The sequence below is a fragment of the Cupressus sempervirens genome, chromosome 4 (assembly GCF_028749045.1).
Source record: "Cupressus sempervirens isolate cs-2001-9-10 chromosome 4, ASM2874904v1, whole genome shotgun sequence".
Lineage (NCBI taxonomy): Eukaryota > Viridiplantae > Streptophyta > Pinopsida > Cupressales > Cupressaceae > Cupressus > Cupressus sempervirens.
The window spans coordinates 663,086,660-663,158,748 of record NC_143121.1 but is presented as its reverse complement, the minus strand read 5'-3'; the positions used below and the strand labels follow the sequence as shown (position 1 = coordinate 663,158,748).

Below are 72,089 nucleotides of genomic sequence, written 5' to 3'. Positions count from 1 at the left end.
GTTATGAGCTGTCCCCATATCAGTTCTTTCTGAATCTTGTCTCCTTTTGATTACTTGGTTATCTTGATATTGTATAAGTAAAGGCTTGTGCAATTGAATGCAATCCAGTTAGGTTGTATATTTGTTCATCACTATTATTAATTCAATGGAGTAAGTAAAAGCTTTGATGAATTTGATAAGATTGCTGTGGTAGGGGAAATGATTTTTGAATGATGAATTCTGATAAGAATTGCTGATAAAATTTGTTGTAAGGCAACAAATTAGATCTAAGGATTTGCTGTAGACTTTGAACCCCAATGGATTAGGCACTGGTCAAATTGATTCAGCTAAAAGAGAAATTTATAATAAATGGTTTTCAAATGCAGAATTATAATCAATTTTACTTTTATTTCCTGAAGATTTTCAAAGTTGGCATGTACTTGTTTGCATGGAATGTTTTAGCTTCAGTTAGCCACTATTGCTGAGAACATCTGCAGACCTATAGAAGAATTTTGGCTAGATTTGTTATATGGGATGTGTTTAGCAAATTGTCATGAATTATGCATGTATTTGAGGATTTGAGATGAGAATCAGAATGAAACTAAAATAATCCTCATACAGTGTTTCCCAGTCTTGAATCATCCCTGGGTATACCCACCCTAGTTTTGTAGAACCTGAAGAGCAGAAAACCACCCTTGGTTTTGTTGAAGTTGGGCCCAAATGGTTTGCACATACAATTGTTAATAAGAATTGGCTAGTCTTTAGATTGTGTGAGTAATGTCATCTTAATATTGAGCATTTTATTGCTTAGTAGTTTTAAAACACCAATATAACCCAAGGTTTCCTTTTGACCTTTGCGACCAAGTGAAATAAGGGGGATTGCTACTTTGCAACTCAAACCTTAACTATTTCTTGACTTGTAGTGATCATGCACTAGTCGTAGATCTAGATGATCTAAGGGTGCAAGATATGTCTTTGAAGCAGTGAAGATCTACCTTTTCTACACTATCGTAGCCTAAACTATAGCATGTTAACATAACCATGCGATAAGGCAAAAAACAACAGATGCACCTTTGCCATCTTGACCCCAGTTGACGCTCAACAAACTATGATTATGCGAATCACATAGTCGCGACTTAAAACATTCCAAGGCATAATATAAAATATAGCCAATTCTTAATTCAAAACCTTAGGCAACCATTGGTTGAATTATCATTTAAATTTGATTTGTTGGTGGCAGGGTATTTTGATTAACATTTTTAGCGACTCGGAGGGGATGCAAGCCTACTTAGCACATGAGCAATGACCATCAAAAGATCCATTGGGCTATGGAATCTCTAAAACCATAAAACTCATCAAATTTATGATTTTTGCTTCATTTTGAGCCATAACATGCCTTCTTCCTCTACAACTTGCAAACACTTAGAACCAAAACCCTTTGCTACAAAACAAAACATGTGCCTCGTGCACTTCTTGGAAAATAGGAAAGAATAGGAAAGCAAAACTACTCTGACTATGTACATGAATATTAACTTCCATCGAAAACAAGGCTTAAGATATATTCCATTGATTGGAATAGGAAAGATTTCACCATTAGGCTTGCTCAACTAAAAAGCATTGGCTTTCTTACAATTGATGATCACATAGGGGCCACTCCATAAAACATCAAATTTTGAATGTCTCCCTACTTTTGCTCTATCTACATCCCATTTCAACACAAGATCACCTTCCCTAAAAAATTTGGCCTTAGCCTTCTTATCAAAGCTCCTTTTCATCTATTTCTGATGTATCCCTAAGGTTTGTAATGCTTGACCTCTTTTTTCCTCAAGCTCCATCAAATCTTCCATTCTTATAGACATAACATCATTTTCAATTAATTCCAATTGCTGGGCCAACTTAAGGGCCAAAAATTCCAATGAGATAGGAAGCCTAGCTTCCCTACCATATACCAACACAAAGGGAGAATTTCCTATGGCTCTCTTGGGCATTATTTTGTTAGCCCAAAAGGCAGTTTTCAATCTCTAGTACCAACACCTCTGACTATCTTCAATAGTCCTCTTGATGATCTTGATCAAATTCTTATTGGATGACTTGGCCAAGCCATTATTCAGAGGGTAATAATTAGAGGATGTTCTCAAGTAAATACCATGATCAAGTGTGCCTATAAAAATTTGAGCTCCTATGAAAGATTTAGCATTATCTAAAATAATCGTTGAAGGGGCACCAAACCGAGTCACAATTCCATCAAGGAATTCAATGATTGAAGATTCTATGGCATTCTTTAATGCTATTGCCTCTATCCATCAATAAATTAATCTGTAGCAACTAGAATCAATTTATGAAGAGAGCTAGAAGGAGGATTGATGGGATCAATAAAATCCAATCCCCATTGAGCAACAGGTTGGCCAACCTAGATATGATGAAGTGTAAGAGCTGCAAGTCTCTGCTTACCCGAGAAGAAAGCAAAGTTCTCACACTTCCTTACATGTTTTTGGTAATCATGGAACAAGGATGGCTAATAGTAACCACTGACCTTGGACAATATTTTCTCCATGGAAGGGAGAGGATGATGATCTTTGAGGGAGGCTTGATTAAGATCCCTAAAATCTATGCATAGTCTAATTTCTCCATTCTTTTTCCTAACAGGGACAAGGTTTGCCATCCAAGAGGAGTGCTTGATAGGGAAAATGATATTGGCTTGAATCAATTTGGATAACTCATTTCTCATTAGTGGCTCAATCTTTGGATTTACTAGTCTCTATTTTTTCCTAAAAGGCCTATAACATTATCCACTAGATCTATAGTATATTGAAACAAATTAGGGTAAAACTCCCTTAAATCATCATATATCCAAGAAAATATATCATTAAATTATTGAAACAGATGGACAAAAATTTCTTGCTCAGTTTTAGAACATACCTTTCCCATGTTTAGCATCCTTCCATCAACAACTGTAATTGGCACATGGTCTCCTTTGTTTGCAACAAGATTCATGCCTCTTTCCATCACTTGGTTGTCAGGAGTGAAGACACTCTCTAAGGTAATAAGACCCTTAGGTAACTTGTTGGAGTTGAGGTTGATGATTCAATCACCATATTGGCCATGTAATCTTAACTAATTTCTATCTAAGAACTCTGCTTCATTATGCAAGAAAATCACAATTTGTGCATTAGATTCAAAGACCTACCAATTGAAATCATTATCAAGAACAGTGAGCCTGACCACCATTTTAATCTTCTACCTCTTCTTATCTTCGAGGCTCCTTGGGACATCATAAGATGCACCCATTGCTGCAAGTTGGTCAACATGTCTATTTTCTCTTCTAGGAATGCTTTGAATATTAAATACATTGAAACCTTCAAGAAAATCCCATACCCTATGTTTGTAAGATTTGAGAAAACCATTCTTAGTAACATTTTGATTTCTCACCTGATTTACCACCAAGTGACTATCTCCATATACACTTTATGCTTGAATTCCTCTCTTTTGAATAAGTAAGAGACCTTGAATCAATGCTTCATATTTGACCACATTATTGGTACAACTAAATTGAAGCCTAAATGAGAAGTAGTACCTTTCTAGTGCAGGAGTAATCATGATGCAGGAGCATCCAGAGGTATAAGGGCAATCCTGTGTCACCCAAAAAAAAATGCACTTAGACTTAGTTTCTGTTTCATGTGTTTTCATTTTTGGATACCCATTTGGGTCAAATAAAGGTTCCAACTCTCACAGTTCCACTATCAGTGTTCTAGGATAGAGTATTTGAACACCTTGGGATACATATAAATGCTAAAAAAATAGGAGTATGTAATTGAGCCATCATTTTGGTGAACTAGAAGGTGTAAATTGGCTGGATGAATGTAAATGTAATTTAGAGCATTCCAGAAAAAGAATCAGGTCAAAAGGTCCTACAGTTTGAAAGTTATTGAAGTTTTTCAGTTTCTGGAGACCTCCTAAGAATGCTTCAAAGTTAGGTTAGGGGCATTAAATGACCTCAAAAAGGGCCAAAAAATGGGAGACGAGCAAAGCTGGTCGATCGACCTATAGAGTTCTTTGAGAGCTTTCCGAAATGTAAACGGTTCGTCAATCGGAGTTACGGTTCAAAAGTTATGCCTCCTGAAAGTTCAGTTACCATTTTTGGATTCTTCTAGATTTGCACCAACTTCTAACGCGGCTTCTGCAACCTTCTACTTGGTCAGTGGATGCCTAATAGCACTTTCTAGAATGTAATCCTAGTCCTTAATCCTCCGGGGTCTATTTAAGGACATTTTTGGCATTGTAAAAGGCAGTTCAGAGTGGAATTTGAGAGGATGTACCAAAAGGAGAAATTATCTCCAGTTTTGTGCTATTGTAAGCCCTTAGGGCATGTTTTGAAGTCTATTATCTCTGTACTAAATGTACTAGCTTATTTTCACAGTTAATACAATTTCCCTTTTTTTGTGTCCATTCTAGGCTTGGGTTGTGCCCCCATCAAGTGGTATCAGAGCTAGTTTTCCTGTGTGTAGACAGAGCGCCGACTGTGAGGCAGTTTGCACTAGAACTGTGTGGTTGTGGGTTTGAGTTAAGAAGATGCCTCCACGAAGAGAGCATGGTGGAAGGGCTGGAGCTGTTAATCTTGAGGAGGTTAGAGCCCTCCAAAGGCAGGTACAAGCATTGTAGGAGGAGCTCCGTAGAGGAACAAATGTTGCCGCAAGTGACGACAGTGAGGATGACAATGAAGAAGAAGAAATTGGACCAGAAGGGGAATTTGATGAGGAAGTTTTGAATTAGGTAGATGAAAGGCTTTTTAGGGCCATTACTAAATTTGGGAAAAGACCTACAATTGATGTGGGTGTATTTTTAGGAAATTTGAAACCAGATGAGTTGATCGACTGGATCAATTAACTGGAAGAATACTTTGAGTATGAGGATATCAGGGACCCAGATAGGGTTAAGTTTGCAAAGACCAAACTGAAAGGCCATGCCAAAATCTGGTGGCAAGAGGTTCAATTGGAAAGAAACAGAAGAGGAAAGGAGACGATCACAAGGTGGGATCGCATGGTGGACAAATTGAAGAAGCAGTTCATTCCTGTGGACTACGAGCTTGATTTGTTTAAGAAGATGCATGGGCTAAAGCAAGCAGGAAGATCAATCCAAGAATATACAGAGGAGTTTTATTGACTTTTGATTAGAGTAGGGCATGCAAAAGCAAATAAGGAGAAGGTTGCTCATTATATCAGTGGGTTACGACCTAGCATCCAGGAGGAATTAAGTCTGGTAAGAATGACCAGCGTTGAAGAGGCATACCAGTTTTCCCTATGAATTGAAGAGAAGCTAAATAAGAGGTTTGAAGGGAGATAAAGAGGGTGTGGTCAAGGAGGAAGGGAAAGTGGTAGGTCATCTGGAGGCTGAAATGAAACCCAAAAGAAAAATGAAGATGTGGGTACTAGCAGGAACCAGAGGAATGAGGGTTTCATCCGCTCCCGTGATGAAGACTTTGGAAATCAGAGAGGAAAAGGTAGAGGACGTGGACAAGGAAGAGGAGGCTTCCATGGTACCTGTTTCCATTGCAATGAAGAAGGTCATCATGCCTTTGAACGCCCTCAACGACAACGAAGGACAGATAGGAGAGTTGAGGGTGAAGCTAGGGTTGCTCATGTGGATGAGGATGCACAGTCATCACATTTAGAGGATGCAAATGGTGTAGAGAACTCCTTGGGAGTATTCCATCTTCTTCATCTTGGCATGTGGAAGACAAAACAGGGCTGATGAGATAGGTGGTATTAACTCTACATCACATGTAAACTCTTTTCTATTCTCATTTGGCCATGTTCTATGTTAATCATATTGACAATGTAATGGGAGTACCTTCTTCAAGGAGTTTTGATGTTTAGTTGAGTTTAGAATAGGATTTGAATAAATATATGCCCACTTGTAAAGGTACATGGTCCTATTTGGTATTCTATAAACCAAGGACCCATGTGACCTATAGGGCTAGTAGCACTAGGAGTCTAGAATAGGTTTATATAGCCTTAAATGGCTCCAAACATGTTTCAAGTTAGGTTAGGGGGTGTCTTGAATGAGTTTGAAAGCAAAAATTGCTACTCGGCAAGAATGCAGCAAAAGTTGCTAGCAACTTTTCAAAAGTTGCTCAGCAACTTTTTAGCAACTTTTCAAAAAAAGTTGGTAAATCAGTTTGCAACCGATCCCAAGGTGGTTGATCGGTTTAGGATGGTTATTTAAGTCATATTCCACCTTCCCAAAAGAACAGGTGGAGATTGTAAGGATTTTGATTGCATTAATACAAAAAACTCTCAGTTTTCGTGGTAAAATCTCTGGTTTTTGAATTCTGCACGTGCTGTACGGAAGAGTATCTGCAAACCAATGCGTGGATTCGAAACCTTGGTGTCTTAGCAAACTTTTGCAAGTGGTTTGAAGGTTTTTGGTGAAGGGAGTCGATAGTTATTGTATTTTGTCCTCAAACAGCCACCAAACCCTCCCTTTAGCAAGGGTTTTGTGCAAATGGGCAAATAGAGTGCACCTATTTGACCTCAGGGGCACAAAACCCAATGAATCTGCAAGCCTACATGTTGTTCTTTCATTCTCTAGAATTAGGATCAGTTTCTATGGTGAGAGTACACTTTGCATGCAAGCCCTAGTTCAAGTCTAGGTGTTGGTTTGAACTAGGATTAAGCAATTTTATGAAAATCAGAAGGAATTTGGTTGAATAAATTGCAACTAAGGGCAGAAGTTGTTGAGATAGACATTCCTTGAAGTCAGCTAATCATTTCTTTCCATCCATGAACCCATTTCCGTACTGTTCCTTTGTAAACCAAGCCTAATAGGGCCCATTAGGTCTGTGTGCATAGGAGAGGTTCTGTAGTGCAGGAGTGGATTGGGAATTTGATTTTTTGGGGGATTGATAGAGTGGGATAAAGGGTATCTGAAACCCTAATTTGTTTGTCAAGTTGTTTGGGGAATTTCGGATTTATTGCAGGAAAACAGGGTATGAAGACCTAGTAGGATAACTAGGGGAGTTGTGGATTTTGGTGCTGCAGAAGTTGGAGAGCCCAAATTTTGGGTTATTTGCAGTGTGGGGGAACATTTGGAGGTGTTCCAATCATTGGTTTGTGTTGTGGAGTGCTAGAAGTTGCTGAAGCACTAAAAGGTCTAAATTAGGGATTTAGCCCCTAAAGGCAAATTGGAGACAAAGTTGGATTGAGCCTTCCAAGTATTGGGAGATTGTCTAAACCTTGGAGAAAGGGTTGTTGCAGAGTTTGGTGGATCCTTGAAGTGATCCTAGACTTGGAGAGTGTAATTGTGGGTTGTGTAAGTCCTAAGGACAACTTAGGCCAAATTGGGTTATTCCGCTTGCCACTCTGCACCAGGTGGTATCAGAGCAACAAGAAGACATTGGTGAGTGATTTGTTCATCAAAAATGTCGGATGAAGAAGATGGAGAGAGGGAGATCCCATTGAGGATCACCAATATTGAACTAGCCAAGTTGGTGAAAGAACAAATGGCTGAAAGTAGGGCAGTCAGGGAAGAGAATAGAAACATGAGGAGAGAGCTTGAAAAGCTCCAAGGCAAATTGAAAAAGGGTAATGATTATGAGTCAGAAGGAGAAGAAGTTGAGGGAGACACTTATGGAAGTGAGATTCCATTGGATCAAAGGCCACTTCTTCAAGCTTTGGAGAGAGTGGGTGCAAAAGGGGGTGACATCCCTATGTTCCATGGCCGGTTGAATCCAGATGAGTGCCTAGATTGGATAGAGGCACTAGACAATCACTTTGAATGTGATTATATCCCTACTAGTCAAAGAGTGAAGATTTCCAAAGCCAAGTTGAAGGGGCCAGCCCTTACTTGGTGGAACTTTGTTCAAAATGAAAGGTTGGATGAGGGCAAGGAACCCATTTCAACATGGAAAAGGATGAAGGCTGAAGTGAAGAAGCAATTTGTACCTGAGGATTATGAAGTCCTCATAAATCAAAGGCTACAAAACCTAAAGCAAAGGGACATGGATGTGAGTGGCTACACTCAAGAATTCCATAACTTGACCCTAAGAGCAAAGGTAAATGAAACAAGCAAACAAAAGTTGGCAAGGTATGTTAATGGCTTAAAGTTTAGCATACAAGATGAACTTACATTGATCAATTTAGAATCTGTCCACCAATGTTTCAATCTTGCATTAAAAATAGAAGAAAAATTGAAGAGGAGAAGTGAAATAAATAGGGGAAGAGGAAGTAATTCATTTAGAGGTAGAGGGGGCAGATTTCAAGGTAGAAATAATGCTGAAACCAGGAACTTTGAACCAGACACCAGTCAAAGAGGCTCCTTTAGGGGTAGGAGACCCAATAGGAACCAAGGAGGAGGCAATGGGAGAGGAAGAGGAGGTCAAGTGTTCACAGGCAGATGTTTTACATGTAACCAAACCGGGCATCAGTCATTCAGGTGTCCTCAAAAAGGTGGAGAATCCAGTAAACCTGCGGATAGGAGAATCAATCTGTTGCAAGAAGAAGAGGATGGGAAAAGCATCTCATCCTATCACACCACAACCTCCAGACCTGCTGATGCTGAACATGGAGAGTGCCTCATGATGCAAAGGACACTTTTGAAGGTACCACAACCTGCAGATCCACCACAGAGAAGATCATTATTCAGGAAAAATTGCAAGGTAAAAGGAAAGGTATGCAAGTTGATAGTTGATTCAGGTTCAACAGATAATATAGCCTCTAGAGAAATGGTCAACAAGTTAAAATTGCAAACAATTCCTCACCCTTACCCATATAAGGCTTCATGGTTGACAAAGGACAATCATACCTTAGTGAATGAGCAGGTTTGGGTTGAATTCACATTGGGTGAATATGCTGACAGAATTTTGTGTGATGTGACTAATATGGATGCATGCCACCTCTTGCTTGGGAGGCCATGACAATATGATGTCAATGCAAAACATGATGGGCATACAAATGTGTACACTATTGTGAAAGATGGAGTCAAGTACACAATGAATCCACTACCGGATGATGGCAAGATGGACCACATGGTAAGTAGTATTGCATTGGTTGGTGAAAAGGAATTTTTGAAGTCCTTAAAAGTGAAAGATACTCCTTGTTTTGCAATTGTAACTAAGCCTAAGAATGATGTGTCAAACAAAGTAATATTGGATCATGGTTTAAGTGAAGTAGAACCTAGAGAGGTTAGGGAATTGTTAAACAAATACCATGGGATTGTGGCAGGCAGTTCACCTTCTACTTTGCCACCAAAAAGGGAAATAAGTCATTGTATAGACCTAATACCAGGGGCTACACTACCCAATAAGGCTGCCTATAAGTTAACCCCGGAACAAAATGAAGAGATAGCTAGACAAATTGAGGATTTGTTGTCTAAGGGCTTGATTAGGAAAAGTGTTAGCCCATGTGCAGTCCCTGCTGTGTTAGCCCCAAAGAAAGAGGGAACTTGGAGGCTGTGTGTTGATTCAAGGGCTATAAAAAAGATAACAATAAGGTATAGGTTTCCCATGCCTAGGATGGAAGACCTTCTTGATTGCCTAGGAGGGGCAAAGTTTTATTCTAAGATAGACTTGAAAAGTGGATACCATCAAATCAGGGTAAGAGAAGGGGATGAGTGGAAAACAGCCTTTAAAACCAATGAGGGACTCTATGAATGGCTTGTCATGCCATTTGGATTGTCAAATGCACCAAGCACCTTTATGAGGCTCATGAATGAGGTCCTCAAACCCTTTCTCAACAAGTTTGTGGTTGTATACTTAGATGATATCCTAATTTTCAGCAAGGATAAAGAAGAACACCTAAAACACATAGATCTTGTATTGCAAAGACTTCATGAGGAAGAATTGAAAATAAACCTTGAAAAGTGCACCTTTGTCAAACAAGAATTGATTTTTCTTGGATTTGTCATTTCTAAGGATTGTTTGAAGATGGACCCCACTAAAATTGAGGCTATCATGCATTGGCCTACGCCCACAAGCCCAAGTGAAGTGAAGAGTTTCCATGGTCTATGCAACTTTTATAGGAAATTTATTAAGAATTTTAGTGGAATCTCTGCTCCAATGATTGACACAATAAAAGGTGGAAAGAAATGTAATTTTGTGTGGACACAAGCAGCCCAAGAGGCATTTGAACTCCTAAAACAAAGAATTGCCCAAGGACCTGTCTTAACATTTCCTGATTTTAACAAAGTGTTTACAGTTGAATGTGATGCCAGCACCAAAGCTATTGGAGGGGTACTAAGTCAAGAGGGCAGACCAATTGCCTTTTTCAGTGAGAAATTAAATGAGGCTAAACAAAAGTATTCTGTCTATGATTTAGAGTTATATGCAATGGTGCAATCTTTGAAGAGATGGAGGCATTACTTACTTCCTAAAGAATTCATTGTTTTCATTGATAACCAGGCTTTAAGTTTCTTAAACAGGCAGGATAAATTGAACCAAAGGCATATCAAATGGATGGAGTTTATGCAGTCATATACCTTCTCCATTAAGCACAAGAAGGGGGTCATCAACAAGGTTGTTGATGCCTTGAGTAGGAGGAACCTTATGATCCAATCAATTGACCTTGAAAGCATGGGTATTGATGCCATGAAGGACATGTACCCTCAAGATGAAGATTTTAAAGAGATCTACAAGGTTTGCCAAGACATGGGAGATAGATACCATTCTGATTTTGCAGACTATTTGATTCAAGAGGGCTTATTGTTCAAAGGAGGGCAACTATGTGTACCAAGGGGTTCATATAGAGAAAATATAATTAAGGAGAAGCATTGTGGAGGTATGTCAGGTCACTTTGGTTTAGACAAGACCTTGGAACAGGTAAAAAGATTTTACCATTGGCCCAAATTGCAATCTGATGTTAGGAAGTTTGCAGATAGTTGCATAATCTGTCAAAAAGCAAAGGGTCATACTTCAAATGCAGGTTTATACACTCCATTACCCATTCCTTGCAAGCCATGGGATTCAATAAGTATGGACTTTGTCCTGGGTTTGCCAAAAACAAGGGCAGGAAATGACAGTGTATTTGTTGTTGTTGACAGATTTTCTAAAATGGCTCACTTCATTCCTTGCAGAACAACACATGATGCCTCTCATATTGCAGGGCTTTTCTTTAAGGAGGTTGTAAGACTACATGGTCTTCCTAGATCTATTGTTTCAGACAGAGACTCCAAGTTCCTTGGCCATTTTTGGAGGACACTATGGAAAAGGCTTGGAACTAATTTGAACTTCTCATCTGCTTATCACCCACAGTCTGATGGGCAAACAGAGGTCACAAATAGATCATTGGGGAACTTGCTAAGATGTCTCTCACAACAACATGGAGGATCATGGGATTCTATCCTACCACAAGCCGAATATGCCTATAATGATTCAGTCAACAGAAGCACTGGATTGACACCATTTCAGATTGTCTATGGGGAGCATCCAAGAGGTGTATTAGAACTAAGAGACATCAGTCACCTTGATAGAAAGAGTGCCCAAGCACAAGACTTTGCCCAAGTAATGAGGGACATTCAGCAGCAAGTGAAGGACAGGTTGGAAAGGACTGCAGACAAATACAAAAATCAGGCCAATAAGAAAAGAAGAGACCTCCAATTCAAGGTAGGTGACTTAGTGATGGTGCACCTTAAAAAGGAAAGATTGCCTAAAGGGAAATATACCAAATTGATGATGAAGAAGGCAGGGCCATTCAGAATTTTGCAAAGATGTGGCAACAATGCATACAAAATTGAACTACCTCCAGATGTTGGTCTTTCCCCAATATTTAATGTATCAGATTTATATGCATATAAAGAATCTACTGACATTTGTGATGCAGGTACAGATTTAGACAATAAAGGTGATGATTCTCAATTGCCCAAAGCACATAAACCTCAGATTGAATGTATCCTTGATAAGAAGGTGACTAAACAAACTAGGAGGGCAACATACTATGCATACCTGGTCAAGTGGACTGGGTTACCTGCTGAAGATGCCACATGGATGACAAAGGCTGAAATAGAGAAGGCAGGTTTTGTTTTTGACACTATCCCCAACTCAAGGGACTTGAGTTCTTTCAGAGAGGGGTAGTATGGTGCAGAGCACTCCTTGGGAGTATTCCATCTTCTTCATCTTGGCATGTGGAAGACAAAACAGGGCTGATGAGATAGGTGGTAATAACTCTACATCACATGTAAACTCTTTGCTATTCTCATTTGGCCATGTTCTATGTTAATCATATTGACAATGTAATGGGAGTACCTTCTTCAAGGAGTTTTGATGTTTAGTTGAGTTTAGAATAGGATTTGAATAAATATATGCCCACTTGTAAAGGTACATGGTCCTATTTGGTATTCTATAAACCAAGGACCCATGTGACCTATAGGGCTAGTAGCACTAGGAGTCTAGAATAGGTTTATATAGCCTTAAATGGCTCCAAACATGTTTCAAGTTAGGTTAGGGGGTGTCTTGAATGAGTTTGAAAGCAAAAATTGCTACTCGGCAAGAATGCAGCAAAAGTTGCTAGCAACTTTTCAAAAGTTGCTCAGCAACTTTTTAGCAACTTTTCAAAAAAAGTTGGTAAATCAGTTTGCAACCGATCCCAAGGTGGTTGATTGGTTTAGGATGGTTATTTAAGTCATATTCCACCTTCCCAAAAGAACAGGTGGAGATTGTAAGGATTTTGATTGCATTAATACAAAAAACTCTCAGTTTTCATGGTAAAATCTCTGGTTTTTGAATTCTGCACGTGCTGTACGGAAGAGTATCTGCAAACCAATGCGTGGATTCGAAACCTTGGTGTCTTAGCAAACTTTTGCAAGTGGTTTGAAGGTTTTTGGTGAAGGGAGTCGATAGTTATTGTATTTTGTTCTGAAACAGCCACCAAACCCTCCCTTTAGCAAGGGTTTTGTGCAAATGGGCAAATAGAGTGCACCTATTTGACCTCAGGGGCACAAAACCCAATGAATCTGCAAGCCTACATGTTGTTCTTTCATTCTCTAGAATTAGGATCAGTTTCTATGGTGAGAGTACACTTTGCATGCAAGCCCTAGTTCAAGTCTAGGTGTTGGTTTGAACTAGGATTAAGCAATTTTATGAAAATCAGAAGGAATTTGGTTGAATAAATTGCAACTAAGGGCAGAAGTTGTTGAGATAGACATTCCTTGAAGTCACCCAATCATTTCTTTCCATCCATGAACCCATTTCCATACTGTTCCTTTGTAAACCAAGCCTAATAGGGCCCATTAGGTCTGTGTGCATAGGAGAGGTTCTATAGTGCAGGAGTGGATTGGGAATTTGATTTTTTGGGGGATTGATAGAGTGGGATAAAGGGTATCTGAAACCCTAATTTTTTTGTCAAGTTGTTTGGGGAATTTTGAATTTATTGCAGGAAAACAGGGTATGAAGACCTAGTAGGATAACTAGGGGAGTTGTGGATTTTGGTGCTGCAGAAGTTGGAGAGCCCAAATTTTGGGTTATTTGCAGTGTGGGGGAACATTTGGAGGTGTTCCAATCATTGGTTTGTGTTGTGGAGTGCTAGAAGTTGCTGAAGCACTAAAAGGTCTAAATCAGGGATTTAGCCCCTAAAGGCAAATTGGAGACAAAGTTGGATTGAGCCTTCCAAGTATTGGGAGATTGTCTAAACCTTGGAGAAAGGGTTGTTGCAGAGTTTGGTGGATCCTTGAAGTGATCCTAGACTTGGAGAGTGTAATTGTGGGTTGTGTAAGTCCTAAGGACAACTTAGGCCAAATTGGGTTATTTCGCTTGCCACTCTGCATCAGCAAAGAGAGGAGAGACCTTGGTAAATGAAAGGGTCCTACTAAGTGGTGAGATTGAACCAGGACAAAGGAGGAGTTTGTTTCGTACCAGATGCAAGTGTGAAGATAAATATTGTGATGTGATCATTGATGGTGGTAGCATTGATAACTTGGTGTCAGAGGAGATGGTCTCTAAGCTGAAGCTTAAGAGGGAGAAACATCCCCAGCCCTATCGGATTTCTTGGGTGAAAGATGATCATAAGGTCCTGGTAAGTGAACAATGTCTCGTGAAATTCAAAATTGGGAGTTACCATGATGAATTTCTCTGTGATGTTATTCCAATGGATGTTTTCCATCTATTGTTGGGTAGACTGTGGTAGTTTGATAGGCATGCAGTACATGATGGTCATGCAAACACATACTCTCTAACAAAAGATGTAGTTCGCCACAAACTGAAGCCCATGGAAAAGGAAGGTGAAAAGGTATGTAGCAGTGCTAGGATTTGTCTTGTTGATGGAAGAAAGTTTTTAGATGGAATGAAACATCAACGTATGTGCTATGCTTTGATTCCTAGGAAAGATAAAGAAGGTAGTAGTGAAATACCACTTGAAGTTTCAGATTTACTAGGCGAGTTTGAAGATATTATCTCTGATAATGTTCCAGAAGGATTTCCACCAGTAAGGAAAATCAGTCATCAGATAGATTTAATCCCAGGAGCTAGTTTTCCTAACAAGGCTGCTCATAGGATGACTCCTAGTGAAACTGAGGAGCTAAATAGACAGGTTTAGGAAGTATTGAGGAAGGGCTTGATTCGGGAGAGCCTGAGTCCATGTGCAGTACCTACAATATTGGCACCAAAGAAGGATGGAGAGTGGAGGATGTGTACAGACTATTGAGCTATAAATAGGATAACCATCAAATATCGATTTCTTTTGCCAAGAATGGATGATCTTATGGACTGCTTGAGTGGAGCTCAGTACTTCAAAAAGATAGATCTCAAGAGTGGTTATCACCAGATACGGATTCGAGAAGGAGATGAGTGGAAAATGTCCTTCAAGACCAAGGAGGGTCTTTATGAGTGGTTAGTCATGCCCTTTGAATTGACGAACGCCCCAAGAACCTTTATGCGGCTTATGAATGAGGTACTTAAGAAGTTCTTGGGAGAATTTGTTATTGTCTATTTGGATGATATTTTAATTTTCAGTAAGACTTTGGAAGAACATTTATTGCATATTCGTAGTGTCCTTGAAAGGTTAAGGGAAGAGAAACTGTTAATTAATTTGAAGAAGTGTATCTTTGCAAAAAGGGAGTTAGTCTATTTGGGGTTTGTTATATCACCTGAAGGTCTCAAAATGGATCTAAAGAAGGTAAAAGCCATCTTGGAATGGCCTACTCCAAGGTCTGCTACTGAGGTAAGATCATTTCATGGTCTGGTTAGTTTTAACAAGAAGTTTATTAAGAATTTTAGTGGCATATGTGCACCCCTAACTGACACAATAAGAGGGGATAGAAAAGAGTTCAAATGGACTGCAGCAGCTGCGAGAAGTTTTGAAATGCTAAAGAAGAAGGTGACAGAACAACCTGTGTTGGCACTTCCAAATTTTAGAAAGGTGTTCCAGGTGGATTGTGATGCTAGTGGCGGTGCTATTGGGGCTGTATTAAGCCAAGAAGGTAAGCCTATTGCATATTTTAGTGAAAAATTGAATGATGCAAAGAAGAAGTATTCTGTTTATGATCAAGAGTTCTATGCAATAGTACATGCCTTAAAGAAATGGAGGCATTATTTATTGCCAAAGGAATTTGTTTTGTATACTGATCATCAGGCATTATAGTACCTAAATAGCCAAGGTAAATTGAATCAGAGGCATATGAAGTGGGTAGAGTTCTTGCAGAGCTATACATTTGTGTTGAAACATAGAAGTGGAAAATCTAACAGGGTTGCAGATGCACTGAGCAAGAGACAGTTGTTGGTTACAGTAATGCAGGCTGAAGTAGTTGGGTTTGATGAACTTAAGAATCTATACCCTGAAGATCCTGATTTTGCTGAAGTGTGGAAAGCTTGTAAAGAGCCTATTGCTGTAGATAGAACTAAGTGGTTAGACTATCTGATTCAGGATGGTATGTTATTCAAGGGCAACCAATTGTGCATTCCAAGGAGTTTCATGAGGGAAAATCTGATTAAAGAGAAACACAGTGGAGGGATGGCAGGACATTTTGGTCGAGATAAGACCATTGCCATTCTTAGAGAACATTATTTTTGGCCTTAGATTTCACAAGATGTGAAAAAGTTTGTACAGAGTTGCCAGGTTTGTCAAGTTGCCAAGGGATTTAGCCACAATACTGGACTATATCAGCCATTGCCTATTCCATCAAAGCCATGGGAGGACATAAGTATGCATTTTGTTCTTGGATTGCCGAGGACACAAAGGGGCAGTGACTCAGTATTTGTGGTGGTCGATAGGTTCTCCAAAATGGCACATTTCATTTCATGCCACAAAACTCATGATGCTATCCATATTGCAGACTTGTTTTTCAGAGAGGTGGTAAGACTACATGGTCTTCTAAGGAGTATAGTTTCTGACAGAGACACTAAATTTGTGGGGTATTTTTGGAGAACATTGTGGAAAAAGTTGAGAATAGACTTGAAATTCAGTTCCACACATCACCCACAGATTGATGGCCAAACAGAAGTCTGGGCAATTTGCTGAGATGTTTAGTTGGGGATAAGCCCAAGGGGTGGGATTTGATTCTACCACAAGCCAAGTTTTCTTACAATAACTCTGTAAATAGGAGTACTGGTAGATCACCATTCCAAATTGTATATGGAAGTAGCCCAAGGACTGCACTAGAATTGAGGAAGATAGAGCAAGGGGAGAGGACAAGTGCTGAAGCTGAAGAATTTGCTGAACATATCAAGCATCTACATGAGGAGGTTCAAGCACACATTACCAAGATGAATCAAGAGTATAAAGCTAGGGCTGATCAAAGGAGAAGACATAAATAATTCCAAATAGGGGATCTAGTCATGGTACACTTACGAAAAGAAATATTTCTAGCCGAAACTTACAACAAGCTGAAAATGAAAAAATTTGGCCCCTACAAAATTCTGAAGAAACATGACTCAAGAAATGCATATGAGGTGTAGTTGCTAGATGGTATTCACATTTCTCCTATTTTCAACATTGCAGACTTAACAGAGTATCATGATGATGGTGCAGATGAGGAATTGATGTTAGAGCCATGTCCAATTCCTACTTCTAAGAAGGAGGAGATAGAAGACATTCTAGATCATCGTGTGGGTAGGAGTACCAGAAATAGGCAGTATGAAGAGTATTTGGTCAAGTGGAAAGGACGGCCGATAGAGGACTCAACTTGGATTTCAACAGCCGAGGTTTCTCATTTGAGATTTCCTCTACCATTCATAAAGTGATAGGGTCATTTTTTAATCTACCCTGGGTGTCTGATGCAGGAGCATCTAGAGGTATAAGGGCAATCCTGTGTCACCCAAAAAAAAAAGTACTTAGACTTAGTTTCTGTTTCATGTGTTTTCATTTCTGGATACCCATTTGGGTCAAATAAAGGTTCCAACTCTCACAGTTCCACTATCAATGTTCTAGGATAGAGTATTTGAACACTTTGGAATATGTGTAAATGCTAAAAAAATAGGAGTATGTAATTGAGCCATCATTTTGGTGAACTAGAAGGTGTAAATTGGCTAGATGAATTTAAATGTAATTTATAGCATTCCAAAAAAAGAATCAGGTCAAAAGGCTCCACGGTTTGAAAGTTATTGTAGTTTTTCAATTTCTAGAGACCTCCTGAGAATGCTTCAAAGTTAGGTTAGGGGCATTAGCTGACCTCGAAAAGGGCCAAAAAATGGCAAACGAGTGAAGCTAGTCCATAGGGCTATAGAGCACTTCGAGAGCTTTCCAAAAATGTAAACGGTTCGTCAATTGGAGTTACAATTCAAAAGTTATGCCTGCCGAAAGTTCGGTTACCGTTTTTGGATTCTTCTAGATTTGCACCAACTTCTAATGCGGCTTCTGTAGCCTTCTACTTGGTCGGTGGATGCCTACTAGCACTTTTTAGAATGTACTCCTAGTCCTTAACCCTTCGGGGTCTATTTAAGGACATTTTTGGCATTGTAAAAGGCAGTTCGGAGTGGAATTTGAGAGGAGGTACCAAAAGGAGAAATTATCTCCAGTTTTGTGCTATTGTAAGCCCTTAGGGCATGTTTTGAAGTCTATTATCTCTGTACTAAATGTACTAGCTTATTTTCATAGCTAATACAATTTTCCTTTTCTCGTTGTGTCCATTGTAGGCTTGGGTTGTGTCCCCATCAAATCAATATCACACTAGCCCCCGATCCATTTTTATTTCTTGATCCATCAAAGTACATGTTCCATATCCCACTTATATCTTCTTTGGTTTTCATTAAGTTGGGGACTAGAGCACCCTTTTCTAATATATAGTAGGTACCAAGGCCTGTCTCTAAGGTTTCTGATATAGGATCAAACTGATATGTATTGGCCCACTCAGCCAAGAGGAAATCAAGTATCTCAGCTAAGGAAGTGGTAGGCTCATTCACTATATCATTTTCATTTTCATTGGTAGGCTCTGCTCTAATTGAAGCTTTTGTTCCATATCTAGTTCTAAAAAAAATATACAACCAATTAGAAGATATGTAACCACCTATTTGAGTAGTAAAATCCCTTGAAAGACAAATGGCAAAGTGTGGCTTAACCTCAAGAATCAATATATCTTGAACTACAGTACAACCTGGGCATGCATTAAGGCCATTTCAACATTTCTAAGGATTCTAATAGTCTTGATAGTAATACCATCTAACTACAACACATCTTTAACAACGGGTTCATATTTTACCTCTAAAATATTAGTGACACACTTGGGTATTACTAAAGTACTAGCCCTTGAATCAATCATGCAATGGTGAACTAGTTTATCTCCTATAATTAGAGAAACATAAAATGGAGGAGGTCAAAACTCATGGCATTCTCCATGCTAGATGGATGATCTCTGAGTTCAATGCTTTCTAACTCCTGTTGCAGTTACCTCCTTTGTGATGATAGAGTAGTTACAATGTCCCACATAGAAAGGTTCATGTTCATCTTCTTCATCTTCTCTACTACACTAAAAGGAACATTAGATGTTTTGGTGGGAGCCTTAGAAGTAGAAGCTTGAGGTGGAATAGTCTATGGGTTATTCACATTATCTCCGCTTTTACCCTGTCTTTGCTACTAAGAAGCATTGGGAAGCTAATTTGCATTGTGTTGCTAAGCAACTGCTTGTATATGAGGCACTATACTTGATGTGGAAGTCTAATTAGGAGGTTGAGGAGAAACCTCTTCCACAGATCTTCTCTTGCTCTTGGTATTTTAAGCATAGGAATCATGGTTTACATTACCATGTTCTTCCATCAAGTGGTTGATGAAAGAGCAACCATCCTATTGAAAGGTATCATCAGGTTGATTACCATTTTTTTTTGGGAAACTACTTGATCTGGTATAGTTAAAGCCAAGTAAGATTCTACCTTCTAACAAATGTAGTATCCATAGGAGTAGTTATAAGAAGGGCAGGAATCTTGATCTTGGGCAAGGTTGTTCTGAGGACTAAGGCCCTATTTAGGTTGGTGTTCGAAGACTGGGGGTCATTGATAGGTCTATTCTAATTGTGAGGGTGGTTGATAGCTCTATTCTGATTGGGAGGTCTACCATGAATGGAACCTTGACTCTGGAGTTAGAGAGACTTATTATTTTGAGCTTGCTGCCTTTTCATAGTCACCAGCTCATTCCCCATCTTCTACACTACTACACTATTGTCTTCCATCTTCCTTTCTTGGTCTTGCATGCTCCTTTATACATTATGCATCAGTGTATGCATCATGGCCTCAATCTTATCAACCCCATCAAAGGATGTGGAGACTCTTGGAACCACAACAAGAGGTTGACTTATAGAGGAGACATGAATAGGGGCCACAGTAGGTTGATGATTAGGCAAGTCAGGGAAGAAAGGCATTGGGGGCCTTGGAGCTAACTTTCCTCCCTATATTAAAATATTCTCTACTCACTAGTACATTTGAGGTCATTTTTTGACCATTATTGGTCAAAATTTTGACCAAATTTGACCAACCCATTGGTCAAATTTTTTCTAGTCAAAATTTTGACCAACATATTGGTTGGTCAAAATTTTGACCAATAAGTTGGTCAAAAACTTTCAAACATGTTGACACAAGTTTTGCCAAGCATTGGTCAAAATTTCGACCAATGCTGTTAGAAAACTGCCCAACATTGGTTGAAATTTTGACCAATGCTTGGTTGAAAACTGCCAAACATTGGTTAGAAATTTCAACCAATGTTTGGTCAAAATTTTTTTGAGGCTCACACTTGTTGAGGTCCACTTCAGCAATGGCCCTTCCTATGAATTTTTTTTCTAAAACCTTTCCAATGAGATAATGTGTTATGAGCTCTTCATCAGTGGGATGGAACATGAATCCAGGAGGTAGTCGTGCATCACCCATTTCATGACTGTAACTAAAGTTAAGAGCCTCTATTATTGAATTCTCTTCCCTATCACCCATATTCATTTCCTTTGCTATGGACAATAGGGAAGAGAATTGAAATGTCCCTTTCTCTAATTTTACATGGTATTTCCAACCTCAAATGAGATCTTTAAAATCAAACAACCAATATTACAAAGATCAACCAATTTCCCAATAAAACCCAAATCGGGTATGTCCAAATTAGTGCCAAAAAACTTCACAACTTCACAAATTGCTAATAAATCTGAGAATGGACATTTTTACAGAAATTTTAGCATCATAACAGCCTACAAAATGAAATTTCCAGATTTGTATAGCCTTTACACAACAGCTCACAAATGTAGGACAAAATTATGCTCAATCGGGCTCCCGAAATTAACAAACAATGCCCGAAAACACCACAAAACACTCATAAAATATCTCAGAAGTTTAATCACGACCCAATACATATATTCAGCTCTATTTTAATATCTTAAAGTCTGAAATACAGCAGCAACCAAAACTGATATGAAATGCTCAACTGAAAACACCAAACTCATGCAAAAAACACACCCAAAAATCCACAAATCTACACTGTTCAGCACAAAGGCAAACTCTGTATGAGCATGCACATGGAATGACTTCAAACTCCCATCCTTAGCCTTCCTGGAAACTTGCAAACTCCCATTCTTGGGTCTCCCTGGAAACCTGCAAACTCCTGTTCTTGGGTCTCCTTCTCCACAGGTTTGGCAGCCTCTGAAGAATAACAAAGAATGAGCAAAAATCAAGTTCTCCTCCCTGCCCAAAATGCCTCCAAACCCCTTAAAAGAGGCCATAACTGTAACTCACGTCCAAGAGAGGTTAATGAAACATATTTTAATAATAATTTCATTTATTAGTCCAACGGTTTTCAAATATTAACCCCCCTTTTTCCGAAACTTCACTTTCTTGAGCCTGCCTGTCTTAGCAAAGATTATTATTTTTTTATTATTTGAAAAGGGGACATGACAAGTCCTCCCCTCCCCAAACATTGCTTGTCCTCAAGCAATGGCTGAACGATAAACCAATCAATCCACCTAGATCCCAAATGTAGTCATGAACTATACTACTACCAATTAACACAGGCTCCTGCAATATCTTCTGCAATATGACCAAGAGGAATCCATAATCAAACTGACAATTATAGCTCAACCAAACTCCAAAATCACCACCACCATAGTCAAAAACCCATGAGACACAAACTCTTAGAATATCAGAACCCAAGTAAAGTGGACAAATCAAACTGCCAACACAATAAATACCATCAACGCATCCCACTGGCCTATACGAAATGTACAATCCAACTCTGCAACAATGGTGAATGCTCTCATATGAAACTATACCAAGTATGGAGAATCCACACACTGTACAAGTCCTGCAATCAACACAACTCTGTAGATCATTGGCCACTGTCTCATAACCATAACTCCCATGCACCCCTAATGGTGAAAAGCCATCACAAGATGAACAACAAGAAATGGAACCCAAACCAAATTTTCCTACCATCAACTCCTCAACACAAGGATCAATTGCTAACTGATGTACATACCCTGCTGAAGCATCACTCCAAAACTCCTGCTCTAAGTCATGTATTATCAAGCTATCAATTGCAGGACCTATCACCATGTCGTGCCCATCACAACTCTCATCCCGAGGCATCAAACTATTCCATAACTGATGATAAGCACTAGGAACCAAAGTACATCTTTGTATCATAATCTCATTAACATGGTCATCAAAGGTAAATTGATGAGCGTACCTCACAGTGTAATGCTGATAGAATGCGCCAATCTCAGTTAGTGGCTCAGACTGTAATCCAGATGAAACTAACTGCAATTGATCATTAACCATGTTGGAATTGACAACTATCTCTGAAGATATCACCAAGGGAGTAGTATTACTAATAGGAACCATGCCAACTGTCGACTCACCAACATCACACATGCTCTTTGATACATCTCTAGTCTCTGTGCCATCAGTACTAAAGGCCACCACCATGTCAGGCATACAACAATCTGCTACAAAACCCAACTCAACTGAACCTGACTCTAGTGGGAATGAACCTGATATGCCAATGTTAGTATCAAGGATGGATGCATCCCCATCTCCACTGTCTCTGAAAATATCGTCCATGGACATCCTTGGATCACCAAACACCATAGCTTGTGACTGTATAGAATTAGGTAAAGACTGTAGCCACTCTAACTCCATGGTCCCCTTAGCCAAATGAAACTGTGACTCCTTGAAAGCCAACTGTGTACTCTCAAGAATCTCAGAAGTCACCTCAAGTTGCTCAGTAAGCTCACTCACCTCATCTTCCTTGGCCAACAATGCATCATATGCTGTATTGCCCCACTCCATAAGATAATCTCTGTCAGCTACCAACTGCATATAATTCTGTCTCAAAATCTGAATAGCCTCCCATAAAGAGTGGATCTCTGTCAAGGAAAGATAACTGCCTTCCTGCTCATCACTAGTAGGAGAACCCCATCCATAAACTGCTAACAACTGACGAGCAGCATCAAAATGTTGGCAAGTGATAGCAATGTCTTAGTCACTAACTCTTAACTGATTAGGCACATGATGGCACTGGCTTGACTGTCTCCTACAAACCTCCTCTGATGCACTGTCTAAAGGAGTATCCTCAAAGTCACTAGTCTCTAGAGTATTACAATCCATACCCTGTGAATTAAATCTAAAGCTCATATCACCATACAGAGTATCAAAAACATTAGCACTGCTGTCCAACTCCTCTGTACCCAAGGAAACTAAGTCTTCAAAACTGCCCACTACATCCTCCTGGATGTCATCAATGCCAATATGATCCTGGGACTCATCTGTACACACTACCAAATATGAAATATCATCAACACATTCCAACAAGTATGGTCGACTAGATATATGAACAAAGCCCAACACCGGTGTATAAAAACTAATACAAACATCGGATAAGCTCCTGGCACAAGAAAAGACAACACTGTGCAATCTGCTAATCAAATCCATGGTAGCACCCAAACAATCACTGCTACCAAAAAGTGTTAATGATTTACAGTCAACTGAACCCCAAATGCCAATATAAGAATTTCGAGTCCATATTTGTAAACTAGAATTAGCTGGTAACTCAAGCAAAATCTTGACTTGAGTAATATGACCAATACCAACTAACTCCACATACCTGTCATGATGAGATAATGTAGTGACATTACTGTCTTCACACACCTTCAGCTGGTGGGATAAATCATGTGAAGTACTACTAGCCTTAACCTCATGTGACGAAGCATCTAACTGTGCCCGGTACTCTCTCTCAGAAAAGTCATCAATGCTCAATGTCTGCTCATCTACACCAGGTATCTCACCATCATGCACAACAACATCCTCATAATCATCATCCTTGAGGTCAAATCTATCTATCATTCTTTGACTAAAATCATCAAATGTAGTTACCTGATCATGACCTTGAGTAGTCATTCCATGATACCACCAATCATAGGCTGCATCTTCCAAGTGTAGACTTGCAATTTGAACAACATCACTCTCCTTCATGGGGTTAAGTGTGAAGAAGGTCTGTAATTTTTGTAGCCATGCTCTAGCTGAAATTTTATTTGTTCCATCAAAAGTAGGTGCTATAAACTTGCTTATTTTATTTTTGAGCTCTCTTCCACTTATGTCATGCTCCCTTCTGTACTCTTTCTTGGGCATCAAAGTGTTCATCATATCCACATATTCTCTAAAAGTAACTGAACTACGAAACTCATCATCTAAGCCATTATAAGTAGCTCTTAATGTAATCAAGTTACCTATAACCTCTTCCATAGGATTAATGGCTGGATTTGGTACTGGTGGCTCATCTGCAGGCAAGAAAATAGTTTTGGTTGATTTAGATGGTGTGGATTTCAGATTTCTTGGCTCCTCTGAAGTGCTCCCTTTCTCATTAATAGATGCAACTCCTTGTAGTTTTTCTGTCAATATTCGCAAAGCCTCTCTAGTTTCTGCCAAACTATCCACTGTTTGCTTCTGAGTATTTTGGATGTCTTGGAAGAATTTCTTTGCCATCTCATCTGGATCAGCCATACTTTTCCCTTCCTTGGATTTTGTACTTTTACTTTCAACTGGAGGTTTGATCAAAATTTCTTTATTCTTTTCTCGCTGCAAATATCTTTTTTCTCTTTCACTTAGTTGCATGCAAACATAAATTTTGACATGCAGCTGATTAGAAGCAACATGCAACCACCAAATTCACCAAGAAATAACATGCATATGATTAGAAGTAGAATGCAACCATAAATTTTGACATGCAAGATTTGGGTAATTATCAAAACTGACATGCAAGATCTGGGTAGTTGTCAAAACTAACATGCAAGATCTAGGTAGTTGTCAAAACTGACATGCAAGATCTGGCTAGTTGTCAAAACTGACATGCAAACTTCTACAACCACCAAATTCACCAAGAACTAACATGAAAATTATTAGAAGTAGAATGTAACCATAAATTTTAACATGCAGCTGATTAGAAGAAACATGCAACCATAAATTATGACATGCAAAATCTAGGTAGTTGTCAAAACTGACATGCAAGATCTGGGTAGTTGTCAAAACTGACCTGCAACTTCTACAAACCCTCAGGTTGGCAAGATCATGGCTCTGATACCACTGAAATGTCCCTTTCTCTGATTTTACATGGTATTTCCAACCTCAAATCAGATCTTTAAAATCAAACAACCAATATTACAAAGATCAACCAATTTCCCAATAAAACCCAAATCGGGTATGTCCAAATTAGTGCCAAAAAACTTCACAACTTCACAAATTGCTAATAAATATGAGAATGGACATTTTTACAGAAAATTTAGCAGCATAACAGCCTACAAAATGGCATTTTCAGATTTTTATAGCCTTTACACAACAGCTCACAAATGTAGGACAAAACTATGCTCAATCGGGCTCCCGAAATTAACAAACAATGCCCGGAAACACCACAAAACACTCATAAACTATCTCAGAAGTTTAATCACAACCCAATACATATATTCAGCTCTATTTTAACATCTTAAAGTCTGAAATACAGCAGCAACCAAAACTGATATGAAATGCTCAACTGAAAACACCAAACTCATGCAAAAAACACACCCAAAAATCCACAAATCTACACTGTTCAGCACAAAGGCAAACTCTGTATGAGCATGCACATGGAATGGATTCAAACTCCCGTCCTTAGCCTTCTTGGAAACCTGCAAACTCCCGTTCTTGGGTCTCCCTGGAAACCTGCAAACTCCCGTTCTTGGGTCTCCTTCTCCACAGGTTTGGCAGCCTCTGAAGAATAACAAAAAATGAGCAAAAATCAAGTTCTCCTCCCTGCCCAAAATGCCTCCAAACCCCTTAAAAGAGGCCATAACTATAACTCATGTCCAAGAGAGGTTAATGAAACATATTTTAATAATAATTTCATTTATTAGTCCAACGGTTTCCAAAGATTAACCCCCCTTTTTTCGAAACTTCACTTTATTGGGCCTGCCTGTCTTAGCAAAGATTATTATTTTTTTATTATTTGAAAAGGGGACATGACAAGAATTCAATAATAGAGGCTCTTAACTTTAGTTACAGTCATGATATGGGTGATGCATGACTGCCTCCTGGATTCATGTTCCATCCCAATGATGAAGAGGTCATAACACATTATCTCATTAGAAAGGTTTTAAACAACAATTTCACAGGAAGGGCCATTGCTAAAGTGGACCTCAACAAGTGTGAGCCTCAAGGAGGGTTCAATTCCCTCCTTTATTATTCACTTTGCCTATAATCCCACACACCCATTTGATCTCGAATGATGATATGTATTGAATGCTGAATGTCTATGCTGAGTGCTCCAAAACCATCCATTTCATGCCTTCATCTATACACAATGTCTTTCTAGTTTCTTTCTACTCGCATGCCCATTTCATTTCATATGATCATCTGAAAAACATGTCACTCTAAGCTCTCAACTATTTCCTCTTGATTGATCATCTCATAACTGCTGAATGAGAGCTTTGGGATAAGGTATAGGCATCCATCAAAGCATAAAGGATTTTTTCAGATGGTGTAGATCAAGTAGTAGCATTTTCCATGGGAGACATGCTTGCAAAATGGAAGCATAGACAAGTCATGTGAATTGTTTGATAGGATTCCTAAACGTAATGTGGTCATCAAAAGCCATGGTTGCTAGATATGCCTTGGTAGACATGCATGCAAAATGTGGAATCATAGGTAAGGAATTTGAACTATTTTATTGACCACCTCCATGAAATGTCGTCTAATGGAAAACCAATATTGCAACATATGCATATTGTCCTAGTAAAAATCATTATAGAAGGAATAACCTAAGGCCTAATCAAAGAGCTCCAAATATCAAAGTACATAAAGGAATTGACAATGGAACCACAAATAATCGTGATATATATCAAGAAGCATCATAAGCCCAAAAAAATTAGACATGCTACAAGAACCTTCAGGTACCCAAGGCATAAATCACTTATAAGTAAACCATTGAATTCTTTCTTGAAAGTGTAAAATCCAGGGCAAGTACAAAGCTATACCACATTACTTAGATCAAAATTCACAAAACATAGGTACCAAGTTTAAAAATTAAAGGTTCAAAACCACTAGGTTTGATCAATTCAATGTTCAAAAACCATAATTACCTAGTCCAAAAAACTAATTTGTTCAGGAGATCCATAAAAATTGGAAATCCATAACCCAAGAAAGAATTCACTAAAATTTATATAGGAATTGAAAAGCCAAGGATGAATTGGACAAATTTTCCTGGTACAAAAAATCTAGATTAAGTTAAATTTGATTTAAAACTAACCAGATCTAGTAACTACGTAAGAAAGTCCACCATTTGACACTTTAGCATGAAAAGTCAATCAAAATCAAAGACAACATGAATACAACACACTTCGCACCAGGACATATACCATAATTCAATTACCTATTAAATAGGCATTTCAACTTGAAGAAAGTGGGGATAACAAAATAGAGAAATCATATAAGATTGGAAGCCTATCATGCAACTGCCTATAGAATTTCCAATTTCACTGCCACAAACATTAGATGCCTACAACCAAAGAATATCTTCCTTGATACTGACATCTACATACCATAATATGATTTAATTTCCCATCCCGTAGGCTTTGACTCAATCATTGATTAGGCAACTACCATAACACATTAATATAAACTTCAGTCAAATGTTCAAAAATCATTTCCCACAACTTTCTACAACTATTAGTATTTCCTACCTATCAAACAAAAGCCAACAAATATACATGATTACCTAAGTCAATAAGCTAGTTTGAGACAGTGGACCTCCAACTAAAGTCTAGCTTGCTGGATTTTTAGGACCAGCAAAGTTGAAACCAGATCCCATACCTCCAATTGGTTGACATGAACCTTGATGTGGTAAATGCCCCCCAATGGGACCACCAACACTTCCACATCCTGCACCAAATCATTTGTTACACTTCACTCTTGCATTCTTGTCTCCTGATGATGGATCTTGTAGTGTGATCTAAAACATCAATCCTAAAAATACAATACAAAATCAAATTGAAAATAAATAAATTTACTTTTCAAATAGATTAATGTTGATGTAGCTACAAGATTATGCTTACCACAAGTTCATTTGATCCAAAACATTGATGTTAAACCACACATTCATTTGATCCAAAACATTGATGCTAAACCACAAATTCATTTGATCCAAAATGATGATGCTAAAAATATTTACATAGTTGAATTTAAAAATAAAATTATAGTGTCATTCAAACTTACCATATTTTAAGGGATAAGCAACAACATCCACTGCAATGTCATAGATGTCTGAGCAAACATTAGTTGATCCTAGCAGTGAGCTCTCCAAGTTGGAGAGAGCAGGTGCCCAATTTCTGTTGAAGTAGGGTGATGCATCATTTATTCTTACATTGCATGGCCTCCTTTCCACAACAAGAAATGTTCTTTTTTAAGGTGAACATCCCAAGATGGACAACCCTGCTACTATGAACTTTCTGGCTCCAACATTGTACAGATCCTAGCACAGTTACTATTAACATTTCCTATATTAAAGAAATAACTAACACCCCAATTAGCATTACCTATAGCCAAGTAGTAAAGCGCATTGCTTACAATACTTGAAGCACACTTTGCCCCAAGAATGACTATTATTTGAGATGTATATTCCTTGAAATACTGCACTTGCTTCCACAATGTTCGTTTAACAATACTTGCACCAATTAGTAGACACCAAAGAACCAACAAATTTCAAAGCTAGATGTTACAAACACATTGCAAAGCTAAGTCTTATATGACAAAGCATTATCTAAAATTTTTTTGTCGGGTTCGTCTAACAAAATTTGGAAAGACTTTAGCAAGAATATGATAAGGACCAGACTTTTGCAAGAATGGGACCAGACTTTGGGCTTGCCAACAAAGAATTTGATAGCATAGTACTCAACAAAAAAATTCCTACAAAATACATTCTTTCAAAAGAAATTTTGACCAAAAAGGCACCTGATAAGCTGAAGGTTCAAGATGAAATTTTGTAGGAAGTTCAGAGTGGAAGATACCACTTTCAAGACATTCAACATGGTCTCCAATATATGTTTCACTCTCAAGTAGATGCCCATTGTAAAACTTTTCTGGTTCAGATTGATGCTTGTTGGGACAAATGATGTTTGCCTTGAATGCCTACAAAGGTTCATACATTAATAAAAATCCAACAATAATATCATCAAAACCCTATATTATGATCACCAAAGCACTAATAATCATGTTTAAGCCTCAAAGAACCTTTCAAAAAACCTGTGAACAAAAAGGATGAAATCACTAAAGAAAATAAACATATTTTTATGGAATGAAAATCTGGGACTTGAAGAAAGCATTTAAGCATTATAACACTTACTAAGATCTAGCTTGGACTTAACTAATGTTGTACCAAAACAACAAGGAACAACTAGGAATGTAATTATTTCAATAGCCATTTCATTTACAAAAAATGTTTAAAAGTATACATTATTGAATTTTAGTTTTCTAAATGTGTGAATATTCCAAAACCTTGATAGATTTAAGTGACCCTAAATTAGATTGGAACAATTTATAAAAGATTTCAAGCCATTGAAAGATTAGTCACCTAAAACATAAGAAACATTTCACAAAGAGTTCCACTGCCTTTGCATAAAACTTCATCAGGGGGCATAGGGATTATTGTTACTAAAGAAAAGATAAAAGGGTGTACATATGTCATTTAAAGGTAATATGTTGCAACTGCATCAGATACTGAATAGGAAGCCATTGTCTGCACAAAATAAGCATCAAAAGAACATATCATGGCACTCAAAAATGGAGAACAATAAAACCAATACACTAACAAATAATTTAAACAACCAATGTAAATAGCAATGCAATATTATCTTTTACTCCTACTAGTGAAAAACAAAATGAGTGAATCAAGAAATCGACATCAATATTCAAGTGTATCATTATGACTGACCTATGGCTCTTCCATTGCAAACCAAACCATACCCTCAGGATTTACTTCCAATGGATCATAACCTAACTTTTCTTTTGTAATAGCCTGCATTAGAATGCAAAGAAAGAAAGAAAAAAGGAAGAAACTTTATTAACGACCATGAATGACCAAGAATAAGTCAACAGGCTAGAACGTGCATGAGATATAATACAAGTGAACTAGGAAAACTTTTCCTAGGACAATTAACTGAATTGTTAAGCACTGACATAATACTTACATATTTATGATTCGTTTTCTACAACTTAAAACATGAATACATCTACTAAACATAATACAAATCACTCAAAAAATTTGAATGTGGTAGAAGAGTGATCAACAACACAATGAATTGAGTCTATAGGTTTGTGGCATTGATGACACTTGCTGGTTTGAGAAGAGATTCAAAAGGAGGCCTGGTTGAGGATGCATTTCAACAGCAAGCAAGAGCGAAGACATGATGTAGGCATCACTCTAATGAAAAGACTGGCAACGAATAACATGCAAACATATGCTAATTTTATAAACTTCAATGAAATCTATTTTCTCTTGATCAGATCAAAAGATTGCAAGAGATCACTCAAGGCATTCACATCATGATCTTAGCCAAATTATAGGAAGTCATTGTAATCAAATTACTTTCTTTCAATATAATGGGAGGAATCTCCTTTGACAACAATTCACCAAAAACAAAAAACTCAAAACATGTAGAAAACAAAAAAGTAGAGAATGCCATTTAAAGAACTTTTTTAGTGTGCTGAAGAAAGCTAGTAGGCACAATATGGTACAGAACTAGATTAAACATATACCCACCATTTTAATCTCAAACAAGACATCCACTGAATTGTTATCCTATCTTAAAACAAAATCAGGATTCATGAAACTACCGATTTAAAAGGTTCATAGTGCATTCTATCCATTAAGCAAAGTGCAACTTGAGATAAAATTGTTTGAAAAGTAACCTTCCAGAACACGTGTAAAATGAAATGTACACTTTCTACCAAGTTTGGATCAAGGATGTTCTAGTTCTAGATGAAGATGTTCTGCAAGTCTAAAATAAAACTACAACTCCAAAATCAATGACAATTTTTCTGTTTATAGTGTTACTTCTGCCACAAACATAGGAAATATACATAAGAATATGCCCACTATTTAGAAACATCAAGATAGCAAGACATGAGATCTTGAAGAGAAAAGAAGAGGAGGTTCACAGAATTAAAATTACAATTAACAAAAAATAAATATTTTGGCATATATGTGAAAAAGGAAAAATCGCACAGTTTAAGCCAAGGATAAATTCCATTTTAATTTTAGGCTGGGCATAAAATGCATTCACCAAGCACAAATGATTAAATAATATCTGGAGCAAGTCTTGATCTATTTCTCTAAATTTAAGCTCCTTCCAAACATAATATAGAAACACTAACAAAAAGCTATTTAACTATTAGAAGTTACAATGTTTTGATAGATAGAACTAGCACCTTTAAGCCCTGGCTACCTTGTGGTAGATAACTGTCATGTTTGACCCAAGAAAAAAAATCTAGGTGGCATGCAAATTTAGCACGACATTCACCTTGAATTTTATCGCAATGGAAGACAGGTTCCTATAGTCAACCAACAGTAATATCAGAATGATACAATATCTTCACATAATGCAAACAACTTTAGGATAACAATTTACTGGAGATGAAAACTTAAAAGCAGCCAAACAAAAATTAACAAATCACTTTGATAGGGTCCAGGTGAGAAATTGCAAAACCTTTTCCTATTTGAAAACATAAATTAAACTTGAATTTTAAGCTATATTAGTTTTCATGAATAAGGGGACTAGGTAAACAACATTAGAGTGCCAGTCTCAAATAATAATCAATTGGAAATGATATAGGAAGAATTGTTCCTAGAGCAAGAGAATAAAATAAATCAAAAGAGAGAAATATACATACAACATTTTAAGTTTTAATTTTAATTTTAATTCTATCCAAACATAGGAAAAGTTAATTCTGAAGCTCAAACAAGCTAAAAATATTTTTTGTAAAATAGACTTAATTAATGGGGTCGTGAGACTGAAGCCTAGGAAGCATCAATGCATTCAGACCTAGAAAAATGAGGTAAGAAAAGAGTAGAAAATTCTAACCATAATTGCAAAACTTGTTTACTACTCACAAGCCAGATTGCTATGTGAGTTGTTATTAAATTTGTGGTGATTCTTCCTTATAAAACTGATTAGGCAACAGGGAAAAACACAATTTTTGTGCTAATACTTGTCCAAATTCACATTAAAACCTTTTTCTACCTACAATTTTTAAGAAAAACATTATTTTTCACTTTATTTCCAAACACAATTGACAAATTAGTGTAATTAATCTTTCATATTTTCCTTCATTTATTAATTTAAGTTATCTTGGCCATGCATTTCATATTTTATATTTCAGTATGTTAGCAACAAAGGGTTTTTTATCACCAAAAGTATGAACAATATTTTGTCACATGCTTGTCCTAAGGTCAAATGGGATAAGTATGAGTCGTAAATGATCTTAGACACATGATAGAGCCATCGGTTCAAATCACCAAGAGACATGTTAAAGTGCTAAAATCCGAAACATATTGCAACCAACTTTGGTCCCTGGTGCAACATATCCAATTGGACACACCCATGTACAAATCCCAGGTGACTTTAATGTAAAATATCCATCACCATCCAATCTAAACCAAACATAACCTAGCAAGGGCTTTCATCAATAAAAAGACAAAACTAATTTATAAAGCGAGAGTGCATAGCACTTTAAATTCACAACATCACGAATGAAACATTCTAGACATATACCTTCTATCTGTGAAATACACACTTATGTCAAGGTAAAAATCAGTCTTCCATGCTAGATATAATGCCCAGAGAACACAATCAAAATGTATTACATATTAGAAAAGAAAAACTAAAATTATGGTTTGATTCAATATAATTAAGACAATATCAAAATAAATTACTTAAGGCATCTGGAACAAGTACTCTACACATTAAGAATTTAAATGGTAATGTAGATTCATTGAACCATCACGAATTGTGAACTTTCTCCTAAATAGAAAGTAATTCAAAATCCCCAATAGTTTGCTAATTTAAGCAATTTTCATACTTGATATGGAGAATCACTTGCATCACTCATTTTCATTCTATAATGATTAGCTCGTTGCTCTAGGAAAGGCCAATAAAAAAAATCACCATTGTATGTCACATAAATCCCAGGTTTGACTTCATGCATATGAGCAAACCATTGCTTAATAAGCTCTCTCTGCATATATATCAAATTTCAAAGGAATCAGAATAAGTTTTAGAGGCACAAAGTTTATGATAGAAAAGGAAATAGCCTAAACTACCTCATTTGGTACATTGGTCACTTTGAAAATCCCTTCAAATTCTAGCTTTGGTGTGTATTCCAAGTCTTCAATGTCCTCCCCAACACACTAAAAAAGAAGTGGCAAGATTTAAAAAAGCCAAAAGAGGGACTATATTCAATGAATGTACCATCATTCTACAAATAACGAAACACATATTAAAAATGCATGAAAGTATAAACCTATTTGAATGTCGAAGAAGGATATACAACATTGTATCTACTAGTTGATCTCTCATGAACTCAACTACAACATTAAATGTGAATCAAACAGTCTGCTGTAAAACCTCAACAAACCTAAAATGTGATCAGCACTAAGGTATGCCCTTCCTAATTAAGCATCAATCCCATATAGACTAGTGTAATTGATAATTACCATGCATTATTTGATGTTGATTGATATCTCCTTGAGACAATGCATTGAATTGGAGTGAAACATAGTCTATCGGAAAACCTTTAACAAGATTTAAAAGTTAAATCTTATCAATAATAAGGTATGCCATTTGTAATGAGCAAAGCGCTTTCAAAATTGTACTAGTTGATTGATATCTCCTTGAGACAATGCATTACATTGGAATGAGATGTTGTCTGCTAGAAAAATCTTTAACAAGATTAAAATGTGATCACAAGAAACACATTAGTATTTGTTAAACATAATTAAATCAAATGCTTAAGAGAAATTTTCATGAACCATCAAGAATTTAAAAAAGCACAATCCATTTTATCCCAAATATTGCCATAAATAATCTGTATACGACAACTACAAAAAAATTTATTTATGAATGAAGTAGCTAGCAATGTGAGACAACTGAATTATACAAATTAAAATCAATTGCATATCCTAGATTAAAGAGCAAAGGGAATTGTTACATTAAGTACCATGGTAGATTCAAAAAGAAAAACAACGCCAAACATACCTTTCTTCTTGTGGCATTCCAGAATGAATGCAAATTGATGGAAAGTTGCACTCCACAAGAAGCTTGTTCAGCTCTGCAACTTTGTTAACACTCCTGACAAATATCACAACTTGATTGAAGTCCAGTGCATCAAGCAGATCATTCAGCTTCCGGTTCTTCTCCAGCTCGCTTAGTTTGATGTAGTGCTGGAAGAATCTCAAGACATAAATACCAAACACAACAAAAGAGAGAACGGTTTACTATTTTATCGAACATTATTAAACTCAAATAAATTCAATACCTGAACTAAACCATGAAGTGTCAATTTTGCCTCATCATCAACATATATCTCCATAGGCTGTAAACAGAAACAAATGTGTGTAACATTAGGTGGTGTGATTGCCATCAAGAGCCAATAGTGCCACAACAATCCACCTCATATTTGTACCACAAAAAAGAACTAAATATAGCTAGTGCAATTATCATCAAAACTTCCAGAGGTCAAGACATGATTTGTGCCCTTGAATAATGGTTTATCGAAGAATGGTTTATCTAGTTGTAAGGGCATTCAAAGTAAGAAGCTTTTGCATCCCATCCCTTAGACATTTTAACAGCCCTTAATGTGCTCTCATCCTACACAAGACTCGAGAAACTATTGTTACAATTGAAATTTGAATTTAAAAAGCCAATTTGCAAGTAAGATATATATTTGTTGATTCAAATTCTCTTCATAATCCAAATTCATTAACTTTTATAAGGAGCAAGTGTTTCTTATGAATTCCTACGAATTGGAACAAATTATATGGATCATGTAAAACAAAATATAAAATAATACACTAAGAAATAAGAACATGAGTTGAGCAGGAAAAATTCTAATTTATTCATTCATAAATCTCTGTGAATGGATACATCAGTAGCATGAAATTCTGGATTCCAAGTGGTGAGTAGTTGCAAGATGGTAAGACCTAGTCCACATATCCATGAAAAAACATTAAAGCATTATGTGGAGGTGCATATATTACTTATCCCAACAATGTTGAATAGTACAATTTTGAATTTATATTCACGATGACAATAGCTCACAAATACAAATATCATCATGATCATCTTTAGTAGGCATGTGTGAAGCTTTTAAAATTCTTAAGATATGTTTAAAATACTTGCACCTTGTATTGAAACTAGTTAATATAAAACAAATACTTTAATTAGAAAATGTTAATATCAAAACCTAAGTTAAAAAATAGGGAATGGAAGAAATTCTTTAACTGCAAAGTGCAGCAATTTTGAATGGGATATGTATTATTATGGGAAACTTCTAGAATTCATTCATGAATTCAACAAGAAATTTTAACATATTAATAAATATATTTTCAAAACTTAGCAGTATCCAGAACTTACAATTAAAAGAAAATCAAAACAATCTTAGCTAAATTCTTTATAGAAGAAACCTCTGCCCACAAAACCCTCTATAGAAGAGAAAGATCTCTCATAGGCAATCCGGCTATAGTTTGGGGACATTATCCGACTTATTCATACAAACTTCTCATAAGATGAACTTTTAAAATGCAATAGAATTATAAAAAGAAACTAAGGTCATCTAATGATGCAGATATAAAGGAGAGCTGAAATAGGGGAGCATAAAATACATTTGAACACACTCAAGAGGTCTTGAGCATAAAATCTATATTTTTTCCTTATTGATTAGTACATTCAGAGCATAACATGCAATTTATCTTTACGATAGTTTTCCATACCAATAATAAACCAATATATCCATGAAAGGTCTAATTAACAGAATGAAAAAGAGAACCTCATTCTAAGACTCTGCCACAACCAAGTTTGAGAAATACCCATTTCTAACTACTCAATCTAATAACAGAAATAATAGACTTGACATTGGAAACTTCAGCCAAAAATAGAATTATACTAAATACCAAGATTATAGAAACATTATTTTAGAGCATATGCAAGATTGGAACAAGAAATACACTAACAATTTGTGGCTTAGATGAATCATGTGCCATAAAATCATGAAGCTTTGAACACTGGACTACTCTATAGTGAATGTGGATCATCTTGCATTGTTCATTGCCCTTCCCACTTTGTCAATTTTTAGTAGAATGAACCTAAACAAACCCACTAAATACATTATCTAAAACAAGAGATGCGAAGCATCATAGTTCCTGCCATATGTGTGGTAGTTGTATTATTGTGGAGTAGGGAAGGGAGGGTTGGCATAACTTGAAAAAGCAAGAAATATACTTAAAGCTTTGTTTTCAAGCCAAACAACAGTATAGAAATCGACAGTAAAATTACGTTAGGAAATTATAACCCAAGCAAAAAGAAAACTACCAACACACATAGCATGTTTAAAAAGATCTCAATCTGTTTTATACATAGAATGTAAAAATAAATAGTTGAAGACAAAATGCTTTGAGCCACTCTAAGTAATTACCACCTTTGCAATGCTTCAAGCTAAGTCCTATGACAAGTTATGACCTACAAAAGATTGTCTGTCAACATTCTTTTATGTCTGTCAAATGGGCATACCTTTAATTTGGATTCAAATCCTAGATGAAAGAATGTGGAAAGTCACAAACTATGTCATTACAAATAAATTGGAGTTCAAATATGTGATCAAGTCTAGAAAACAAGAAATCCCAACCACAAGAAGTTTTCAAGAATCCATATCCACTGCCTAAAATCATTGCTGCACTAACTTGATAAATTAGGTCTAACTATGATTCCCTCCCACTACACTGGGCCCCCCTATATATAATTGGGTGGGGATTATAGTTCTAAGGGGATTATACCTCTTTTGTACTTTCTTTTATCCCTCTAAGTAATAACATTCTATCACATGAACCAAATTTCCAAAACCTTGACTCACTGCCAATCCTCATAGATTACAAACCATCCTTGAACATTTAATAGTATCAATTAATCATCTTGGTCAACACCAGGAATCACTGAGCTTTGATTCACTATCACACTTTCATTGTATTGACCACTTTTAGAAAATAATATATAAGCACTTAATGACTAAGCCCTACAAAAATAGCTCATTGACTTTGAGTGCTTACGATGCAAAATCTTCTATATAACTTTATTTCCCAAAGATTTTTATCTAATATCATAAACTACAAAAACTTATGTTCTAGACTTAATAGAGAAACATGGATTCAATATCTACTATCCACAAAATTGCTATGTATGTGTGAAGCAAATGAAATTATTAGATGTAATTTGCCGACTTTATCAGTTAATTATTTGTATTGGTTGTAGTCATAGTCTATCAGTTAACTATCAATTGTAGTTGTAGTCTGTCAGTTAACTATTGGTATTAACCACATGCATTAGAATGGCTTGCTAGTGGTTAAAGCCTTTATTACAAAGTTTGACTCAATGAAGCTTCCAGATGTTCGTGCCTAGTATGGTCTTCCAAATTGGTTTTTGGCACCTATTAATGGTATTATTGCTTTTTATACATTCAATATATCATTTTCATGTAGATAAGATGCCAATGTAATGCAATGTAATGTGACAAAGGTGTGGATAACTATTGTTGATTGATTAATAATAAGTTAACCAGTTTCTTCCAAGGGCTATGCCTATTTTGTAGATTGTTGTTGTTTATTCCTTATTAGCATTGTATGCTTTATTCTTGCTCAATTTCCCCCTTTTCTCTGTTTATTTGCTCTGCTATTTTCCCTAACAAAAATTAACGTAGAAAAAAAACACCTTTGCATCTTTTTTTCTAAAAGCATTTAACTTGATATCATGGACTGCAAGATCTGTTGTCTTAATTGAAAGAATAGTCACTTGCATTCAGTTCCAACAAGTTAAAAAACTACTTTAGATCCTTCAATATGGTAGAAGAATACCCACTTCTTCATTCCCATTAGCTGAAGTGGGTTGCTTGCATTATCTTCTAAAACATCTAAACTCAAGTCTTAGATGCTATCCATATATGTATCTTAGCTACTCTAGTTAACTTGGCACTTGATATGTCTCATTGATTCAAGCTTCAATTCTTAGAAGATTGAAAGATATCCTAAACGAATTTGAATGATCACAGAGGTTCAAATTAGAGTTTCTCATCAGTGTGAGATAATTCATCATTATTTTCTTGCAAATGGTTGTTATAAAATAATTGATCAACCTTATTGCCAATGCATTGGGAATTCAAAAATTCAAATCCAATGCTTGCAATACAGCATGCCAATTTTGCAACCTTCACATCGAAAAATCCTTAGATGAAAGGAATGGATGACAAGTTAGAAACTACAGTTGTTTTACAGTATATGGAATCTGCCATCACATCTTGTCCTACCTTAGTAACAAATAAGCCATTGTATAAATATGTTATTTATGTAAATGAACTTCAAAACTGGAGAATACAACATGTGGCATTAACATATTCATTACAAAAATCAAGTTCACAATGGAATAGTACTTTTTAGTGAGTTTTTAAATTGCATCTACTTCCTACTTGTGTGTCAATCTCCAACAAAGCATGGCCTACATATTCGAGTTGCAGAATAATATGAATTAAAAACACATACATCCAATGAAATGATCATACAAATAGCTATTGAAATTTCCCCAGTAGTAGGGCATATTTCCCATCTTTTTAATTCAAATCAAATGCAAGTTCTAACTTGGAGGAAAACCAAAGTATGCGAATAGGAACCACAATTAAATATGGAACCACTACAAATAAAAAGATGATATTCATACACATAAATGTCTATCAAATCTGTCTCTCAATCTGCATGATGATATGACTAATTTTGTACTCGTTCTCAATATAGGCTTTTACCTTATGAAGAACCATTTCAGCATTTGCATTTGCCAAAATCCTCACATGGCATGCGAATAAGACTTTCCCAACTACAATGGCCCAAATATGTAGTTCATGCACTATTAAAACACCGGGAATTGAACACAACCCTTCTTCAAGCTCCCTAGCATCTATCTCATGGAGTGTACTCTCCATCAAAACCTCAAATGCACTTCTCAACATCTTTATAGTGGTTACCAATACAACTAATGAGAAGAAAAGTGTAAATATCAAATCAATAATTTGCAATTAGGGATATATCCAAATGATTGCTCCTCTAATCATGACACCAATGCTTTGAACCAAATCTCCCAAAACATGAAGGTAGGCACCTTGCACATTTATATTGAACCCTGAATGACCATCTTTCTCTTTCCCTGCCACATCATGATTCAGAGTAACACTATCCCCCTCTGAATGGGCATTATGATCATGAGTTGAATGCTCAACCCCTTCTACATCATGAAGCAAAGGGCTAGACAGGTCTATTTTGTCATGGTCATGGTGACCATGTTCATGAGCACCACATTCATTGACATCTTTGTGATTATGGGTATGTTCATGAGCATGCTTAACTTTAGGATTATGGTCGTGCCTAGCCTTCTCAACATGATCATGCCCTTTACTATGACTGTGGCCATGACCAAGCAAGAAAAACATGATAATATTTAAAACAAGTCCAACTATAGCAATAGCAAACATAAGGGCATCATGAATTGAAACCTTATCATGAAGCAACAACACACAATTTTCTTACTGTCTGTTTAGGTTATCTCATAAAATATGCACAACTGACATAAGATATGAGGAAAATACATAAAAAAGAGAGCAAGGAGATCGATCTAGAAACACAAAATGGAACTCGCTAAAGATATTCTCGATCTAGAATGACAAATACCTGAGCTGTAGCCTACTATAAATGTATTCCCCAATCAACAATAATGAACACTCACAAAGGGAGGGTGAATGCGTAGAGGTAGGTTTTGGTAGGTGAATGCAGATAAAAGCACACCAAGCATCTTGAAGCATTATCTCTGTTCCTCTCTCAACCACTACAAAAAACTTAATGTTCACACATTTTACCTCTAAAAGCTCCCATGGAATTTTTCTCCATTTTTTTGGTTATGAACATGTGTTGGTCAAAATTTTGACCAACTCAGGCATAAAACCCTAGTTTGGTCAAAATTTTGACCAACACAAGCATAAAAACTATAAAAAAATGAAATGATAGGCCAATATGGCCTTTGGTCAAAATTTTTTGTTGAAAATGACACCCAAATTTACTAGTGACTCTTATGGCAATCTCATAAGCATTTGGCAGAGTGTCACCTCCCATAGATTGCATAGTGACAACAATATTATTGGTGAAGGCTCTGAGACAATACAAGAATGCATTAGTGGGAGAGGGCTTCACTATAGTATATATCTTATCCCACATCTTTTGAAACTTATAATTGAAATCAACCATACACTCATGGGGAGCCCTCTTGATAGTTGTCAGTTGTTCCTAAAGTAATAGATGATCACTTTCGTCCTTGAAATGTTTGTATAATGTTGCCCCTAACCCATCCCAATTAGTAATAGAGTTGTGAGGCAAACCTCTATACCATTGTAGCACCTTTCCTTTCAAGGATGAGGCCAGAAGACTAACTACTACATCATCCACGGTGACACCATGAATATTATAGACATTAGATACCTCCTAAATATATTTAGTAGGGGAGATAGAGGTTTCACTAGGAAACTCAAGTACACTTTTAAGAGATAATACTAGTATGTCATGCCTTTGGGCTAATAGGAGGGGGTTCCCACCATTGAAAGTGGCAAAAGCATGAGCTCTAGCCATGTAAACAAGTGATTTATTAATATGAGTAGATGGTATCCTAGGCTGAGACCTAACAATAGGAGGAGTAGAGATAGATTTTACAGGGGTATTTGTTGCTATTGTACTCCTACCTAGTGATAAGGATACCCTAGCCTTTCTTCTTGAATTCAAAAAAGAAAGCTCTTGATGTTGAAAATTACCTCTGGAGGATGCTCTCGTGTGTTTATTGGGCATGAATCACAACTTTGGTCTGGGAAACAAATTGTTCTTGAAAGTAGAGTTGCCAAGTACCTTTGAACAATGAGCCTTCGAAGGCTTAATATTGAAGGCAATACTATCTCCTCAGTATGAACATGGGATCTTTCTTCGATGCCAATGAACTTTAAATGTTTTAATATGATGTCCCACTGGGTGTGCTAAAAAATGTTGTCACAAAAGCTTGCACCCTTGTCCACAGTCTTACCTAAGGAAAACCTTGTGAGACATGGAAATAACCTCCAAGCTATGGGGCTTGAACTATGAGGTTGAGTCTCTAGAGAAGGAAAACTTCCTCTACTATTAGGATGTACTTAAAATATTCTTGAAGAGAAAAGGGAGAAGGAATACATGAAAGTAACTACCTAATCTATTCTAAAAAGGTGATGCACCAAAATAGGTTGTTTAGACCAGTCTCTGCCCATACATGCACAATACTATTATTATGATAGTCCAAAGATATACAAATTCACACTTTCTTTAATCTGTAAACTACATAAAGACTAGACAACCACATGAGTGACACAAGAAAAATTGCTTCACTTCTTATCATTCACGAGCCAAAGAGATATAGAAAATGTAGATTATAGATATTCATAGTATGTTGAAGAGAGGCAGACAAGCTTGTAGAGTATGATGACGGTTGGAAGAGATAAGGCAGAAAGTCATATAATTCAAAGGCAAAGAGGGAATTTACAGTAGCATGCCAAGGCAATACTAGGGAAAATAGAGAAGATCTGACCCTAAGAAAGAGTATGATATTTTCCTTTATAGTGCCAATATAACTTGGATAACTTCTCTTAGAAGATAAAAATCAACCACTATAATCAAATCTTTAGAGAATAATCATTGCAAAACTAAAAAAATCTAATTATTGTGTAAATCCATACATGAGAGGATCACTTCTTCACCAAACAAATCTCTAAGAGGTCAGGAGTGATGGTCATTTAATCTTTGATTGAATGAATGGATCAATAGATAGTGGTGGAGTATCTCTTTGCAGTTATCAAGCCATAGGGGTCAATGAAAGTGGTTATAGGAGATCAAAAATATTAGATTCATCATTCAAGGAACTACTTCTGTTGCCACCAACTTCCAAATTGACAGTGACTTTTGGTCAACTAAGTTTTAACCATCGAGTCTTGGTGCATGGACCAAACATTTCTTACCATTACGCCACTATGCCAGTGATTCAATCTTTGTGCCTTGCATTTGACCATTCATGATCATAGCCTCGCCACCACCTTCCTTTAATATTTTTTACTGCTTGCGAAACCGCAATCCATTGATCATCACTGCCTTGCAACCTACTCTTAGCATTCTTTACTAACTATCACAACCTTGCGAAGGTTGAGGTTAGACCATATCCACACCATTGCCACTTTAACCAAAGGTTTCCTTTTGGCCTTTGTGACCAAGTGAAATAAGGGGAACTACTACTTCACAACTCAAACCTTAACTATTTCTTGACTTGCAGAAATCATGCATTGGTCGTAGATCTGGATGATCTAACAGTGCAAGATATGTCTTTGAAGTACAAAAGATCTGCCTTTCTCACACTATTGCAACCTAAACTATAGCTTATTAACATAACCTTGTGATCAGCCAAAAACAAAGCAGTCACACCTTTGCCATCTTGAACCTGGTTGACACTCAACAAACCATGAATTTGCAAATACATAGTCATGACTTAAAACATTCCAAGACAAAATATAAAATATAGCCAATGCTTAATTCAAAACCTTAGGTGTTCATTGGGTGAATTATCATTTAAATTTGATTTTCTGGCCAGAGGGTATTTTGGTTAATAGATACCATAGACAATTTCAAAGGACTTTTACATGTACTAGTATTAACTAAGTCATTATAAGCATATTTGACCTGATTGATTACCATGTCCAAATCTTGAGCATGTTGTTTTGTAAGACATCTCAAAGTGTGGGCAATCAAGTATTGTTGCTAAGGAAGTGGGAATCTACCTGGTTGCACTAACCCTACCAATACATGATCACATTACCATAAATTTTTGAGAGAGATTGTAGATGAATATTCATTCGCTCTTTGATATATTTGAATTATTTCCAAAAGTAGATCTCGTTTAGAGGACCCACTAAGTCATTTACTAGGAAAAGGCCTAATGTAGACCTTGTTAGAAATAGATAATACTAAGAGGGGAGGGGAGTGAATCAATATTCTACAAAATTTCGCCCACAACTGGATATTACTAATTACTTTGCAGTATGCATATGAAAGTAAACCAATAATGCTGAATAATAAATAAAACCATACACAAAAAGAACTCATAACACCATTATTTGTTAACTAGGGAAACCTTGGCCAAGAGAAACCCTCGATGGGGATGACACCCATAAATGATCAACTAAACAAAAGAATCTTGTTAATGATATTGACCCTGTTAGGAGTCTATGAATTACATATAGTGTCTCGATCCTTGTTAAAGGACTAGGCCCTATTAATAGCTTCAACCTTGTTATGAGTTGATATTACAATTTCATCTATATGCAAGAAGAGCCCACTGCCCTGACATGAAATTAAACAATTTAGTGCCTTTATACAAATGAGATAGATACAAAAACCTCTTTAGCACTAACTATTATACTTTGCATAGCCTGATTTGACATCAAAATTTGCATCATAGATCTCTCATATAACTTTGCATGTCATAAGCATAGTTCTCATATATATCATATACTTCACATTCTCAGATATATCATATATCACACTTGCACAATACTTCAAATAAAGTAACTCTTTACTTATACTAATTCCTTTCACAAAACTTTTGTGTAGTCAGCTTGATGTAATCACACATTACACTAATTTAAGGTAAAAATCAAGGATGTCGGCCCTACAAACATTAGTAATTATTTTGTGACCAAAATAATTCCTTAACATTTTATACCTCTTTTCTTTCTATACTATGTTCTACTATGCACATTGCTTTTACTAGTATTTAGGCTATAACTATGTTTGTACTATCTGTAATGACTTGCACACTTAGGTATGTCATCATGAAACTTTGAAATACCTTCTCTTAACTTCACATGTTCCAACTATCATTGTAGCCTTTGCTATACCAAAAAAAAATGTATGCACTTCTAGTGAAACTGTCTAACACTTAGACAATTTTTTATCAGAATCTTCAGCAATATATTTTGTCATTACATCCTTAAATATATGTTGCCATAAATGAAAACCCTAACTCATCTTACCTATCCATATTTTCAAAAATCTTCCCCATTGGCATTGATGGAAACATATGGGAAAATTGACTAAGTCCCAAAAATGTTATAGAAAACAACAATAAACACAAAAAGAATGGCCTTCAAAACTTTAAAATTTTATTCAATAGTTGGATCATTACATATCATGTTACCATCTTTCTTTATCTCTCATTTTACAATGGTTTCCTATATGCATAACTAAGATCCCCCTTACATATATATAGACATCATCAACTTATACAATTTTCAGACATTCTTATCCCCCTTTGACATCAATGAAAAATGTGTCAAAATCTATTTAAATGTCAAAAATTAATTCCATTACCTCTTCTTAGGTTAATAAGAAAGACATACAGTCACCAAAACTGACTACAAGACTCTTCATATTCTTTTCCCATGAGTCCTTGACTCCTTTTGAAATGTTGAGAAGAGCGCACAAACCATAAGATTTTATCTCTACTGCATTCAGATTTGAGTATACAAAACTATCAAAATATGCCTTGACTAACATACATTCCTCCTCCAATTGATGCTCAATTGTGCTCAATTTTACTAATAAGTGTTCTCTCAGAGGTGAGAACCTCTTGATTATCCTTTATTTTGTGTCTTTAATGAGACTTATCTCATCATAGGCTTTGCTAACCTATACTTCAACTGCTTTGATGTACACACTGAGTTGACTAGGCTGAATTGCCAATGCTTCAACCTCTGCACATTTTGCTTTAATCTTAGTGTCAATGTATTTTTTGAAGCTAAAAGACATCACACACTTCACATACAAAGCTTTGCCTTCAAGATCAGACTTCCTTAGTGACTTGATATTGTAAGTATCAAGAGTCAATAAATCATTCCTTATGTTTTGACAAACAATGTCAAACATATGTGCATCATACTTGGCTTGAGCTTGCACTATTACAACCTATAAAAAACTTGTGAATTCAACATTAAATGCTTGAATCACAGCTTTAGCTTTGTCCTTACGATTAGGATTAAGTGACTTCACAGTCATGATTCCCTACAACTTGTCAATAACCTCCATGAGAGTTTTCTGCAAACTTTTTACCTATTTATTTTTGTTGAGGGATGATACTAATTTTGATTGATCATCATCATCTAGATCAGTAAGTGCAGCAAGGTTGAGAGATGTACTAGGTGAACTTGGCTTCTCATCCTTCTTTGCATTCTTCTTCCTCCATTCCTCATCCTCTTTCTTCTTCTAATTTTCCTATCTCCTGATTTCTTCATCCTTTTTCCCCTTTTCTTTTTTTTCTACCTTCTTCTTTTCTTCTGCTTCTTTCTTCATCTTCTCTTCTTCTTCTTTTCTTTTATTATCTTCTTATTCTTTCTTGTTCTTTTCCTCTTCTTGTTTCTTTTTCTCTTCTTGTTTCTTTCTTCATTTTCTCCTCTTCTTTTTGCTTATTTGCATCTTTTTCTATCTATTTCTTCGTTCTTTTCATATGCTTTTCTCTTCTTCTCTTTAGCCTCATTCTTTCTCTTTTCTTCCTCCTCATGTGAACTGGAGTAGTCAATGATATTGCCAACAATGTTTGGCCCAAGATCCTTGAAAGGATCTACTGCGATGTTAACTATTACACTTGCAGTGCCACTTTGTGTCATATCTTGTCCAATGAAGATCTATGAAGATAGATCTGCCATTTGAGTGTCCTTAGCTTCTACTACTACTGATGGTGGAGTACTCTATTCAACATATATAAGGCTTGCTCCCCTTGACTTCACACTCACTCCCTTTCATATAGAAGTCATATATTTGACTATAGCTTCTTCAATCTCTTTGTTTACTTCCTCATAATTTCCTCCCATTAAAAGAATTTGTCTTCTTTTATTCCTCAACAAGGACTGAATTCTCTTCAATATATCTTGCAAGTCTTCATCATTGTTATCTTCACAAAGCTTTTTGATCATGTTTTCTCTAATTTTCTTATCTTCCCAAATGACTCTTCTTCTCCTATTTATCAATCTATTGTACAAATCATCTGGAATGTTCCTTTGAACATATTCAAACCTTTTATTCTTGAGAATCATATTCCTTACTACTACATTTTCTAATTGGATTCTATCCATATTGCTATACACGTTGTAAAACTTATTCAATTGAATGAAATTATTATAATTTATGATTTGCATGTTCAAGTTTTCTGCCTTTGGCTTCCAAGGCTTCTTTCTTCTTGCTATCCTTACTTCACTAACTACTTGTTCAATAGGTCTATCCTCTTCATTATATTTGATTCATCTAATTCAGCCAGTTGTAGTTTCTTTCACCTCTTTCTAGGGCCACTTGATAGTTGCTTGGTCCTTTTCTTACTAGGTAACTTAGCCTCTTCTCTTAGCTTGGTAAATCTCTCTAACTTTCTCATAGCTAGAGGAGTAGACGATTTGTCTTCAACAATCTGTACCTCGTCTTCATTAATTTTCTTCAAGGGTTGTACAATAGTAGGTTGTACTTGAGAAAATGCAACATAGGGAGCATTAGGTTTCTGCAAAGTAGATCCTTCTATTGTTACTCCCTCTAAAGGTGTTGCTATGGAAATAGGAGTAGCTGCCAATAACTCAGATTGTCCACTTGCCTTCATCTCCAAGGCTATACCCTTAATCTCATTGAATTCTTGCCTTGTCATTCCTAATTCTTTGAGAATTGATTCTATCTTCTTCTAAACACTCTTCTTGATCTCCTTGTTGTAGAGATTGCTCTCTACTTCTCTGATCTTTTTTGCACAAGTTACCGATCTAGGAGTATCCTTGTCTTCCATAGACCTGAGTATGATCTTCACATACCCTTCAATGATTTCCTCACTCAATTTATAACCCATGGGGTTTATGAACTTAACTCTTGGTATAACTTCCTCCATGCAAGTCACATCTATTTCAACCATGAAACATATGTCCTCCTTGTACTTTTCTACTAGTGAGGGTGGTATTCTATACCTCTGCTTCATCACAAATTGGAATTCTCTCATCATTCTACTAATATCTTCCATGATCTTTTCTTTTTATTATCTTCTATAATGGTGTGTCACTAAGCTCATGGTGTACTAATTCATGTTGTCCCATTCCCTACTAGGCATTTACCAAGGAATTGCCTCACAACTAGGAAGAATAAGTGAATCAATAATGACTCAAACCTAAACACTGCACTTCTAGTCTTCTTAAGCTTCTCAATGTTATCCAACAACTAGTGTCTCAATATGTCACACATGGTAACCTTTTCTCTCTCAACTGTCATCATGTAAGCTGCATGTAGGAAACTAGAAGGTACAAATTCCAATCCCAAACTGTGATTCATCGTGTAGCCAACAATCTTGCTAATCACTCTCACATCTATCTACTTAATTAGATCAATCCTCATGTTTTTTCTATTTGATTTGGTCTTCATATTTGTCTCTACCATTTTCTTTACATTCTTTTCATTAATTGGGTTTCTTCCCTCATTGCACAAACCAATTAACCTATGTATCATATCATTTTCAATCATGATAGCTACCTCTCCAACCCAAAACATTCCTTCATGAATGTGATTCAAAATAATTCTTCTCTATTCATGGTTGTCAAAGTCCATAAATAACATGTGGTTCATGATATTTAGTTCCTTTAAGTGCGTGAACTCTTGTTTCAACAAAAAGTCACCTTGACACACTAGGTCTAGATCCTTATGTATATCATTGTCTCCAATACTCTAAAATTTACAATGAATATACAACCTGATATCCTCTACATGAAGAACATTTTTTGAAACTTGCAAAAATGCTCCTAAGGGATCATCAACTTGGGAAATGAATAGATACGTCTTAAATACATATCTTGGCCTCTCACTTATATTAGAAACAATAAGATTCATCATTTTAACTAATTCAAATACTTTAGAAGCTTCATAAAATACCTAAATTTTGTGAAACTAGGGCTCTTTTAACTTCACAATTTGAACGCTTAAAATTTTCATTTGCTCGTTGTCAAATCATTGTGAAATGCTCCTTAACTCTTTGCATGATTGAATGATACACAAAATCTAGTTCACATCCTTTAAATCTTTCAAATTAAACTAAGCATTAATTGTGCATCTACCAAAATTCATAAAATTGTTACTGTTTTAACAAGTAAAGTTGTTTGGCTTTGTTCTCCTTCATTTGATCACCAAATGACTTGCACTCTTAACCAAGACTTCCTTAGGGTCTTTACTAGCTTTTATCAACTTCATAGCTCTTGACTCAACCTCTATTTCTGTTCCATCTTTCTGATGCTCTATCTTGATAAAAGATGCTTAATTAAAATAAGTTGAATTGTACACTGTTGGCTCCTGATTTAATAGTTTTGAAAACAACCAAGAAACCAGACAAATGCATCTAAGGCTAGAAAATTCCTATGACAGATACACCTGAGTGCAGTCCTGGGCCAACTATAAGGCATAACTCCTTCTTCTACTTCAGGCTCTACTAAACCTAGGTGGGTAGACCTCAGATTCAATTGATACCGTACCAGTGCAAAACATATCCCTGAATCTATTAAGTAGATGAAAACCCCTTATATCTCCCAATAACTCATGTAATAACATAGATCTATAGAAGAAAATTGCAAATCCTACGATATTCACAAGTTGAGTGAGGGCATTCTATTATAGCTCTTCAACATGAAAGGGGAAAAATGTTTGATTAATAATGTTGAAATCAGCAAAACCTCAGATATGCAACAGTAAGACTTAATGATCCCCTAGCTGACCAGTGCCTGATCCATTGGGAAAATCCATGAATCAAATGCATACATATGGATATCTAATACTTATGTATATATTTAGATATATGATCTATCTATTTACCTTGTAAATAAACATCTGTGCTCAATCCAAACCTCATTCTTACATTATATCCTTCTCAATAAACCTGCAACCTTGTTGATTCACTGAAGCATTTACATAACCCCTCGAGTTACAAGCAACAATAAGACAACTTACAACCTTAAGGGACTGCAACTATGATCTAGGATCTTTGTTCAAAGATCATAAAACATTGAAGCTCACTGAGATAGGAGACAAGATTCAAGATGAAACTCAATGAAGTTCTTGCTCATTTGTATTCATTTCCTTGAAACAATACAACCAAATGCATGAAATTAACTCATAAAGAACCTAATAGATATGAACTATCTATACTTATCATGCTACTGCTGTTCATACAAGAAGAATTATGTTGAAAGAATGGTGTCATAGTCAAGGAAACATGTCAAAAACTAGAACCAATGGTCTCACAGTGAAAAATTGGAACCCTTAATGGTATCACAGCAATGAACTTTTTTCTTCCTAAAAACTAGAACCTCCACAATATGAAAGAAAAAGATAGACATAGAGGAATAAAATCCTGGATTGAATCTGCAATTGACATCTATCCACATGAAATTCCCTTTCTTTGCTATCAAAAGACTCTCTCTACCTTCTCTCTTCAACTGAATATCAAAATCCCATCACTTGGCCTCAAAGGTATAAAATATCTCAAAACGTAACGATGAAAGGATGTAATTGATTTTCATGTAAAAATAAACTCAATGTAAAGAGTGAAAAATCAGTTAACAGGCTTCCAAAAAACAAGAAAACCTTTTTGAGTCAATTTTCTTCACCATCAAGCTCCAACAAACTCTTATATCTGCCTCCTAACTACTTCTGATTATCAGTGTTAAAATTTGCCTATTCTACTGCCAATACCCTGGGAAACACAAATTGACCTATAGCTCAGATTGGTGAGCACCTGTGCAAAAACCAACCTCAAATTCAAAAATTTTGTCTTGTTCTGGTTCCCGTGGTATATTGGAGCGCCCATTTTTGACAAAATTTGCCCAGGTTATGCTCTTTTGAAAATTAGGTCTCCATTCTTGGCTTCCATTGCATTATTGTAAAAATTTAACATTTTCATATAGTTTAAACAATATGATAAATTAAATTTTATCAAAAATATTATTTTGCCCCTGCACGTGAAACCTTGAGAAGAATAAAATAAACTTTTATTTGAGACCTCTGAATTTCTCCTGCCTTTTCAATTCGGGTCAAACCTAGTTTGACCAACCTCACCACGTGTCATCTTTTGATTGGATGCCTCGTTGTTCTGTCATTTCCCAGTCAACACCTACCTCGTCATCACTATCAGGACCTACTGCCACATGTCATCACCACATCAACCCTCGCTATGTTGCTATGTTATCACGTGAGCAACTTCTCCTTGGTGAGATAGCGAGGACCGCTAGATGTGCCACGTGGCATGATCTCCTTCCTCTTTCTACAATCTCACCACATCACCACTTACTCAAAAATTGTGCCACGTGTCATTCACTGGTTTACTGATGGCACTGTGCAGGTCCCACACTACTTTATCAACAACTTGTCGAATTTTAAGTTTTTTTCGGTGGGTCGCTATGTCGCCATTGGAAAACCTCGCCATTTTTCGATGGTGAGATAGTGAATTGCCAGATTTTAGACTTCTCCGGCGACCTACAAATGTTGATGTCATCCCTTTTCCAATGCATATTTCGTCAAAATTTATCTCTTGCCTCTAGTTGGCCGGATGAGCGGGCCCCACTTGCGCACTGCTTTGCCTTTACAAAAGGCTTCTCTCTTTTGGACACATTAACTTATGTGTACAAAGGTATTTAAAAAGCAAAAATTCCCTTCATATGGGCAATGTGGGATTATTTTTTTTCATAGCCTTTTGCAAAGCTCTATCTCCCAATTAGATGAGTTTAGAGAGTTGAACCTCAGAATTGCTTTGGTGTTGAATTCTCCAACGATGACTTCTTACATTACAATAATTTGAGGAAGCTTGATTTGCCAACAAATAGGTTCATTGGAATGATGCCCAGTTCTATCTCTGAATTGAAATGCACTCCCTTGTCGCTTGCATGAATCTTCTTTTGATATGCGTGAGGCTCTCGTAACAAGGCATGACTTCTCTATTTTAAAATTGTGAGCTACCTTGCTATAATGCTCTGCTTAATGCGGACTTCCTCCTTAATTGTATGGGGTTCACAGTCATATATTGCGGCTTTTAACTCTGCATTTTCCTTTATATGGCATGGAAACATTTCTAGAGAGCTACGGCTATGTTCTTGCTTTGACCTACGTTTTTCTTATGACGACCCCTTTGGATGCATGGGGTTCTTTTATTATAGTCATGAATTTATTACAAAAACAAAAAACACCTCCCATGTTCTTTGAAATGACTCTCATTTTAATTGCACGGAGTTCTTTTACTGCAGTGTTGGTTTTATTTTTAATGCATGGTTACGGCTCTTTCTCTTTAGGTGCCTCTTAATGCTGACTGGTGTCTTCATTGTCTTTGAAGAACTTGGAGTTTTCGATGTTGAGTGATCTCTTTGACATCAAAATGTTTTATTTTCAGTTCACATTATTATGAGATTCAATTGACTCTAGAGATCTCCTTAGCTTTGAGAAGGCCTTGAAAATGAACGCATAACCCATGCTTAGATTGAGATTGGAATCATCCAAACTATTAAAAGTTATTTGAACTTCACTTTTCATGCATTTGTCTTTTGGTTTTACTATGAAACCCAATCTTCAAAGGTACACCTCTTTTAGAAACTAACATATATGGTCTGCCCCTTTTTTATTAGAGTTTTACCTGGTACCCAATATAGCGGCTCAACAATATATGTTTAGGAATTGGCCCATCCATCACCTGTACCATCAAAGTAGTATGCTCACTGAAGTCCTCGATGAACCAAATCTTGATATGAAAAAGCATCTTAACAGTTCAAGAATATCACTTGGGTTCAATTAAACATTGGAATTGAAAAAGTTAATTCAAATATCAATCCAAATACTCTGAGAGTGCTTCCTCAATCTTAAGCATTCATCTAACTACAACTCATTTTCTCTTTCTTTTGAAACATCCATTCATCCTATATGGCTTGCAACGTTCAACAATTAGAAACATTACAATTTTCCCTTTCAAAGACTTCAATGTGCACACAATCTTCGTCAATCTGATGTAATTTAGTCGAGCCCCGAGTGGGTCTGGATTATTTTTTTTGTTTGTTTCTAAACAATTAAAGTGCAAACTGATCTATCAATCACCTTAGATTGATCAGAACCAAGTTCAATCACTGATTAATCAATTGAAACCCATTTTACCATTGATTTGCAAACTGTGAATTTCATTTCAAGAGGTCTGTTGACTGGTCTTAAAAATTGACCAAATCAACCGACCAGGTTCTGAAAATTGGCACACTGATTCTCTTTGTCGCATACTTTTACCATGTCAAATCTCGTCTCATGAAAAATTTGAGGTCAAAAGATATTTGCTGTTAAAGTTGACCTCTTAGAATTACCTGCAAGTAAACACATTAGAAAACAATAAACGAGGTTCAAATTCGGCTTCAAAAACTGGGTAAACTGACACTTGGGGAAACAAAAACTGGGGTGTTGGTTCACTGTCACAAGGAGAGTATAAATCTATGATTTGGACTCATGACAAATAATAGGGCACAAATGGAGACCGTTCAAAGTGGGCTACTTAGATTTTGCAAATTGGAAAGAATGACAAGAAATCAATTTTTGCAAATGGAATCGACCTAGAAAAGTGTGCAAATGGATTCGTCATGACTTAAAAACTGACACACTTGGAGCATTTTCAGTGGACAACATAGTGGAATAATCCATTTAATCTAGGCAATCATGAATCTCAAGTTATAACATCTCGAACAGGGGTCCTAACAAATTTGCAAATGCTGACACCAATAAAACTTTAGAAATTGCATTTGAAAACTCATCAAATGGATTCATCGTAAGCTGAAACTTGAAACATAACAAGTCTCTAACCACTAGAATGCAACGCAAAAGAAATTTTCACATTTTGATCAATTAGGTCAAAATTATTAATTGTCAAACAGGGCTTCCCAGAATTCAGAAATAATTGCAAAAGCATGAAAATAGTAGCTGACCAACTTTGAGGGGTTTGAAACCTAGTCAAATAGACTCAAAACAACTCAAAATCTGAAACATAGGTTCTTGGATATGGATACTAGACACTCCTAAAGTGGTGAATCACAAAACATTTTTAGGTGCGAGATATTCAATTGCAAACACAGCCTCCATTCGCTATTTGACACAGGTGAAAATTCAGAAATGACACTGGCTCAAAATAGGACTTCACCAAGTGACTCAGAATGTCAATTTAACTTCATGGAACACTTAGATAGGCTAAATGGAAGGTACTAGAAGCATTGAACACCTCTTAGGCCTCAAAGGTACAACTAGGTACAAACTCATTAAAAAGCATTTATAGGGCTCAATTTTCTCAACAATGCTCAAAATTTGGGCTACAATTTTGAGCGCCAACACACACTATGGCTGATTTTATTCTTTCTTCAGGTGCATTGAAAAATTGTTCCTCTAAAACTGTATGTGAGCTTTCTGGATCATTTTCTTTCACAAATACTTCCTTGAATTCTTCAACATTCTCTTTGAGTGCTTCCTTCTAATTGTTAGTGATATCATTATCATTTCTTCTTTCATTTCATGTTATTGTTCCTTATGTAGTTAGGATTCCTATTGAATTTTCTTCTACCCTTCTACAAAATATCATTGTGTCCAAAGTTATTGCATAACTGACATACATGTGCATTCCTTCTTTGTTTGGTTCCATTCTGATTATTTGGTGCTTTGCAATTCCTTGCAATGTGTCCAAAGTTGTTTCATTTGTAACATACAATCTAACTCCTTTCTCCACTGGGTCTTTCTCCACCATTGGATCTTCTTTGTGATCTCCTTCTTTCATTACTTGTAGGGTTAGTATTCCTAAACATTCTACTATTTCCATTATTACTATCAAACTTAGGTTTCTTGCAATCTATTGCTTTATGTCCAAAACCATGACAATTATAATAATTGAAATTAGTGATAGGTTTGAAAGACTTACCTATGCAATCTCTCTTCATATGACCAACTTCATTGCATATAAAACATTTACCTTTGAATTATGTCTAGCCTCCTTAGGTGATTCAACTTTCTTTGTTTTCTTTGGTTAATCATAATTTCTCAGATAGATTGACTTGCTCAGCTTCTTTAGATACTTTTGTAGAAATTCTTGGTTCAATCCTATTTTTATCAATTTCTTTAGGCTTAGGGTTTTCAAAAACTGGATCTGGTTCTTTCCTAACTTCCTTTTTTCTCTCCAATAAGATATCCAACACCTCTCTTATCAAAAGAAGATCTATGAAAAAATAGTTGTTCATCAATTTTCTCACTACTGGAATAAAGCTTCTCTAACTATTGCTTAGCTTGTGTTAATTCTCCTTTCACAATAGTATTGTACTTTTCTAATTCTGCATGCTATGTTCTTATAGAATCTAATTTAGATGTTACTTGAGTCAGATGGGAACTTTGGTCTGCATTCTCAGATTTTAGATTTTGTTCAATCTTACTATCATCCTTCTTAAGACTCAATTTAAATTCAAAAAATTTCATCGCTAGTCTGCTCTTTTCATTCCTTTCTAGATTTTAGGTGATCAATTTTATCTTTCAATTTACCAATGTAATCTTTTGTATCTTCATACCTATCTTTTAGGTTGTCTCTTTCTTCTATAAGAAGATCAATTTTCTCAAGGGCTTCTTCAAGATTTCTCTTTAACTATTCCATATCTATAGGGATCTTACTCAAGCTATTAAGCCTCTTCTAAGTAACTAAGCTCTGATACCAATTGTTAGAAATAGATAATACTAAGAGAGATGAGGGGGTGAATTGGTATTCTACAAACTTTTTCTTAGAACTGGATATTATTAATTACTTTGCAATATGCATATGAAAGTAAACCAATAATGTTGAATACTAAATAAAACCATACACAAAGAGAACTCATAACACCATTATTTTTTAACTATGGAAACCCTAGCCAAGGGAAAACCCTTGTGGGGATGACACTCACAAAATGATCCACTAAACAAAAGAATCCTGTTAAGGATATTGACCTTGTTAGGAGTCTATGAATAAAATATAGTGTCGCGGTCCTTGTTAGAGGAATAGGCCCTCTTACAATCCTCAACCCTATTAGGAGTTGATATTACAATTGCAAATATAGTCAAGAAGAGCCCACTACCTTAACATGCAATTAAATAATTTAGTTCCTTTATACAAATGAGATAGATACAAAAACCTCTTTATCACTGACTTTCATACTTTGTATAGCTTGATCTAACATCAAAATTTGTATCACAAATCTCTCATATAACTTCACATGTCATAAGCATAGTTCACACATACATCACATACTTCACATTCTCATATATATCATATATCACACTTGCACAATACTTCACATAAAGTAATTCTTTACTTATACTAATTCCTTTCACAAAACTCTTGTGTAGTTGACTTAATGCAAGTAAACATCTAGGATGTCATCCCTACAAACATAAGTAATTACTTCATGACCAAAATAACTCAACACTTTATACCTCTTTTCCTATTGTACTCTATTCTTCTGTACACACTACTTTTACTAGTATTTAGCCTGTAACTATGTTTGTACTATCCATACTAACTTGTGCATTTAGGTACATCATCATGACACTCTGATATACATTCCCTTAACTTTTCATGTGCCAACTATTACCATAGCCTTTTCTATACCAAACATCAATCTGTGTGCTACCAATGAAACTATCTAAACTTAGATAATTTTCTATCTCAAACTATAGAATCTTCAACGGTATATTTTTTCATTACATCCTGAAATATATGTTGCCATAAATGACAACCCTAACTCATCTTACCTAGCCATATTTCCAAAAAACCTATTAGCAATTAAGTTGACCTATTGATTGATTCGCTTGCAACTTCCAAATGAACAAGGGTCTAATCAAATGCCACTTTTGGATACCCTTTTTGAGCCTTCATGAAACACTACACTTAATGGGATATGGATTTGGCCTTTGACCCAAACAACTCGGTGTTTCCCAAAATAGGTATAGTTATCAATTAGGCTTGGGTTCTCTTGAAAATATACACAAATCAATTCCTCCAACCAAATGAATTTTAATTAATGTCTTCCCATTCTAGGGACCTTGAATCACCAATTGAAATGCACCCACATCGAAGTTTTTCTTCTCTATAACTCCTTTTCTACTTTCACAGACTTGTCACATGTCCATTCCAAGCTTAGGACAACACTCCAAAAAATAGGTATTGAAGAGAATAATCTAAAACCACTTGGATCTCAAAGTACACATCTAAACCTAAGATTCCCCAAGGAATTTTCCAATTCCCATGGTGGAAGATCAGACTACAACCATTTGTCTCCAAGACCCTAGGGTTTATAGAGTTTTTGAAAATGTTTCTCAAAAAACTATGGATTTCTCTTTTTTCTCCACCAAATTCAATCAAAACAAGTATACATGAAATATTATTCACTTTACTATACTACCATGCATAATCTTTTGATCTACCAATCACAATTTGGCTGTACAAAGGCAAGAAACCATGAAAATACTGATGAAATTAGAATAAACTTCAATCTCCATTACCCAATCACCAATTTCTTCAAGTTACATCAGTGTTGGACCTCCAGGGGATTTTAAAACCTTTCACAATTGGTTCCAATTGATTTTCAAGTTAGTTGGTTGTTGGATGACAAATATTCCAATTTGTTGTCAAAGTTGCTTAGCAAATTTTTGATAGCTTTGACAATTTTTACAATATTTAGTCATATTTATCTTTAGCAAATCAAATCAACCAAGAAACTATGCCAATAGGATAAATATAATAATAAATATAAGAAATCTATTGGATAATTAAGAGGGGAGCAAATTAGTTATCATAGGTCCTTTAAACAATTTTGTACCCTTTAAAACTTATCAACAGATAATTCAATCAACTCGATAAAACAATTGACTGACGTACAATAGTTCACAACTTAATGCATATAAACACATGTAATAACATGCAACATAGTCAATAACACATTGACACCAATATTTAGTGTGGAAACCCAATTTGAGTAAAAATTACCATGGGAATTGTCACCCACAAATAAATTCACTCATCTAAAGTGAGCTTAGTTTAAATCCAACTCTATTAAAGGTTACAAACACATTTGTTGAATGTGACCCTGTTAAGGGATTTTCACCAAAGATCAGCTAGATCTGTTCACCCTACTCATGAGTGGCATTACTAAAGGACTTAGTATATTTATGATAATGATAACTTACAAAGGATTTACAAATAGGACTATTAGATCAACTTAGTTAAGAGATTTTATACTACATTGATTAGAAAGTAATAATAAAATGATTTGTGAATATCACAACTACCTTTGCTTAGTCAGATATCCTTTTTGCTCAATCCTCTTCCTCAATCTCTTCTTTACTTTTCTAATAAAAACACACACACTTCATTCAACTCTTTCCTTCACTTGATTCACACTTTCCTCTGCTTAGTATACTCTTATAATCTTAGCTTGACTATCACCATTTATCGACAATTATCAACAACTTTAACCTTCTTTCTCATCCTTTATATAGACATTTTTTTGTCACTTAATATCCTTCATTAGGTTTTCCGTGAATTTATTTCAACCATTTGATTACATCTTATCCCACATACAATTTATTAGTTGTAGTAACAAAAACATGTTTGTACCCCTCTACACATTTGGCAACCCATTGAGAAAAGTTTGACCAAGTAGGTCCTAACAAGTTACAAACAAGAAATTGGCATATTTCTCTCTTGTACAATGCATGAAACCAAGAATTGGTCTTCATAAGGCCTTATTACAATTTAGGGATGTCAACAAATTAAACTCCTATCATAATGTCCTAGGATCTACTATGCCAATGTTTATTCATATGCTTGAGATGTAGATAAAGGCATTTTTATTGATGCTTTTCTTGCATAAGTTAAATAATTCATGCTTTTGTTTATGATGCCATTGTGCATGTTCTCTAATGCATTGCAAGTATGGATTATTATTGAACGATTATTATTTCCATAGATGTCAAACTTGTTAGATTGGTTAGTCACAATCCATGAATGATTAGGTTATGGTTATCATTGTTATTATTAATCAATATAGAGTTTTGTTAGGTTCATCTAAAATATCTTTGGTGCTCTTTGGATATATTATAAATTGTATTGTTGAATGAAAATCATAATAATGCCAGGTCATACAATAATATTTTTCTCATGCTATTTGTGTTTTACAAGTGAGCTATGAAGTTTCATATTTAACGTATTCAGTTATACTATGGTTTTGTGTGTCTAGATGTGGTATCTTATTTGATGCCATTCTTTTGTTCCATGTACACTTTACATATAAGTTAAATGTTAATTTCAAGGGTATCACCTTGGTACATGGGGATTTACATGATTCAAGTTACTTTGGAGGATTGTGTTGGTTGACTTTTCTACAAGCTTTATTGCCTATCTATACGTTATGTTTTGGAGATGATTAATTAATGTGAAAATTATTGGATCATCTTAGAACAATTTGTTGGGATATATTTTCTACCCTTCTCTCTTGGAGTGGTTTTCCTTGCGAGCTTGAGTCTGAATGACCTATTTTATGCATGCATGATTTTTGGTTACAACCAACCTTCATTAGAACTTTTGGTGATATATCTCTTATTTAAGGATTATATTTAAAGTTAGAGAGGTGTGTGAGGAACTATGGAAGCGTGTAAAGAGAGCATGTTGTGAAAGAAAGAAAATAAAATGAAAAAGTGTGTGAGTGTATAAGTTAGAACTTGAAGGAATACATTTGTGGATATTTTGTTGAGAAAATGAATCATGATAGATGCATACCATGATTTTGATCACTTGATGTCCAAGGAGATTATTATGATTAGAGGATTCTCTTATTTTCAAATATGAGATTCATGGTGTTGTGAGATGAATATGAGTCTACTAGTAGCCTTTTGTATCTTGTTCTCAAATTTTAGGCTTTAATTGCACTAGCCCTTTGTGTCTTTCCTTAGGACATTGAGCCCTAGTTGTGAAAGTATTCTAGGTATTTTTTCTCCTTGGAAATAGGCCTAACACATTACAATTCAATAATTTTATATTGTGAGTTTGATTTTTATCATGGTTTTTCCTATTTTTGGGGTTTCAACATAAATTAGGCATTCTTGTGTTGATTGTGTTCCATTTTTTGTGGTTACATTAAAGTTCCTTATGGTGATTTAAGTATTTTAAGATATAAGTTAAAGTTGTTATTATTGTTGGATAGATACACCCCCACCTCCTTTTTTTAGCCTTGTTGTGTGGTCATCAATTGTTATCAGAGAAAGATCCCTTCTTATGAAACTTAACCACTTAAAGGAGATCTAGCATGGCATAGATTTTGAGTTTGGAGACTTCATAGTTCAAAAGTAAAAATTGTTCCTATTAAAAGGAACATTTATAGTTCCACTTAGAGTCTTTATCAAAGGGATTCTGGGAAAGTATTCAATGTGGTTATATTGCACCTCTAGTTGGACCACAAACTCTTGATGAGATAAAATAGGAAGATGATAATTAGAAATATACAATTTCTATTCATAATTATTTGAGTGATGGAATAGTTGGGGAGGTTATGTGATTGAGTGAGAGGGATTTGAGATAAACTAAGCAATGCATATGAAAGATATTCAAAATAAAAAATGCTAAAGTGACAAATTTGAAGCACAAAAGTATGAGAATCTGAAGATAAGTTTATCAAAGCATATATTCCTAATGTAAATGAGATTGTAAATTCCATTAAGGGTGTTGGTGGAATAATTAAAGAAAAGGAAGTGGTAAGATATTTTTTTATGACTCTACCCAAACCTTACAAGGTGAAGAGGTATGCAATTGGAAAAAGTCATAATTTGAATTCCTACACCCTATAAACATATCGGTTCATTGTTTTCATTTGAGATCATTGAAATGAATTAAATAAATAAAAAGAGGGATGTAACTCAATCCCAAATTGTACTGTCTTAAAATCGAAGCACTTCATTTTGAGACCTTTTAGCCCCCTGCAGTGTGGTTTTGGTCTCTCTCTTCTTCCTAATCTTGTCCAAATTTCAATATCATCTCTCATCTTCTAGCATGGTCCTTTAGGTGTTATCTAATCACCTTTTTGGTCATAAATTTTAGTGCTTTTGGAATTTTCCTAAATCTTTTTTCACTTTCTTTGAGGCCTTGAGGACCCCTTTTTTGGGCTCCTCTTGAGAATAGGCCAACCTAGGTCGACCTATTTTGGAACAGATCGACCTCTTCTATAAGACCCCTCTTTTTATATACTTATTAAATATGAATTTGTCTATTAAATCTGTTATAGGAGATTGGAAGGAATATGAAGTAACATTTTATGGTTTAGATGTCCTAATGGAAATTGAGATCAACTGATACATTCATGCTTTAAATACTTCGTGATTTGAGAACTACTACATTATCTCAACTGTTTAAACACTAATTTGCACCAACAATGATATGAGGTGTTTCATCATATGATGACGATGTTAATTATGGTACCTTGATGACTAGGGTATGTGCATTCAGATAGTTTAGTATGCTATATTGATGATGTTTATGATGTTTAGGTATATGCATGCTTAATGATGATTATTCTAGTATTTTAATTTGAATTGATGAATAGGGTATGTTATATTGATTATACAATTAATAATGACTAAATGTGTGCATAAATGAGACAGGATTATTTAAATGAAAGTTTGATGTTGTGCTAAATGTGATTATGCAATTTGGTTTGAATATATGAATATGATGTTGTCAAACTAATGATGTGCGAACTGAGTGTGTAGGATTATTAACCAAAGAATTTATCGGAGAATCGGTAATTGACCCTATGTTCAATCTATGAAACTAAGGTTGAGTATAATAAAAAGATGTAGACCTCATTGTTTTATAATTTATTTGTATCATAATCTGAATGTGTGTATCATTCTGTATTTTGTAAGGTGTTGAATGTTATGGAATAGTGAATCTTATGGTGTCACTTGACACTCATAATACATATATGTGTATCAACATGTTAATTGGGATTATCAGAGTAACCCATTACCCAAAGATTGATTAAGTTAGTAATCTAAGACTAATTAGTTGGTAACCTAGATTAATTACCCTAATTAAGGTTTAGTAAAAAGGTGTCATTCTTAAAGTTTTAAAAGATCAAAAATTTCAAGCCAATTATATAGGTCCTAAAATGATCCTAGAGGCAAAATTAATGCTATCCAAGTGCCTAAGGGATGTGTATGGGTTGGGGACATTTTCCACCCTTCTAGACCCTTTTGTTGACTTTTATGACCCCTTAAATATTCCATTTTCTCTTGAGTGCAAAAATTGAACATCTCCATGAGGTTAGTCATGTTTAAACTTCTCCTAAAAGGTTGCCTTGATGGTAGGAACAAGTGGAAAGACTCTAGAAGGCTTAATTCAAGTCTAGAGTTATTTCCATTTTAGGTGGGTGAGTTTACAAGCCTATTTAGTAGTCATTTTGAGAGTTGAAGGTTGTTCACCCATTCTCTACATTTAGAGAGAGTTAAGCTTGGAATTGAAGATGAAGAATGATTGTCTCTTCTCAAAAACTTCATTGTCATAACCTTTGTGAAGGTAGGATTCTTCATGGCCTTGTGCTTCAGGCTTTGATTTTTTTGCTTATGTAAATCTCTTGCATGTATGTGTGTATTTTGTGTGTGTGATGAAACATGTGAGTGATAGGTTATTGTGGGTTTTCCATTTGCTTTCCTTTCATGTTTTATTTTTTATTTTGTGGGGAAAATTTTTAGGGTGTGTTGGCATTACTCACCCTCAGATAGGGCATAAGGGGTCATGTACAGGAGGAGGGCCTTAGTTGGACTCTAGGTCAGTGCAAATTCTCTCCTCGTGATGAGGAGAGGGAGAAAGTAAGGTGTTATGGGCCCTTATGTGAGGCCTCGCCCCGACCCATCATAGCATAGTGATACATTACCCTTATTTTGTTATTCACGACTCGAGATGTCGAGACATTATCTGATGCTTAGAACATATTTTATTATTTCATGTTGTGTGATGTTATTTTCAGATATATTTGATGATTGTCATTTAATGTTTCATGTATATGTATATTGATGAAATCAGTAAAGGTAGGATCGAGACTTTGATGTAAGATATTTTAAATGGTTAAGAATTAAGTAGGATAAAGAAACCCTTATTGATGTATGTTTTAATGTATGTGAATTTCTGAATACGTATACATTTATGTACATATGATTTTTTGGGACTACTGATGTGTGCAATGAGTGTGCAGATATTTAGCCAAGAAACCCTACAGAGGAACAGAACTGATCTCTATGTGCTAAATTTGAAAACCTTGTTGTTCGTAATTCACATAATTGTATTGTGAGAAGTATGTATGAATCTTCCTTGTTCAGTGGATGTTAATGTTCATAATTATGTTCTTTCAGTGTCGCTTGACACTCGTAAAATGTTTATGTGCGTTGGTGTGCTGTTAGGGTTAATTGTTTAACCTTTGGACCAAGTTGGTTTAGGTTAGTGTCAATTTTCTATTGGGTTCTTAATCAAGGTTAGTCATCCCTTAATCCATATTAGTGCTTAATTGCAAGTTAAGAGTAGTAAGTTGGACCCATTTTATTCCTAGATTTTATTTGACTCTAAACCTCTTTCCTAAGGCTTTAAAACATGTTTTTATTCTAACTATTGGGTATGGGTATGGGTTAGGGGTCTTTTCCAACCCCCAAGCCCCTTGTTTTGACTTTTGAGGTCACTCAAAAAGTCCCTTTTTGCCTTTGTGCGAAAATTGATCATGGTTATCTTGAGTTACCTCACCTCATCTCCACTTAGGGTTTAACCATGGTGTAGGTTGAGTTAGGAGTTTCTAGAGTTGCTAGTGGGTGGAGATAGTTATTGCTCCTTTTGGGTGGTTGAGTTGGAGGCTTATTTTAGAGGCCTTCCTTGGACTAGTTGGTTGTTACCCAATCTCTACAATTAGAGAATATTTCTTGAAGCTTGAAGGAAGGAAAGGGATATTCTACTCAAACTTTTTCATTGCCATTACCTCTTTGTGAAGGTAGGAAATTCTCATCTCCCTTATTCATTTTTTATGTTTGGTTTCATGTTCATGTTACCTTGTTATTGTTTCACTGTTGTATGGTTGTGGGTATGTGGGAAGATTTGAAAACCATGTCTTTTTGGTTGTTTTCCTTTCTTGTTTATGTTTGCATTTTTTTTGAGTTTTTCCTTACATGGGTGTTTTGGTATTACTCACCCTTGGAGAGGGAAGAAGTGACCAATTTTGAGAAAGGTCTGTTTAGTTGGACTCCAACCTGTGTAGAGTCTCTTCTCAGGATGAGAAGAGGGATAAAGGGTAGGGTTTTATGGGCCCTTACCCATCAGCACAAACCTGGTATGAGTATGGCAAGTTTAAATGGAAGAACGGAAGTTCTTGGTTATTAGCCCCGATTGGGCATCTGAATGGGTGTTGTGCTTGACTTCTTCTGTTGGAAGAATCCACCTTTCCCTGGTCTTGATTCATTGTGAATCCTATTGTGTAAACCATGTATGATTATGCATGCTTGATGTTCTTTTGGTTCTGCTTGGTTGTCACCTGATTAGTTATTGGCTCCCTCCATGGTTCTTGAAATGAGATTTAGAAAACATTACAAACTCCTTGATTATGATCATGAAAAAAATTTGATAAAATTATTGAAAATTGGGATTGAGATCCTATTGTAAATGGTATTTTTAAACCTTATTGTAAATGGCAACGAAGTCGGGTTTTCTTCCTGATTCTTTCCGGGCCGAGCCTTTGAATCAGGTTAGCCAATAAAATAATGGTTGAGTGTATTTGGTTCTCATAATATTTGATCACAATGTTTAGTTGTATGAGTGCCCATCAAAATAGAATAAAAAAATTTGCATGTATATAGATGGGAGAATAGAATCATAGATAATGTCTTGAATTATAAATGTTCAAGTTTTAATTACGATAATGAAGAGTTGAATTGATATAGTGAGTTTCAAATATGATGTATAAGTATTATGATGAGATCAAATCAAGAGCAAACCCTATATTACGAAATCAAAGATATTTCATTTCTTGATAAATTTCATGGTGGTTATAATCAAATTTGAATGAGAATAATCCACCACCTTTTTTTTTAATTATGTGTATAGAATCATTCACCTCCTAAGTTCTTCAAATATGATCAATTGGACTGAGAGGTTGTATCCTTGAAATCAAAAATGATAATAATAATTAGAAATTTAAACTTCTACCATGTCCATGAAGAATTAATATAAAACATACATGTTTAAATAAGAAACTGAGAAACTATACCTAATGTACTCCCTTTCATTGACATGCTTGTATTAAGGAAGAATGTTAATAATAGATTTATTCAAATCCTTAGTAACATAAATGAAATGCATAAAATGACATGACCATGCCTTGTTAAAATTTTGCTTCAAAAAAAAAAAATGCACTCCCAGGAGTAAAAACTCTCTGGAAAATACATAAGGAGAGATTTCTTTCCTTCGAAGACCACAGAGCATATTCTTGCTCAGATTCCTTTCTAAATGAAATAAGAAACAAATAAATATTATGTTAATCTCATGGGTGCATAATTTCGAATATATAAATATGTATATTTAAAAAAAAAAAAAAGGTTAACATCATAATATCTTTTCTTTCACCTATAAAACTTTATGCAATAACTACTTTTGTTTAAACATCCCATCTTAGCCTTCCTTCTCCTCTTTCTTCATGCACGTCAACTTGAAAGCTTCTCTTGCATGTCAGTAAGGATGACGTCACCCATACGACCTTGACCTTGTGCATGATTTCCTTACCTTCCTTGGGATGCGATTGAGCTCTTAAAGGTATTTGCACTTAATTTGATTTGTTTTAGGCAATCACCTTGCCCCTTTCCCATCGCCACTTTTCATGGCAGATTGGGATGGGACGACACCTTTTCCCTTCCCTCGTTTTGCGCTCAGTCCTTCCTATGGGACACTTGGGAAGCGCTTACGTGGCAGCTAGGGAAGGAGGGTTAGTATGGTTAGTAGGGTTGAGGGCAAGGGAGTTAGTAGGTTAGAGTTAGATGTGTTTAGGTGTAGGTTAGTTATTTTATTGTTTTAGTTTGAGTTTGTGTAAATGTTTTAATTATGTTAGAGTGTTAAGAGTTTAGTTAAGTTGTAGTTAGATTAGGATATAGTGTTTAGTTAGTGTTTAAACTTTAAGTTTAGTCTTAGTTTAGTTAGTTATTTAATTATTGATTTTATTTTCTTTATTAATATTATTTTATTTATATCTAGTTAGTTTAAAATGAAACTTTAAATTGTTAAAGAATAATTAGTTGATTTAATAAAGTAAGGTTATTTTATGTTTGATTAAGGTCTTTTGTTGTAATTGTTAATAATTTTTAGTTACTTAGTTATGTTTAAATACTAATTTAGTTAGTTTTAATTTAAATGTACTCTAATTGTTTTAACCATTTAGTAGATTAAATTTATCGATTAATTGGCTATTTAAATAAATTTTAATTTAGGTTTGATTGATTTATTATTGCAAGAAATTTTAGATCCGAATTCATGTACATTGTTATTTAAGTAAGTTTTATTGCATATCATTATAAGTTGATGTAATATCATAATTTTAGCGATATTAATCTTATAATGAAAGTTTTAAAATTTTAATGATGTTATCGTCCTCATGTTTAAAATCTTAAGATTGTAATGTAAAGAACCTGTACTAAAACTTCTATCTCCATCATTTCAAACTTAGAGCATGTTTAATTATTAGTTACAAAAAAAAAAAATTTGTGTCTGTGTTTTGCCCTCGTAGTCTGGGCATGACACCTTACTTGTCAATACAAATTGGTTTTTGTTTGGGGAGATAAAGAGTGAAAGAATGGAAGTTAGTTGTGATTATTAGTCTCAGAAGAGGCATATGTTTGGTATTTCTTATTGACATCTCCTACCCCGGAACATCCACCTTCTCCCTAGTCTTAGTTCAATATGAAACTTGTTGTGCAAGCCTTGGATGAGATTAGTTGTTAAGTGTGTTAATGTGATTGAATCTGATTATCACCAAGTCAACTTTGGTTCTCCATGGTTATCTTTATGTAAATTTGCAGATTGCTTAGTTGATACCTTGATATGGAGCAAAAGTAGATTCACTTTTTTTTGGGTGTTCTTGAGTCCATTGTTGTGGAGACTTCTCCTTGGGAAATATGATCCTAATGTATACAAATTTGATAGTAGAAGATGAGAACATGTTAAATGGATTTCATGGTAAATCCCGTGAAAATAGATTGGTTTAGGATGAATGCAGAAACATAGTGTTTCACAATTCATTGCTAACTTTGTATATGTAACGACAACAATATTGGGTTTTCTTCCTTGATTCTTTCTCGATTGAGTCTTTGAATCAAGTTTTTCAATAAAATGATAGTTCCTTATAGGAGAAAAGTTTCATTGAATTATGATAATGTTTCAATAGTTCTCTCATTGTGATTATTGTTAGTAAATGGAAATAACAGATGCAGTTGCTAAATATTAATTTGTATCATATTGAAAATTTATCCCCTTGTAATTGTTATCATATATGAAAGAAAAAAGGATTGTTTACTTAAAATTAGTCATAATATTGTATGAAGAAATCAAAATGAATTTTGGAAAGATTTACTTGAGTTCACTAATCAAATTTTAAGATTGAAATGATGCACTTCCCTATAGTTTCACCTTAATTTTAAATATAATGTTTAAATGTTAGACTAAAGTGTTTATAACCATATTAGATCTATTGAATTCTACCTTTTAAATCACTCCAACCCATAAGGAAATAGAAATATACCATATAAATAGACCTAGGAGCAAACACCTTATGTGAGAGAGAGAATTTTTTTTTAAAAAGGAAAACATTTCTTAAAAAAATGAAAAAGAAACACCTATAGGATGTTGTCCTTTGTATGGGGAAAAATATTTAAATTTTCCCAATTTTATGACAATCATTATATTAACAATAAATAAATAAATAAACTTTGAATTATGCCTCAAGTCAATAGGAAAATATCAAAGTACATAAATATAAAACAATATATAAACCTTACCTTTTTCTTTTACCTTTGAAACTCACCAAATAAACTTTCTTACATAACTCTAGCTATGGTTTTGTCTAACCAATCACTTTTCACTCTCCTTGACATGCATACAAAACTTGCTGACATCATCTTCCTTGCCATGTGTTCCTGAACACATGCAAGGTACGTTGACTTGGTGAAGGGAAAACATGGCATGTTTGAAAAAGGGATATGTTAAAAAAACCATATTCCTTACCACTAATATTTCAAAGTATGCATTTAAGACTCCATGCGTTCAAGTCTTTGGGGGGAACAAGACCTATTATCTTGGGCAACAAAATGTAGGTCTAGGATCATGCACTAGGCATTGGGGTCCATCCATGTCATGGGGAAAGGGGTTACTAGCCAAGTGGCCTAAGGTGATAGGGATGGATGTAATGGGTTAGTTAAGATGTTAGTATTTGCAAATTAATCTTGGGAGTAAATAAAGTTTAGGATTTAGTTAGTAGGTTGTAATTATTATTTAAGGATTATTTTGTACTTATATTTAGTAATTTATCAAATGAAATAAAGTTGTTTTAAGTAGATAGACTTAAGCAAAGGGCTACATTGCATGTCGATATTTAATAGATAGGTTAGCTTAGGATTAAGTAAGTATTGTTTAGTTTATTAAATTAAGTTTTTGGTAGTGATATCAGAAATTGAATTCCATGTTATAAATTAGAATTTTAAAATTTAATAAATTTTATTAAAGAATGTTTTGGTTATTAGTCTTTAGGTGAAGTGTTAGTGTTAAAGGGAAATGATATAGTTTATGTTCCTATAGATATCTGCATTAGGGAATTATTTTAAACATTATAATTCTCAAATTTAAGATTTATTTAAAAAAATATTTACCAATGTTTTGGTTTGAAGGTGTCATTGGGTTAGTAAGAGTTTTGTGAGGTTTGAAAGTGATTTAACTCAAGTTGACTAGGTAATGTGATAGGATGAGTCGGGTTGATATCAAACATTGAAGTAACAAAGGAAATTATATTATATTAATGGAGAAGAATTTAAATATTGTGTTTTTCTATTTTAATATGTTTTCTTAAGTATGCAATTAAATTGAATTGCCAATGTTGCAGAATTGAAGGGTTGTTGCAAGAATCTTGGGTTGGTAACCTGATAGTGTTTAGGGATGTGACCTAAGGATGAAACAAATGTTGTGAATAGTTTAATAATAAATATTTAATGATTCTAAATATTTTAAAAGTTCATTTAAATAATGGAAACAAAGTATCAAGGTAATTAGACAATTTTTTTGAAATGATGAAACCGGTTCACCTAGGAGATTGAATTGACACACCAAATGAATATGGAATAACTTGATAACCTAATAGAACACGTGAAACTTTATGAACTAAAATAACGTGACTTATGGAAGGGTCAAATTAAGGTTGACTTAGTCAACAATTAGGGTTTACTCAACCCAAACTCAATGTTCCTATAACACCATGACTTGAGTGTCCCAAACCTGTATAGTATGGTCAAAATGTCAACTCTACATCTTATTGAAAATAACCAAAAAATCACTCCAATTCTTGGTCAACATTTTGCAACTTTCAAGGTAAAATGTATTAAACATAGTGGTTATTTAACTTAAAAAAAATTATCGATGGTTTTTTGCCCTGATTTTTAGGCATGATATCTTCCCCAAGGAATTGAAATCCAAGGTCTCAAAGTGTCTCAAGTTTGTCAATTTTTAAATTTTTATCCTTGATTGACTTGCTTTATTTTCAATCACTAAAACTAGTATATAAGAAGGCTTGGGATCTTCATTTTCACCAGTCAATTTGTAATCTATCCATCAAGAAATCAAGAGAAAGCACACACACTCATGAAACTCCAAGAAATCATATTCAAGAATTCATCAAGCATTCATCAAAATCATCAAGAATTCATCAAGCATCTTCAAGAATTCATCTTACATCAAGATTCTTCCTTCAAGGTGGTAAAAGATTTTAGCTTCTAGGAAGGAGATTGATGGGGACACAACCCAAGCACAGAATGGACACAACAAGAAAGGGAAAATTTTATTAACTGTAAAAATATGCTAGTACACTTAGTGCAGAGAAATAGACTCCAAAATAGGCCCTATGAGCTTACAATAGCATAAAACTAGAGATAATTTCTTCTCTCGGTACCTTCTCTCAAACTCCACTCCGAACTGCCTTTTACAATGACAAAAATGTTCTTAAATAGACACCGGAGGGTTAAGGATTAGGAATACATTCTAGAAAGTGCTAGTTGGCATCCACCGACCAAGTAGAAGGCTCCAGAAGCTACGTTAGAAGTCGATGCAAATCTAGAAGAATCCAAAAACGGTAACTGAACTTTCGGGAGACATAACTTTTGAACCGTAGCTCCGATTGACAAATCGTTTACATTTTTGAAAAGCTCTCGAAGCGCTCTATAGCCCTATGGACAAGCTTCACTCATCCCCCATATTTTGGCCCTGTTTGAGGTCATTTAATTCCCCTAACCTAACTTTGAAGCATTCTTAGGAGGTCTCCAAAAATTGAAAAACTGTGATAACTTTTAGACCGTTGGGCCTTTTGACCTGATTCTTTTTTTGGAATGCTCTAAATTACAATTACAATCTTTTGACCAATTTACACCTTCTAGTTCACCAAAAATGATGGCTCAATTACATACTCCTATTTTTTGGCATTTACATGTATCCCAAGGTGTTCAAATACTATATCCTAGAACACTGATAGTGGAACTGTGAGAGTTGGAACCTTTATTTGACCCAAATGGGTATCCAAAAATGAAAACACATGAAACAGAAACTAAGTCTAAGTACATTTTTTTTGGTTGACACAGGATTACCCTTATACCTTTGGATGCTCCTACATTAGACACCCAGGGTAGATTGAAAAGTGACCCTGTCACTTTATGAATGGTAGAGGAAATCCCAAATGGAAAACCTTAGCTGCTGATATCCAAGTTGAGTCCTCTATCGGCCATTCTTTCCACTTGACCAAATACTCTTCATATTGCCTATTTCTGGTACTCCTGCCCACACGATGATCTAAAATGTCTTTTATCTCCCCCTTCTTAGAAGCAGGAATTGGACATGGCTCTAACATTAGCTCCTCATCTACACCACCATCATGATACTTTGTTAAGTCTGCAATGTTGAAAATAGGAGAAATGTGAATTCCATCTGGCAACTCCACCTCATATGCATTTCCTGAGTCATGTTTCTTCAGAATTTTGTAGGGACCAAATTTCTTCATTTTCAGCTTGTTGTAAGTACCAGATGGAAATCTTTCTTTCCATAAGTGTACCATGACTAGATCCCCTACTTGGAATTCCTTATGTCTTCTCCTTTGATCAGTCCTAGATTTATACTCTTGATTCATCTTGGTAATGTGCGCCTGAACCTCCTCATGTAGACGCTTGATATGTTCAGCAAATTCTTCAGCTTCAGCACTTGTCCTCTCCCCTTGCTCTATCTTTCTCAATTCTGGTGTAGTCCTTGGGCTACTTCCATATATAATTTGGAATGGTGATTTTCCAGTACTCTTGTTTATAGAGTTATTGTAAGCAAACTCTACTTGTGGTAGAGTCAAATCCCACCCCTTGGGCTTATCCCCAACTAAACATCTCAATAAATTGCCCAGACTTATATTTACCACTTCTGTTTGGCCGTCAGTCTACAGGTGATGTGTGGAACTAAATTTCAAGTATGTTCTCAACTTCTTCCACAATGTTCTCCAAAAATACCCCACAAAATTAGTATCTCTATCGAAAACTATACTCCTCGGGAGACCATGTAGTCTTACCACCTCTCTAAAAAAAAAGTCTGCAATATGGACAGCATCATGAGTTTTATGGCATGGAATAAAATGTGCCATTTTGGAGAACCTATCAACCACCACAAATACTGAGTCATTACCCCTTTGTGTCCTTGGAAATTCAAGAACAAAATCCATACTTATGTCCTCCCATGGCTTTGATGGAACAAGCAATGGCTGATATAGTCCAGTATTGTGACTAAATCCCTTGGCAACTTGACAAATCTGAAAACTCTATACAAACTTCTTCACATCCTATGAAATTTGATGCCAAAAATAATGTTCTCTAAGAATGGAAATGGTCTTATCTCGACCAAAATGTCCTGCCATCCCTCCACTGTGTTTCTCCTTAATCAGATTTTCCCTCATGGAACTCCTTGGAATGCATAATTGACTACCCTTGAATAACATACCATCCTAAATTAGATAGTCTAACCACTTAGTTCTGTCTACAGCAACAGGCTCCTTACAAGCTTTCCATGCTTCAGCAAAATCAGGATCCTCAGGGTACAGATTCTTGAGTTCATCAAACCAACCTTCTTCAACCTGCATTACTGTAAGCAACAACTGTCTCCTACTTAGTGCATCTGCAACCCTGTTAGATTTTCCACTTTTATGCTTCAACACAAATGTATAGCTCTACAAGAACTCTACCCACTTCATATGCCTCTGATTCAATTTACCTTGGCTATTTAGGTACTATAATGCTTGATGATTAGTATATAAAACAAATTCCTTTGGCAATAAATAATGCCTCCATTTCTTTAAGGCCTGAACTATTGCATAGAACTCTTGATCATAAACAGAATACTTCTTTTTTGCATCATTCAATTTTTCACTAAAATATGCAATAGGCTTACCTTCTTGACTCAATACAGCTCCAATAGCACTGCCACTAGCATCA

General features: G+C 35.5%; 2 pseudogenes across 1 annotated transcript; both read right to left on the bottom strand.

The window, feature by feature from the left end:
- Nucleotides 1-33,904: 33,904 nt before the first annotated feature.
- LOC149563003 (DEAD-box ATP-dependent RNA helicase 15 pseudogene) lies at nucleotides 33,905-34,534 on the bottom strand (annotated as a pseudogene). Its single transcript, XR_016364266.1, has 3 exons — nucleotides 34,409-34,534; nucleotides 34,129-34,313; nucleotides 33,905-33,971 (listed from the first exon to the last, which is right to left on the bottom strand). The product of XR_016364266.1 is annotated as a DEAD-box ATP-dependent RNA helicase 15 pseudogene (transcript).
- A 4,326-nt stretch (nucleotides 34,535-38,860) lies between these two features.
- On the bottom strand, nucleotides 38,861-46,911 carry LOC149563002 (uncharacterized; annotated as a pseudogene).
- Between the last annotated feature and the right edge of the window lie 25,178 nt (nucleotides 46,912-72,089).